We start from the raw sequence: 72089 nt of genomic DNA, 5'->3' as shown, positions 1-72089 counted from the left end.
GGTATATGGTTAGACTCGGAGGGTGGACCAGGTGGACTGTAGGCCCGGTGCAGCGAACCAGTCACACAGTAGACCCGAAGTGCATGGCTGTTCTGCGTTCTGTTGCGATATGGCATGTTATGTGTATGGTATATGTGGTTGGTATTTTGGGGGTATCTCACTAAGCTTTCAGGCTTACAGTTGTGGTTTAAATGTTTCAGGTACTTCAGGAGACCGTGGCAAGGCAAATGCATGATCGTACCGCTCCTCATGTTTTATGTGTTTATGATGTGGTTCTAGGAAATACTCTGATAATAAATGTATTGGAAACCTTTTTGTAATAACTTTATGAAATTGGGTTGTTTTTGAAAAGTTTAAATTGGTTGGAATTTTAGAGCGTTACATGTTGCATCTCTAATGTAGTCACAAACACCAGTAGCAAAGGATGAGTGAGAGAGAGGGTAGAACACTATGAGAATCGGCTAGGGTTTCTCTTAGAATGCATAGGCCGAAAATCACATACCAAGCGGGTCTTTATATAGGTGAGGTTACTAGGGTTTTCAGATGGAAACCCTAATTTGATTTCTTAGGCCTTAAGCACTCCATGGACCTCCTTCCTAGAAGCCCTGGACGAAATCCTATAGGGTCTCCTATAGATTTCGTCTACTCCCTTCTTAAGGAGTCCATCAGCTCAACTCTGCAACAATCATTAATTTGCAAAATCAGTCCCCATACTTTCAATCAGTTACTTTAATCCTAAAATTAATATCAAATCAATTTTTGATTAATTACTAATTGAATAATATGATTTCTAATTAATATATTATTCTTATAATATATTAATAAATCACTTATTAACCTCTTTCTCCAAAAGTCATCCTGTCAAGTTGCTAGGGTGAAGGCAACCTAAAAGGACCATGCTACAATCAAATCAAGTACATACCAATTATAGTTATGGGCTTAGACACCTAATCCAACAAAACCCAGATCAAGAACTAGTTTTTGGTTCTCACACACACACTTCTTGCATGATTTCTTTTGCTTTTCTAGTTTTTTTAATTACTTGTTTGTGTGATTTCAATCAATTAAATATTCATGTAGCATTAAATGAGTTGGTAACAGAAGTCATTGAAATTGAAATCATGAAATATTGCTTTCGAGGATTGTAAACGAAAGGGATTTCTTTAGTTCTTAGATTACATAGACCCACATATGAAATAATTTGGGTCCATTCATACATGATTTTCCAGAGTAAAAATCAATATCATAGATGTGTCCAAGGACATGAAATAGATGTGTCCAAGGACATGAACATGAAGATAGATTCATCTTACTGTTCAACGACCTCCCATGTAACCAGTCACAAATTCACCACCGTCTACCATTTTCGATGAATTGAAACCATCCATCTCCCTCTATGCCTACCCTAATCTTCCTTTGAAATCGATTCAAGCTTGTAACGCAAAAATATGAAGACAGTGGTTTGAGATTGTATGTGAGGTTTTAACGAGAAAACGAAAATGGTACAAACCCCGATTCCGATTGTCGGATTCCAAATCAAACACTGCCATCGTGTTCCCATTAACATTGAAGCCGGGTGCAATCTAGATAGAATCGAGACCCACAAAAAAGAGAAAATCGAAGCAAACAAAATTGGACACATGATAACAATGGTCGGAGTTCGATCAAAACCGTGGTGGGTGAGATGAGGAGGATCGATTCCGGTGTCTGCAATCACCCTCTTCGTCATTTGCTCACATTAAGAATTTGCATATGAATGAAACTCTATCATCTTCTTGAAAATCCCAATTTGGGTTTGAATCAATCCTTCCTGAAAATCCCACTTTGTGTAGAGAACTAGCTATTACACTAATCGAATAACAGGTTTGCGTAAAAAGATGAAAAAACAAAGGCTTTATGTTCTTGCAGGTGGTCAAAGAAATTACAGAACCAGGTTTCTCTTGGGTATCTCCTTATGAGTGTGATCTGGTAGCAACGAATATATATATATATATATATATATATATATATATATATATATATATATATATATAGAGAGAGAGAGAGAGAGAAGTCGAGACCCACCCCTTCTTTTCTCAAATTAATTATAGGGTTGGCTTCTACTTCTTTTCATTATTAGGTCTGGTATCAAAAATTTCTGAAGAACATGGGTCTTTTGGGTATACATTTGTATCTGTGTCACTGCGTGCAAGAAGAAAATCACAACCCATGTGCCGACACCTAGATGGAGTTGGGTTTTGTTCTCCAATGACAACAAACAAATCCTCACGAACACCATAGTCGGTGGTTCTTCTGTAATCAAAGAGTCAAAGATTAGGTGGCTGTAGCACCTAGTTCCTGGTATGTACTCCTTGTAATTAATATTTTGTAATTTATGCAATTTTGTCTTGGACTCGGCGAGTTGAAGGACCAACTCACCGAGTAGAAGCGGGATGAGACGCGGGGTCTGACCCTCGGACTCGCTGAGTTGGTTCCCGGACTCGACGAGTAGGCCCTGTTTGGGAAAAAACCCTAACCCGGATGTTTTCACCCTATTTAAGCACACTAACTCGGCCTCCCTTGTCCCTAACACTTACAGGAGAGTTGTAGACCGAAACCCTAGCCCCTTTTTGTCCTTGTGAGTGATTTTGGCCTTGTGAAGGAAGTTTGAAGCTCAAGAGAAGAAGAAGGAGGTGGAAGAGTGCAAGGAAGAGAAGTAGATCCGATATCTACCCTGCAAGAGGCTTCCATTCAGGTAGAAAAGTTCCTACCTTGATCACTAGTTCATTAGATACCATTTTTGTCCCTAATTGGTGGTTTTCAAGCCCTAAAACACCATACGTCATGTGTTTGTGCTCTATGATCCGAAAAGACTTCAGATCTAGACCTTATGGACGCATTAGAAGTATAAAGTCTCTGTGGTTGAAGTGATTGAGGTCCCTATTGAGTGTATGACCTCATAAAGAGCTTGGATTTGCCTTTTGGAGCTTATAGGTCCATGCATGCACGTAAAGTTTGCAACTTTACGTGATAAGCATGCCCTAGGAACATAGATCTACGGTTTAGAAGCGTTGCATGTCTCAGATTTGGTTTGTATGGGAAATGGGTCGAAGGGACTCGGGGAGTCCCAAAGTGGAAATCGGCGAGTTCTATGAAGATGGTCTTAGACTCAGCGAGTCCTATGAAGATTGCCTGGAACTCGACGAGTTGTTCTTCAAACTCGTCGAGTCATATGAACTGTTACTGAATAAGATGGGTTTAAGTGTTGAAGGTCCAACCCCTCGTATCTACACGCGAAATTAGAAATTTAACATGTAGCAATGGTCCCAGAAACCCAAATCCTCATAAAGGATGCTCTGATGAGGATTTGGAAGCGAGTATGAGATTTGCTCGTGGGAACTTGGCGAGTTGTTCTCGGACTCGGCGAGTCGGATCGCGGGTCAGTCCAATCGTCCCAAGCAGTGAGTTAAGGGGTGACTCAGTGAGTGGGAACAGGGACTTGACGAGTAGGACCGGGTTAGTAGGAGAGGGACTCCGCGAGTCTGTGCCATGACTCGGCGAGTCCAGTCATTTGGAAGTTGACTTTGACCAGGGAGTTGACCTTGGACCAGGGGTGGGTCGGTCATTGACCTAAGGGTATTTATGAGTGTCTAATCCATGTTCAGGATTTATAGTCGGAGGATTATCGGTTCAGCAGTCAGGCGCTTAGCAAGCAGACTTTCAGCAGCTACTTTCGAGGTGAGTTACCTTCCAGTAGCGGTGGGTCTACGGCCAGAATGTCGGCCCACCAGTAGGAGTTGTATGATTAGATGGTTGTCTCCGTGATATTCATCTAGGGTTGCTACTACCTGCGATATGTTTATGTGCTAGTATGATATGATGTTATATGCTAGTGACAGTAGTGGAGATAGTCCCCAGATTACCGGTCGATAGGGCCGAAGGGGCAGTCATGCCTAGCCATGCTAGATAGATTATGTGCTATGTGATATGTGGTAGTAGTAGCGGGTGAAATAGTCCCCATTATCCGGTTGAGAGGACCGAAGGGGAGACCAGCACCCAGATATGCTATTTAGTATCCGGTCAAGAGGACCGAAGGGGATGCCAGCACCCAAATATGCTAGTCAGTATCCGGTCGAGAGGACCGAAGGGGTAGGTCGGGCACCCAGATATGCCTGACAATATATGTATGTTATGTGGTTATATGGTGTGTGGTACAGTGGGGGAACTCACTAAGCTTCGTGCTTACGGTTTCCAGTTGTTGTTTCAGGTGCCTCTTCAGCCAAGGGGAAGGAGCTGGTGCGGTAGCGGCATATCACACACACGCTCTTTGTTTTCCGCACTATGAGATATTCTGGGATTTGTACACTGACAATATTGTGTTTTATGTTTTGGGTTACAGTTACGAGACATGTTTTTATCAAATGATATGATCGTATGGCATTTTGTTACAAACGTTTTGCAAATCACTTAAATACAAAATGAAATTTTTGGCCCGTATTTTGGGATGTTACAAGTTGGTATCAGAGCCCTGGTTTGAGGGATTCAGACACACCTTCGGGGGTGTCTGAACTCAAATCAAGGGATTAAGGAATTTCGAAAAAGAAAATGGTTTTCTAAAGGATTAAGTAAGGAGTTTTAAGAAAGAACTAAGTGTGTGATGTGCGCGACCGGCCAAGCTCAAGTAAGTATTCCCCAAAGTACCCATACAAGTTTATGTTATGTTTAACAGTTTCAGTAGAACAACATGCTAGAATAGTGTCTAAGGCTACAACTATATTAGGCAAGTATTTGACCCGGTTGAGCATTGTCCTTTTGGGTTGTCTTCACCATAGCAACTTGACAGGATGATTTATAATGAGAGAAGGAATATTATTAATATATTATATGAATAATATAAGGAATAATAATATTGTTATTTGATTAATATAAGTCATAAATTAATTAGGGATTAATTTGGTGACTTAAAGAGATTAATTAAATAAAGGGGTATAAATTGTCAATTGTATGATAGTTTGACTTTGAGCTATAAATCCCTTAAGGATAAGGGGGGACGAATTCTAGGGCTTTGGATAGGCTTAGATTTCGTCCAAGGGCTTATCTATTAGGGTATTGGATTGCTTAGGGCCTAAGTTATCCAATTAGGGTTTAATGGTGAAACCCTAGGAGCCTTACAAGTATAAATAGACCCCTAGGGCTAAGGGAATTCGTGACTTATGCTTAGAGAAGAAACCCTGGCCAATTTGATCCCCTCTCCTCTCTCCTAAATCATCTTCTTGCTAGTTGCTGTTTGTAAGCCGTTAGAGGAGTGACAATTATGACTCTAAAGCCTCAAGGACAACAAGATCAAGCAAGTGATTGAAGGTAACTAGATTGGTTTCTATTGAATTCATACTTTGATTGCTTGTTTGTTGCTGGAAAAATCGTTTTTTTTGTCCTCTGCCTGATCAACTCGGCGAGTCCATCTGGGTACTCGGCGAGTTCGAGCGTCAGAAAGAGGAAACTTCGGGATTTCTTGTTGTTTACCTTTGAGATACTTGCCTTAATCATATTAGATCAATATAAATCCGATTTTATGATATATATGAGTATATTCTTGACCTAATTGAAGATACTTATCAATTAATAAAATATTTGTTTCCTTATGTGATAATTGATTAATTATTTTAATTTAATTGGTAAATTGTTTTGTAAGAAATCATTAAATAAATCAAATATGGATAATTATGGAATTAATTGTTAAGTTAGATTATTTGTTATTTGATCCTCTATGTTTTAAAAGTTTAAAACTTGCCCTCAAGTTTTGAAATTTATGTTTTGTGATTAAAAGTTTAATTTAGACAATTTAAATTTCAAACCCTAGAATTTTACAAGTTTAAAATCCAACCCTATACTAATATAATATTACAAGATTAATATATATATATATATATATATATATATATATATATATATATGTATAATTAAAATGCTAGTCTTACCGTTAGTAGGCCTCATTCACGAAGCCGGTCTATAAGGTGGGTATAAGGTTACTGCCTATAAAATGGCGCTTAATGGTTGTACACTCACACCCACTACTTGCTTGATCGGTGGATGGTCGTTAGCCGAACAGGTAGGATAAGGCAATCTCATCTCTTCATTAAAAGTATAATATGAAATACAAAGTAACTACATGTTTTTCAAAAATTTCCCAATCTTATTTACTTTAGGAAAAGTGAATTGATGCAATCCCATGAAATTACACTTTGCACCCTTGCTAAGAAGTTAGTGGAGCACGTGTGGTTTACCGGCACAGTAATTGGTTCTAAGCAAAGGTGGCAAAGGGTGATTCATTGTTTATAATAGTTCGATGGAGCGTGTGTGGTTTACCGGCACATCGAATAGGTGATCGTTACAATGAAGGCACCATGTAAATTTGCATGGTAATTCACACCCACTTTATGATCCTCGGTATCCCAGTCACAAACGAGAGGGGCATATCAAGATTTAAACATGCCATTGAAAAGTTTCAATGAATCTCATCCAAACCTAGGAATTCTCAATACATTTAGAACTTAAAGTTATGTTTTTGTAGTGGAGAATTAGTGAATCGTCATTTACTTACCTTCATATTATTTGCATGTTAGATTACGACATCCCTTTTCTAATATGTAAATATTGTTGTTGGATCCTAGCCCTAATTTTCTTATTGGGTGATAATTAGGGATTCATATTCTAATCTATCTTAGTCCTTTCTATTTGTAGATGTCGAACACAAACAACGTTGCTGCTAGTTCATTCACATTGATGAGCCTTTGTCAAAAGGTGACTTTCGATGGGGCAAACTTTAGCGAATGGATAAGATACATTCGCACAATTGCTGGCTATGAGGACAAGGAGTATGTCCTCGATGAGAAGCTCGAGAAAATCAACCCAGAAATCGCTACTCCGGCTGAAATGACCGCTTTTGAAACTCACGAGCGTGATGCAACGAAGGTACATTGCATCATGATAGCCACCATGAATGCCGAATTCCAAAAGTCCTATGAGTACATGTATCCGTACGAAATGCACCAAGACTTGTTGGAGAGATACCACCAAAACGCGAGGCAAGAACATTACGAGATTTTCACTAACATGATTTCCGCTAAAATGGGTCATGGAGAATCTCTTACCGTGCACCTGCAAAAGATGCAAAGATATGTCGATCGTCTTCGCAAGTTGAATGTTGACTTTGGGGAAGACTTGGCGATCGACATGGTGCTTCACTCTTTGCCTCCGTGTTACAATCAATTTAGGATGACCTACCACATGAACAAGGAAGAGGTCACCCTAAGCAAGCTCCAAGGTCTCCTTAGGGTTGCTGAAAGCAACCTAAAGGATAAGTCTGTTGCACCCACTCCTAATCCACCCGCTTCTCCTGTTTTGGCCATTGGGTAAGGAAGAGGCAAGAAGAGGAAGGCTCCGTCTAAGAGCCACCGCAAGGGAAAGTCTCGAGATGGTTCCTCTTCTAGTGGGACCAAAGTTGATCCTGCTAAACCCTGTCCTAACCCTAAGGAGGCAGAGTGCCATCATTGCCATAAAATAGGGCATTGGAAGAGAAGCTGCCCAGACTACCTGCAAGCCATAAGGGAAGGGAAGATCAAGCCATCTTTCGCAGGTATTTATACAATTAAATCTAACGATTCATCTCATGCTATTTCTTGGGTCCTTGATACCAGTTGTGGTTACCATATTTGTTCTGAATTGCAAGGACTAAGAAGAAATAGGGATGTGGAGCATGGAAGAATAAATCTAATCATGGGGAACAGAAGATCGTCGCCTGTGACCAAGATTGGAGTGTATTCTTTACTGCTTAGGAATGGTTTATCTTTAGATTTGAACAATTGTTGCTATTCGCCATAAATGGCTAGAAACCTCATTTCATTTCATGGTTTGTTTAGACAAGGTTTTAGATTTTCTTTTAATAATGAGAATGGTACTATTCTTGCTTATCTAAATGGTGTCTTATATTTTGAAGTTATACCATGTAATGGAATTTATGAAACCGTTATGATTGTAGATAACTTAGGAAATGATGTTTTATGCATGGATTCTTCCAATGGTATGGATAGAGCATCCTTGTGGCAATGTCGTCTTGGACATGTCAAAAAGAAAGCGCATAGCCCAACTCCAAAAGGATGGAGTGTTGGAGTCATTCGACCTTAGGGAAGATGACACATGCGAGTCTTGTTTGCTTGGAAAGATGACTAAGTCACCCTTCACAAGTACATGTGAAAGGGGTGAGGGTCTATTGGACCTAATACATACCGATGTATGTGGACCGTTTAGATCAACCACGAAGGATGGGAACCGCTTCTATGTGACTTTTACCGATGACTATAGTAGATATGGGTATATCTACTTAATCAAGCAAAAGTCAGAAACTTTTGAAAAGTTCTAAGAGTTCAAGAATGAAGTGGAGAATCAATTGGGCAGGAAAATCAAGATGCTTCGATCCAATCGAGGAGGAGAGTAGTTAAGTCTTGAATTCCACGATTATCTCAAGGAGTGTGGAATAGTTTCACAATTGACGCCACCTAGGACACCGCAGTTGAATGGTGTGGCAGAAAGGCGTAATCGAACCTTGTTAGATATGGTTCGCTCTATGATGAGTCGTGCTTCACTACCTATCTCTTTTTGGGGGTATGCCTTAGAGACTGCCGCCCATATCCTTAACCGAGTCCCTACTAAGAAGGTTGCCAAAACACCTCACGAGATGTGGACAGGGAAAGCTCCCTCGTTGGCACATATCAAGGTTTGGGGTTGCGAGGCTTTCGTAAGACGAGATACTCACGACAAGCTCGAACCTTATAGTGAGCGATGTATTTTCATCGTCTACCCGCAGAAATCCTTTGGATATCTCTTCTATAGACCGAAGGACAATGTTGTCTTTGTTGCGAGGAGATGAGTTTTCCAAGAGCGAGAACTCATATGCCAAGGAGATAGTGGGAAGCAAATCGAGCTTGAAGAGATTCAAGAGTCAATAGATGAAGGAACCTCTACCGCTGGTACTCAACCCGGGGAGGAAACTCCGGTTGAACCAATTGACGAGTCCTTACCTCTTAGACGTTCCGAAAGAGTTAGAGTTCAACCCCAGTTTTATGGTTTTCATATTACTACCGATGAGGACACGTATATTAGTGATGGTACACTAATAAATCTAGATGAACCTAATAGCTATAAGGAAGCCATGGCAGGCCCGGAGTCTGTAAAATGGAAAGAGGCGATGGACAACGAGATCCAATCCATGTATGACAACCAAGTTTGGAATTTGGTTGATAATGTGCCCAGACGTAAGACCGTTGGGTGCAAATGGATCTTCAAGAAGAAGACCAACGTGGATGGGAACGTACACACATATAAAGCGCGATTGGTTGCGAAGGGCTTTACTCAAACTCCCGGAGTTGACTATGATGAGACCTTCTCACCAGTTGCGAAGATAAAATCTATTAGAGTGATGCTAGCTATTACCACATTTCATGATTATGAGATTTGGCAAATGGATGTCAAAACCGCTTTCCTTAATGGGAAGTTGGTTGAGGATGTTTACATGGCTCAACCAGAGGGTTTTGTCGATCCGAAGCATCCGAATAGAGTGTGTAAGCTTGAGAAGTCCATTTATGGACTTAAGCAAGCGTCTCGCAGATGGAATCTTTGCTTCGATGAGAAAGTCAAAGAGTTTGGATTTGTACGAAGCGAAGATGAATCATGTGTATATGTCCAAGCCAGTGGGAGTATAGTAAGCTTCCTCGTTCTGTATGTCGATGACATACTACTCATAGGAAACGACGTCCCGACTCTGCAGGAGGTTAAGTCCTGGCTCGGGAAGTGCTTTGCTATGAAGGACCTCGGAGAGGCTTCCTATATTTTGGGAATAAGGATAGTGAGAGAGAGAAGTAAGAGACTAATAGGACTTAGTCAGAACACTTACTTAGATAAGGTACTAAAACGTTTTAGTATGGAAAACTCGAAGAAGGGAGAATTACCGATACAAAGTAATGTCAAGTTGAGTAAGACTCAAAGTCCGAGTACCGAAGTTGAAATAGCAGAAATGAGCCGAGTACCATACACTTTCGCAGTTGGCTCAATCATGTATGCTATGACTTGTACTCGCCCTGATGTAGCCTTTGCTTTGAGCATGGTTAGCAGATATCAAGGGAATCCTGGCAGAGCCCATTGGATTGCGGTTAAGAATATCCTTAAGTACCTTCGGAGGACGAAGGAATGGTTCTTAGTCCTCGGAGGGAGTGATGACTTGAAGGTGCGAGGGTATAGTGACGCCAGCTTTCAGACCGACAGGGACAACTATCGTTCGCAGTCGGGCTGGGTCTTTACCCTAAATGGAGGAGAAGTAACTTGGAAAAGTTCCAAGCAGGAAACCGTAGCTGATTCAACGTGCGAATCAGAGTACATTGCAGCGAGCGAAGCGTCGAAGGAGGCAATATGGTTAAAGAACTTCATCAGTGATCTTGGAGTTGTACCTGCCATAAAGGAGCCCATGGAGATTTTCTGTGATAATGAAGGAGCGGTTGCCTTGACCAAGGAACCGAGGGATCATGGTAGATCTCGACATATCGACATAAAATATCACTTTATTAGACATCGTGTAGAAGAAGGACAACTCGTAGTGAATAGGATATCATCAGAAGATAACCCAGCAGATCCGCTTACGAAGGGACTGAGTAGGGTTAAGCACTTGCAGCATGCTAGGAGTATTGGGCTGAAGGATGATTTTAGTATAGATTAGATAGTAGTAGAAACGTGTAATAGATAAATGTAATTAACATTTGATAATTAAATAAAAGAGTATTATTTATGAGTAATGTTACTGTCTTATGTTAATTGTTTAACTATTGTTTTATTTTGCATGTTTTGACTTCCAGAATAATTGAGTTTATTAAGAATAATCGAATTGTTCAAATTGTTCACAATTGTTCATATGTTGGAAGTAGGTATGAATGAAGATTGTCATGAATTGGTGTGTAGATTGTCTAAATGGTATTAGACATAGCAAAAGTTTGCTGTAACGTTCATGAGTGCTTATGAACTAGTTTTGAGCATTGGAACAAACCCGCGCTTGCTGGAATCACCTTATGGAATATGATAAAAAGGGTGATCGCAAGACGATAATATCATATGGTCTTAAAACCAAGATATATGGTTTATTATTTGTTAATTGATTGTACATTGATAATGCGAAATCGCATCAGTAACTTGATGTTATAAAACGCGTTGTTGTGTATAGTGGATTAATGAATAAGTAAATGCATATAAGTCGAAGTTTATCTGTTACTTTTATCCCAAGAGGGTAAAAGCGATATCTCGGCCGCTCAATGATTTGATTTGACTTATGTGTCGGGCCCGGTCAGAACTGAATTGATGTGTTCGATTAAGTTCTATGTCAAATAAATCGGAGATCGAGAAACCAAATGCTAGACAAATTAGTTCCATATAAATGTCAGCATGATATCTAAACAGAGGACTGTACGATCCCTTATCTAAAGGACAAGATTGATTAGATCAGAGTTTGACAGCGTCTTTGAGAGCTACGATTGCTAATCGGAATATACTTGTATATATAGTTACTAGACTTATCCAAGTGGGAGACTGTTGAAATAGTGTCTAAGGCTACAACTATATTAGACAAGTATTTGACCCGGTTGAGCATGGTCCTTTTGGGTTGCCTTCACCATAGCAACTTGACAGGATGATTTATAATGAGAGAAGGAATATTATTAATATATTATATGAATAATATAAGGAATAATAATATTGTTATTTGATTAATATAAGTCATAAATTAATTAGGAATTAATTTGGTAACTTAAAGAGATTAATTAAATAAAGGGGTATAAACTGTCAATTGTATGATAGTTTGACTTTGGGCTATAAATCCCTTAAGGATAAGGGGGGGGGGGGGGTGAATTCTAGGGCTTTGGATAGGCTTAGATTTCGTCCAAGGGCTTTATCTATTAGGGTATTGGATTGCTTAGGGCCTAAGTTATCCAATTAGGGTTTAAGGGTGAAACCCTAGGAGCCTTACAAGTATAAATAGACCCCTAGGGCTAAGGGAATTCGTGACTTATGCTTAGAGAAGAAACCCTGGCCGATTTGATCCCCTCTCCTCTCTCCTAAATCATCTTCTTGCTAGTTGGTGTTTGTAAGCCATTAGAGAAGTGACAATTGTGACTCTAAAGCCTCAAGGACAACAACATCAAGCAAGTGATTCAAGGTAAACTTCTAATCTCTGATTTCATATTGTTACTATTGTATATTAGCCATTAGAAGTCTTGGATTCAATGTATGTTCAATTAGAGAAACCTAGATCCAAGCATTAGGGTTGCATGTGCACATAGGGATGTTCATATGGCTAAAACCCATCAAATAGGACTAAGGATCTAGGAGTGATGCCTTACGTGCCTGCTTTATGTGCTTCAGCTTATGAGAATTGTATGCTAGTATTGAGTAGACAGCAGTAGAATAGTATGTTTAGGTTATGCCTGACAATATGAGTTTAGCACTGTATGTTAGTTCAGTTTCTCTCTATGAGAATGAATTTGCTTGAGGCTGTTCCCTTTTTTCTGAATGCTACTTGCTTTGTGCTTTGCGGGACTCTGAGTGATGGGAGTTAGCCATTAGGTGAATACGTCACGTCACATGTGATCAAGGTTGAATAAACTTAGAGTGTTGGATTTGGCCCTATTGCGCAACTCTCGCTTGAGTCTAACCGTTGTAGGGACGAGTCTGTTACTCGAAGGATTATATGAGCCTCATCACATGTGATGGTAGTCAGGTAATGGCTAATTGGCATTACCAAGAGACCTTCAGCAGCTGAGGACCGGGTAGGGTAGAGTCAGAGATTTTCCCTAGGGCAAGCCTAGATTGGGAATAACAGAGGGTCAGTAGTGGAAAAAGGGATCTGGTGGAGTCAAGGCTGTCCTTGAGGAAGGTACGGATATATGTGGAAGGTAGTATGGGCCCATACTACTGAAAGCAGAGGATCCGTACCCGAATTAAGGAAGGCTGAGGCAAGACCAAGAAACTTGTAATAGATGTGATCCCTTTAGAGGTATCAGTATCACTAATGGTTGCCTATGTGTATTGCAGAATGGTGGTACTACGTCAGAGGCCAGCAGGTGGCAGTTCTAGAGAGGGATCGGGTTCGGGATCAGGTTCCGAGCCAGTAGATGAGAGGCTACGCGAGTTCATCGCGATAGAGATCCCCAAAGGCATCCTTGAGTCGACCCCCATTATCTTCGGGTCGATCAAGGAAAGGATAGTTGAGTTGATGGAGGATCGCCTCAGGGCATTCAGGAGCGACATGGCATCTGGCCAGGCGGGATCTCGCACACTGTCCTTTAAGGACTTCGGGGGCAGTGGTGCGCCGGATTTTCACGGGGCGAAGGACCCCATAGCTGCCAGGCGGTGGATTGCAGACATCGAGTCTGCACAGTTGACTAGCTTCTACCCCGAGGGGTCGAAGGTGAGGTTTGGAGCGGGGTGTTTACGAGACTAAGCTAGAGATTGTTGGGAGTCTGTCGGTGATGCATTGGGAGCCTCGGCTGTCGAGGCTATGACCTGGTCGGACTTTGTGACCAGATTCAGGGCAGAGTTTGCGCCGGCTGTCGAGCTTCAGCAGCTGGCCAGGGAGTTCTTAGATATGAGGCAGACGACGGAGACTATGGCGGAGATCACCGCCAAGTTCCAGGAGAGGGCATTGTTGGTGCCCCAGTACGCGGGTGATGAGGATATGAGGAGGACCTGCTATCATGACATGCTACGAGCTGATATTGGGGAGCATGTCAGTTTTTCAGCTTGCCTTACCCTGGACTTTATGATTGCCAGGGCAAGGGAGAGGGAGATAGATCTGGAGCACATCCGGAAGAGGAAAGCGGAGGAGGGGCATGTTATGGGGGCTTCGTGGAAGAAGCCCAAGGGACCAGATGCGGGGACGAAAGGCCAACATGGGCGAGGCCGCTGCAGGAAATGCGGCAAGACACACGAGGGAGCATGCAAGTTGGGATCGTTAGGCTGTTATAAGTGCGGCAAGTCAGGGCACTTCAGCAGGGATTGTACCGCCCCTGCACCTGTGATACAAACGTCAGAGTTGCTATGTTTCCATTGCAACCAGAGGGGCCACAAGAAGGCCAACTGCCCCCAGTTGATAGCAGCAGCAGCGCCAGTGAAGGCGCCAACTCCAGCGACCATGCGGATTACTGATGGCCGACAGGGCAAGATAGAGGCTCCAGTGGTGAGGAGCCGGACATTTCAGCTGACTATTGAGGAGGCACGCGCCGCACCCAATGTGGTGACGGGTATGATTCTTTCCCTCTATTTTATTTATATGATGTTATGATATTGATATGTGCTCTGTATGCGTTAGGATCGTTCCATGTGAATGGTATCCCAGTTCAGGTGTTGTTTGACTCGGGTGCCACCCGATCATTTGTTTCTCTTGTGCTTAGCAAGAAGTTTACCGAGTCTTCGGGCATGTTAGATTGCCCTTTAGAGGTAGAGATTGACGATGATCGATCGGTGCGAGCATCAACAGTGTTCAGAGATTGTGTTCTAAGGTTGTTTGAGGAGCGCTACTTGGTGGATTTGGTTCCCATTCCGTTGCATGGGAACAAGGCGATTATAGGCATGGATTGGTTGAGCCCTAATGGGGTAGTGATAGATTATGCACAACGACTGGTGCGGATCAGGACCCCAAGTGGGGGAGATTTGGTGATCCACGGCGAGAGGCCACAGCATGGACCCACAGTATGTTCAGCAGCAAGGGCTAGGCGCTACCTTCAGCAGGGTTACGCGGGATATGTCGCGTATGTTATGGATACCCGGGAGGCGGGTAAGGCGACGGTGAGCGACGTTTCGGTGGTACGAGACTATGATGATGTGTTCCCAGAGGAGCTTCCTGGAATACCTCCAGAGCGGCAGGTAGAGGTTAGGATCGACCTAGTCCCTGGTGCGGCTCCGATAGCCAAGGCACCGTACCGGTTGGCTCCTCCCGAGATGCAGGAGTTGTCTATACAGCTGCATGAGTTGTTAGACAAGGGATTCATTAGACCGAGCAGTTCACCCTGGGGAGCCCCGATTCTGTCTGTGAAGAAGAAAGACGGGTCGTATCGGATGTGTATAGATTATCGGGAGCTAAACAAGGTAACAGTGAAGAACCGTTACCCACTCCCGAGGATTGGTGACCTCTTTGACCAGTTATAAGGAGCATCTTGGTTCTCCAAGATTGATTTACGTTCAGGTTACCATCAGATGAGGGTCAGAGAGGAGGATGTGCAGAAGACCGTGTTTTGGATGCGTTATGGCCATTATGAGTTCGTGGTGATGCCGTTTGGGCTCATCAATGCTCCTGCCATGTTCATGGAGCTCATGAACCACGTGTGCAGACCGATGCTGGACCGGTCTATGATAGTTTTCATTGATGACATCTTGGTTTATTCCAAGACGCGGGAGGAGCACGAGGAGCATCTAAGAGAGGTTTTGGAGACCCTGAGGAGGGAGATATTGTACGCCAAGTTATCCAAGTGCGAGTTTTGGTTGCGCGAGGTGCAATTCCTTGGGCATCTTGTCAACCAAAACGGTATACTGGTCGATCCAGCCAAGATAGAGGTCGTGATGAGATGGGAGGTCCTGAAGTATCCATCTGAGATTCGGAGTTTCATGGCATTAGCAGGCTACTATCGGAGATTCATTCAGGACTTCTCCAAGATAGTCGTACCCCTGACACGGTTGACTAAGAAAGTTGTGGTCTTTTGTTGGGGGCCTGAGCAGCAGGCAGCATTCGAGACACTGAGACAGAGATTGTGCGAGGCGCCAATCCTAGCCCTGCCAGAGGGCATAGAGGATTTTGTTGTGTACTGTGATGCGTCCATCTCAGGTTTGGGCGCAGTATTGATGCAGAGAGGGCATGTCATTGCCTACGCTTCGAGGCAGTTGAAGCCTCATGAGGCGAACTACCCGACGCACGATTTAGAGTTGGGGGCGGTGGTCTTCGCCCTCAAGATTTGGTGACATTACCTCTATGGGGTTCGGTGTACCATTTACACGGACCACAAGAGTTTGAGGTACCTCATGGATCAGCCGAATGTGAACATGAGGCAGCGTTGGTGGCTTGATGTGGTGAAGGATTATGATTGTGAGATCCTTTACTACCCGGGGAAGGCCAATGTGGTGGCCAATGCGCTTAGCAGCAAGACGACGCCGATTAGGGATAGTTGCATGCAGATGACAGTAGTGACTCCGCTTCTAGAGCAGATTCAGGAGGCCCAGTAGGAGGCCCTGAAGGAGGAACATCAGAAGAGTGAGCGCATAGTGGGTCATGTTTCTTCCTTCGACTATGACAGAAGGGGATTATTGACATTACACCGCAGGGTGTGGGTGCCATACCTCGGAGGCGTGCACCAGATCTTGATGGAGGAGGCACACAAATCCCGATTCTCCATTCATCCCGGGGCGACGAAGATGTATAGGGATCTTCGTCTGGACTATTGGTGGCCCTGCATGAAGCGGGATGTGGCTTGGTACGTTAAGCGGTGTTTGGCCTGCAGGAAGGTCAAGGCCGAGCATCAGAGACCGCACAGCAAGATACAGCCGTTGGACATTCCGTTGTGGAAATGGGAAGATATTACGATGGATTTTATCATGAAGCTTCCTAGGACCGCGCGAGGAGTGGATTCGATATGGGTCATCGTGGATCGATTGACCAAGAGCGCCCATTTTATTCCAATTCAGGAGAGCATATCGGCCGAAAAGTTGGCCGACATCTATATCAGGGAGATAGTGGCGCGGCACGGGTTGCCAGTATCCGTGATTTCAGATAGGGATGTGTGTTTTACTTCCAGGTTTTTGAAGAAACTTCATGATGAGTTGGCCACTCATCTGCATTTTAGCACCGCCTTTCACCCGCAGACAGATGGTCAGAGTGAGCGGACCATCTAGACTCTAGAGGATATGTTGCGGGCATGTGTGTTAGATTTCGGTGGTAGTTGGGATACCTATCTTCCTTTAGCTGAGTTCTCATACAACAACAGCTACCACGCGAGTATTGACCGTCCTCCCTTCGAGATGTTGTACGGACAGAGATGCAGGACCCCGATATGTTGGGGAGAGGTTGGCCAGAGGGTCATGGGAAGCATCGAAGTGGTGCTCCAGACGACAGAGAAAATTCAGCAGGTACGGAGCAGGCTTCAGACTGCTCAGAGTCGGCAGAAAAGTTATGCCAACAAGTGCCGTTTGGACTTGGAATTCCAAGTCGGGGATATGGTTCTTCTAAAGGTGTCGCCATGGAAAGGCGTCATCCAATTCAGAAAGCGAGGCAAGTTGGGCCCAAGGTACATCGGGCCATTCAGGGTTGTAGCCCGGTTGGGCAAGGTGGCATATAGGTTAGATCTGCCAGCCGAACTCAGCCAGATCCACATCACTTTCCATGTCTCTCAGTTGCGGAAGTGTCTGGTGGACGATTCATCAATAGTACCCTTGGAGGACATTCAAGCTGATGGCAGCCTGAATTACATCGAGCGGCCTGTAGCGATCCTCAACCGAAAGTCGAAGGATTTGAGGAACAAGAGGGTGGAACTCGTGAAGGTGCAATGGAAGCACCGGAAGGGATCGGAGTGGACTTGGGAGCCGGAGGAAGAAATGATGGAGCACTACCCCGAGCTGTTTCAGGATCGAGCAGCAGACTTCGAGGACGAAGTCTAAAATAAGTGGAAGAGATTTGTAGCACCTGGTTCCTGGTACGTACTCCTTGTAATTAATATTTCGTAATCTATGCAATTTTGCCTTGGACTCGGCGAGTTGAAGGACCAACTCGCCGAGTAGAAGCGAGATGACACGCGGGGTCTGAGCCTCGGACTCGGCGAGTCGGTTCCCGGACTCGGCGAGTAGGCCCTGTTTGGGCAAAAACCCTAACCTGGGTGTTTGCACCCTATTTAAGCACACTAACTCAGCCTCCCTTGTCCCTAACACTTCCAGGAGAATTATAGAGCGAAACCCTAGCCCCTTTTTGTCCTTGTGAGTGATTTTGGCCTTGTGAAGGAAGTTTGAAGCTCAAGAGAAGAAAAAGGAGGTGGAAGAGTACAAGGAAGAGAAGTAGACCCGATATCTACCCTGCAAGAGGCTTCCATTCAGGTAGAAAAGTTCCTACCTTGATCACTAGTTCATTAGATACCATTTTTGTCCCTAATTGGTGGTTTTCAAGCCCTAAAACACCATACGTCATGTGTTTGTGCTCTATGATCCGAAAGGACTTCAGATCTAGACCTTATGGACGTATTAGAAGTATAAAGTCTTTGTGGTTGAAGTGATTGAGGTCCCTATTGAGTGTATGGCCTCATAAAGAGCTTGGATTTGCCTTTTGGAGCTTATAGGGCCATGTATGCACGTAAAGTTTGCAACTTTACATGATAAGCATGCCCTAGGAACATAGATCTATGGTTTAGAAGCGTTGCAAGTCTCAGATTTGGTCTGTATGGGAAATGGGTCGAAGGGACTCGGCGAGTTCTATGAAGATGGTCTTAGACTCGGCGAGTTGGATGAACAACTCGGCAAGTCCTATGATGATTGCCTGGAACTTGACGAGTTGTTCTTCTAACTCGTCGAGTCATATGAACTGTTACTGAATAAGATGGGTTTAAGTGTTGAAGGTCCAACCCCTCGTATCTGCACGCGAAATTAGCAATTTAACATGTAGCAATAGTCCCAGAAACCCAAATCCTCATAAAGGATGCTCTGATGAGGATTTGGAAGTGAGTAGGAGATCTGCTCGTGGGAACTCGGCGAGTTGTTCTCGGACTCGGCGAGTCGGATCGCGAATCGGTCTAATCGTCCCAAACAGTGAGTTAAGGGTGACTCGGTGAGTGGGAAGAGGGACTTGACGAGTAGGACCGGGTTAGTAGGAGAGGGACTCGGCGAGTCTGTGCCATGACTCGGCGAGTCTAGTCAATTGGAAGTTGACTTTGACCAGGGAGTTGACCTTGGACCAGGGGTGGGTCGGTCATTGACCTAGGGGTATTTATGAGTGTCTAATCGATGTTCATGATTTATAGCCGGAGGATTATCGGTTCAGCAGTCAGGTGCTTAGCAAGCAGACTTTCAGCAGCTACTTTCGAGGTGAGTTACCTTCTAGTAGCGGTAGGTCTACGGCCAGAATGCCGGCCCACCAGTATGAGTTGTATGATTAGATGGTTGTCTCTGTGATATTCATCTAGGGTTGCTACTACCTGCGATATGTTTATGTGCTAGTATGATATGATGTTATATGCTAGTGACAGTAGGGGAGATAGTCCCCAGATTACCGGTCGATAGGTTCGAAGGGGCAGTCATGCCCAACCATGCTAGATAGATTATGTGATATGTGATATGTGGTAGTAGTAGGGCGTGAAATAGTCCCCAGTATCCGGTCGAGAGGACCGAATGGGAGACCAGCACCCAGATATGCTATTTAGTATCCGGTCGAGAGGACCGAAGGGGATGCCAGCACCCAAATATGCTAGTCAGTATCCGGTCGAGATAACCGAAGGGGTAGGTCGGGCACCCAGATATGCCTGACAATATATGTATGTTATTTGGTTATATGGTATGTGGTACAGTGGGGGAACTCACTAAACTTCGTGCTTACGGATTCCAGTTGTTGTTTCAGGTGCCTTTTCAGTCAAGGGGAAGGAGCTGGCGCGGTAGTGGCATATCACACACACGCTCTTTGTTTGTCGCACTTTGAGATATTCTGGGATTTGTACTATGACAACATTATGTTTTACGTTTTGGATTACAATTACGAGACATGTTTTTATTAAATGATATGATCGTATGGCATTTTGTTACAAACGTTTTGCAAATCACTTAAATACAAAATGAAATTTTTGGCCTGTATTTTGGGATGTTACAGTGGCGGCATGTAGTTTTTTTATGTGGATAGAGAGAGAGAGAGAGAGAGAGAGAGAGAGCCCTTTCATTTTTAATTATTAAAATGAACAAATTATTATTAAAACTTTAAAAAATGAATTTAGAAATATAAAATAAATACCCAAGGGTATTCAAGTCATTTCAGTTTACCGAGAGACCAAATCCGCAATGAACCTAGCTCAAAATGACCACGAAACCAAAAAAATTGGGGTTTGGACTAAAACCCAAAAAAATATATACCACTGAGACCATTTTTGCAATTTTGTCTTAAATGATTTTAGTCCCATGAAAATAAATAAAAACATATATTTGTATTATGTTAATATAATTAAAGTTGTCTTGTAACAAGCGTAATTCATAATTCAGTACATTATTAATATTATTACTTTTTATTTTTCATAAATAAACTAATTATAACACCCAAAATTTCAAATTATCTTTCACAATTTTAAAACATACTTTCATTCATAAAATAATAATAAAACATAGTGTAACCACTGTCATCATAGAAAAACATACCCCATAATCATATAAAACAAAAGCTCCATGAGTGTGTACAAATCATGCCGGCGTCTTCCCACGATCATCACTAGTACCTAAAACACATACACAAAACTCTATAAGCATAAATGCTTAGTGAGTTCCCTAAATAACATATGCCTCAGCAGAATACTGCTGACTAAGGCAAGAGAAATCATAGACTCCAGGAGAGTATCGAATGAATGATACGCCTAGCTCAGTCTAACAAAAGGAAACACAAACCCCAGACGGTATCAAATGTACGATACGGCTAGCAAGGTCTAAAACAAAGAAACACAGACCCCAGACAGTATCAAATGAAAGATACAGTTAGCAAGGCCTACAACAAGGAATGATCCTAAGAGTGTTGTTTCAGAAATACAGTGTTAATTCTTGTTACCTTAAGGCCATGAATTATAAGGTAAACATGGAGATACTCGTAACCATCCTGATTGACACTAGAGTACTTGATGCCCTGCAAGCGTCGGAATACACATGACATTTGTCAACCCTTGGCTTGGTAGGCCGTGGACTGTAGCTAACAGTCAGGGTGCAGGGGTGTCAACCCCGTATAGATCTATACACACAATGCCCGCTTTCCCTACAGGAGACCCTGGTTACCAACTCGACAACGGGGAGATCCGCGTCTTGAAGATGCATCTCGTATAGTGAATTCTAATGTAAGTGATGGACTAACGATAGAGACTCACAAATAAACTGACTCCTTTGGAATTTGCGTACTAGAAAGAGTGAATAAAGCTTCCTGACTATTCCTATAATAGTTACTAGTGTCTCTGATCTCTGAGTGACGAGTGGGAGGGCGCCCTTGCTACCCAAGGGAAATGAAATGATCGATGTAAACCTTCATGTCTATACATGTATACATGATATATAATTAATGATTAAACGACCTTCGGACGGATATCCGATCCCACCAGACCACATCCAAACGAGGAAAAGAAAATAGGGCGAACTAGCCTTCCTAAGTCCTTTAAACGTTATTTATATAACTATACAAGTACATGCATGCATTTAACGAAGTAGAAGCGTTTAACGAGGTAGTAGCATTTAACGAAGTAGTAGCATAGAAGCATGGAAGAAAACTTTGATGAAAACTTTAGAAAAACCTTTACACTTAAGAAAATCATGACTTGGTATCTTTTGTAAAATAAGTTTGAAGACCTTTAGAAATCCTTGAAAATCTTTCGTAAACAAGTTTTGAATATAACTTTGATAAAACAATATAAGTAAAGAAAAACCTTTGTTTCAAATACTGCTGTAACTGGTTTTGAAGTAAAACATACAACATGAGAGTCAAGTAAAGGCGTTTTGGAAAACCATTTATACCATACTTGGTAAAACAGCTGACAATGTAATAAATCCTTGTGCATGCGGGTTATCAATCACATATGATTGATATGATAACTAGCATGTTTTAACTTGTATTCCCCCCATCAAAGCATGTAAAAAAATTTAAAAGGTTAATTCAGGGGTATGAACTCACATGTTGTAAGTGGATCGGGCGGAGGTGTCGGTTGGGTGCTCGGTGTCAAGTAAAGACTTGAACACACTTAGTGACCTATTAACATATGATGACATATGTTTACATACAATTAGTAATTATAATACTAATTAAACACGTATACGCATCCTAAAATGCGGAAAACACTTTGGTCAAGTGCTATGAGTGTCCCGGGTAACATCTAAGGGAGTGTATGGCTTAGTTAGGGAGTTTACTCTTCAAGAGTAAAATCTTTATAGAGTTTACGGCCCTAAGACCTTATCCCCATGATTTTACGGCCGTAAACTCAAGCTTGGTGTGTTCTTTGATGCATTAAGGTCTTATAACACTTGTGGTATTAGGCTAGGTTCAATTCTAGGGCATAGGAAGTGGTTTAGGCTCCAAATGGGCCATTTTAGGGGGTTTACGGTTCATGAACACTCCTTGAGGAGTTTACAGTCATAAACACATGAGTTTACGGTCGTAAACTCATGTTAGCCCATTCCTCTTGTTGTTTGGTGGTTCTAACTCATGCATGTAAGGTTCTAGTCACTTATATGATCATAGGAAGGTGTTAAAGGCATTTAAACACCTTGGAAAGGTGTTTACGGTCTAAGAAGATGTTCTTGGGGAGTTTACTACCTTACACACATGAGTTTATGGCAGTAAACTCGTGTTAGTCCATAAATCATGTGTTTTGGTGGTTGTAGGTTAAGCATACAAAGTTCTAGGTCCAATTCCAAGCCATACAAAGTGTTAAGGGCACTTTAACACCCTTTGGGGGTGTTTATGGTCTAAGAATGGGTGTTTATAGTCCAAGAACCTTCTTGGGCCGTAAACTCAAGTGTGACATATTTTTGTATGCTTTGGTGCATATCATGAAGGAAAATAAGGTTCTATGCACTCAAGGAAGTTCATGGATGCTCTTGGAGGTGTTTGAGGGGTAGTTTAACACTTAAATAAGTGTTTATAGTCCATAAAGATGGGTTTACGGTCTAAGGATGTTCTTAGACCGTAAGATCATGTTTACTCCCCATTTGGTCCAATTTTGGTGTTCTAAGTCCTTTCGTGTAAGCCTCTAAGTCATAACTAAGTTCCATAAGTGGTTTGGAAGGGTTTTTGAGCATTAAACCCCATTTATGAGTGTTTACGGTCCATGAAGGTGTTCTTGGACCATAAACTCATGTTCTTGAGGGTTTTGGGTAATTTAAACACGAATTTGTAAGCTAGATAAGATACACAACAAGCTAGGAAGGTTAACTTACCGATTTGGAGCTCGAAGGGGCGATTTTTGACCAAAACCCGTTTTATAGAGAGAGAAAGTAGAGAGAGAGAGAGAGTGTGTCTAAGGTGGGGAAAAGGTGGGAATGAAACCCACTAAACCCTTATATAGGGTGGAGTTTATGGCCTGGCTGGGGTTCACCTGACACCAACCACGAACGGGGTTTTTCACAACTATTATTAATCACGACAAATTTTAAAATTATACCGCCTTAATTTTGGTTTGCTTGACGAATATTATTTAAAATATTCTAACGGGTTTAAATCCGGTCAAAAATATTTTCGAGATAAATTTGGCTAATTTTTGACGTAATTAATTTCGACGTTAAAACTAACGGAAATTTTTGGGTTGTCACACGGTTGAATTGAGGAAACAGGCTTTTCCCCACGAAAGAGTTGTTTACGGCCATATAAAGGGTTTGTGACCGAGAACTGGGCTTGCGGTCGAGAACTAGGTTTACGGCCGAGAACTGGGTTTGCGGCTTTTGAAGATCTGAAGGATTACGACCGTAAACTCAAGAACAAAGGTACTTGTTTTCGACGAGAAAGTGTTCCAGAGGCTCCCAAACGGCCCCAAATGACGATTTCCGGCGTTTTTTGGGTGAAAGGAGAGCTTTTTGGTGTTTACAGTCAAGAGACTTAGAGAGAGAAAGTGGGTGTTTCCGGCCAAGAAGGTTCAAATGAGGGTGGGGGTCTGGTATTTATAGGCCAGGGGGTGTGGTCAGTGGTGGGGTCCACCTGGCACCGACCGTAAACAAGGTTTACGGCCGTACACGAGTTTACGGCTGTAAACTCGTCTTGGCCGTGAACTCGGTGTTTTTGAGTGTGGTTTTGTGTTTTCGCGTGATTTATGGTTTATTCTGACTTGTATAAAGTATAAAGTACATATTATTTATTTAAAAACATAAAGTCTTTCCCAACCCAAGAAATTCGACGAAGTTTAATAAAACCCAAATTTTATAAACGAAAATCGCGTAAAGATAACGGAAAAAAGTTTCGGGTTTTCACATAAAACATTAAGCAAATAGATTTAAAAAAATAATTAACAATAACAACACCTATAAATAAAATTAAATCTCATATTATATTTCTATTTATAAAATTATGACTTTAACTTTTTAACGTATTATAGTTAACTTATTGGTTTAAATATGTTGCCATATCTGAGCAATTATCATTTTAAAATCACAATATTTGTATAATTTATGAGTTGATACAAAATAGTTAAATTATTAATTTCAATATAATATTAAACAATTAACTTAAATCAAAGTTTTAGTTAAACTTGAAAAAAATCAAGAGACTGTTTTATAAATAGTTAAAGATTATAAATTATAATGTTAAACCTAAATTGTAATCCTAAACTAACAAAAAAAACATAGAACTATTTTTTTATAACCATTAACAATTTTCATATAATCAGCTTAAAATATGTTACAATAAGAATAGTTAAAAGTAATATTATATAAAAAACTATAATATTTTCTTTAAAAACAAAAACAATGTTTTTTGTTTTAAATAACTACAATCATAGAAACTAACAATATTTACCAAATAAATTTTAAAAACATTAAATTTCTGAAACCAAATTTAAATAATTCAGAGTTTCGAAATACGTTATTTAAAATAACTTACAATAACAATACTTAAACGTAAAATTATATATAAAAATTATATTGTTGTCTTTAAAAACAAAAACAATGTTTGATGTTTTAAATAATTACAATGATAAAAATTAAAATGTTAAGCAAATAAACTTTTTAAAATTGATTAATCATAACTACAACAACTATAAATATCATTAAATCATATATTATATTTAATTTTATTCATAAGTAACCTGTAGGTAGACGTTATTAAGACACTTAGGATTATACAATTTTAAAATATATTTATATTATTATATAATTCAAAACAAACAATGTTTATACCAACTTATTATAAAATTTATTATATAAAAGCTAATAACAATGTCATTGATATATTTAAAAAAAAAATATTTATAAAATCTTTAAATATGTTGTTATATTCTGCGCAGCGCACGGTATTCGGCTAGTATGGTATAAAGTAGGCTTGTCGAAAAAACCCAAAACCCGTTCTACCCACCCGACCCGTTCCGAATTCGGGTAGAATGGGTCGGGTAGAACGGGTAACGGGTATGAACATCCGGGTAATAGGTTAACCCGATAATAATATAGATTGGGTTTTAGGTATGAATATTTATTTTCGGGTATACCTGAATACTCGAATTCGTTTTTTAAATAATACAAAATATACAATGCAGTTACCTACGCACATTTCAAATAAAACAAAACCCTTCGTTTCTTTCTTATGAACGACGACTCGATAGTCGACGCAAACTTGCAAGGGGAATACGACGCTGAAGCTGAAGTCCTGAACCGTCATCACAATTCTCAGTTTCTCACTATCGCACTGAATGGAATTAAAAAAGTACATAACATATTATAATGATTTGTATTGTTATTATATATGTACTTGTTAATTGTATGAAGTATTTTCCTACCCGATTCTTTATTAAACCAACCAACATGTAAAAAAAAATTATCAATAAGTGTGATTTAAGAAATTTTCGGGTGTAACCGATAATTACCCGACCCGACATCAAACCCGAATACCCGAAACCCAAAAACCTGAATTACAATACTAGTTCTACCCGACTCGTTTTACCCGAAACCCGAGAATTTCCTGTTCGACGCCCCTATAAAAATTGAAATGTAAAGGCTAAAATTTGAAACTTTAACAAAAATGGGAGGACAAAAAGTGAAAATTCAAACTAATGCTAATTATCACGTAAAATGATTGATTTTAGTGCGGATAGAATTACCACGGGCAAAACATAAACCCTCACTATCTAATCACATTTCCAAAACTGAAGCCTAAAACCCTATTCGCCACCACTTCTTCCAGATTCTTCCGTTTACCTCTTTAACAGCAGCAACACACAACTCTCTTCCAGACCCTCATTCCTTCTTCTCGAAATCGTCTAGCATCTTCTGCAATCATGTATCGTTTCGCAGCAAATCTTGCTTCTAAATCAAGGTAAGTTCTCATTTCAAGAATTTCCATCAAAACTCATATGATTTTATCAAATCAAAATTTTGGTTTATGTTCACTATCTCATTTAACCACTACGCCGTTTCTGATTGTGATTTGCAGGATTGCAAATAACAAGGCTCAGCAGGTAATAGATCAACTCTCTGTCGTCATCGTGTGTATTTATTTTCACATCTATCTATGTTCATCTTTACCTGCATACGAAAACAGATTGGAAGTAGGTTAAATTGGAGCAGAAACTACGCAGCCAAAGACATCAGATTTGGAGTCGATGCTAGGGCTTTAATGCTTAGAGGCGTTGAAGAGCTTGCTGATGCTGTTAGAGTAACCATGGGTCCAAAGGTACTTTCACATTAATCTTTGAACATGGTATAGTCAACAGTCTGATAAAAATACTACTTGATAATGACTATATAGGGGCGTAACGTGGTGATCGAACAAAGTTATGGACCTCCTAAAGTAACAAAAGACGGTGTAACAGTGGCAAAAAGCATCGAATTCAAAGACAAAATCAAGAACGTTGGTGCAAGTCTTGTCAAACAGGTTGCTAATGCTACAAACGATGTAGCTGGTGATGGTAAATTTCCACTCGATGATGGATTTTCATCTTTTTTCCTCTTTTTTTTTTCACAATTTTCATGAGTATCTTATAACGATTGTTCCAATGGGGTCGTTAATGTCTCAGGTACTACATGTGCGACAGTTCTCACTCGAGCAATCTTTTCAGAAGGATGCAAGTCAGTTGCAGCTGGTGTGAATGCAATGGACCTTCGACGTGGTATTTCCATGGCTGTTGATTCTGTGGTTACAAATTTGAAGAGTAGGGCTCGTATGATAAGTACTTCTGATGAGATCACACAGGTTGGTTTTTGGTTTAGATCTACAATCATTTTCTTTTACGCTTGATCATGTTAGTGTTTTGGTGGGAGACTAAATATGATAAAACTAACAGGTAGGTACAATTTCTGCAAATGGAGAACGTGAGATAGGTGAACTGATAGCCAAGGCTATGGAGAGAGTTGGGAAAGAAGGTGTCATCACAATTCAAGTAAGCTACAATTTAGTTTATAGTGATTATGATTGAATGTTTCTTTTCTAATTCTTTTGCAAAATTTATCCTACAAATGAATAGGATGGAAAGACGTTGTATAATGAACTTGAAGTTGTGGAGGGAATGAAGCTGGACAGGGGATACATATCTCCACATTTCATCACAAACACAAAGAATCAGAAATGTGTAAGTGTCTATGATATTTGATATCTATTCGATTTCAAGAAGAATCTAACATTTTTTAAAGAAAACTCGAAAGATGTTCTTGAATCAGATTGAAAATTGGTAAATTGTTGATGATTGACACAGGAACTAGACGACCCCATTGTTCTAATCCATGAGAAGAAGATATCAAGCATTAGTTCTATAATCAAAGTGTTAGAGTTGGCACTTAAGGTAAAGAGTCCCAAATGTGTTGTAATTTGTAAATGATTATTTCATTCATTTTGAAATATGTTATGCAATTATATATTTTGATGTTTTTTTATTTTAATCCAGAAACAAAGACCATTACTTATTGTTGCTGAAGATGTGGAGAGTGAAGCATTGGCTACCTTGATTCTCAACAAGCTTCGTGCTGGCATTAAGGTTTTTATTTTTTATTTTCTAAAAAAAGTTTTGTTCTTTGTTTATGCAACTAACTGTTTTTTTATTTTTTTAAAATAGGTTTGTGCCATTAAAGCTCCTGGATTTGGTGAGAACAGAAAGGCAAATCTCCAAGATCTTGCCACTCTCACTGGAGGCCAGGTGTGTTCTTCATCATTTTTCCTAATTGTAACATGATATTTTTCATAAATGTGGCAAAATGGGCAGGAGTAACTTTTTATTGAGGGTCAAAAATGTACTTTCATAGCAATGTCATCCAAATAGTAAGCAATAATCACTGCTATAATTGGATGTATCTCTCAAACTACAATGCTTGATAAGAAAATAACTGAAAGTACAATGCTATAATTTGGTAGATTTTTAAAATTTTAAATTGTACCCATTTGATTCTTTGCTTTATAATGTAACCCAAATTGACCCATTTTCTGTAAATAATTCAAAATTGTTATATCTTTAACAATGGTTTTTCATCTGTTGTACAGCTTATAACAGAAGAACTTGGCATGAATCTTGAGAATGTGGAGTTTGAAATGCTGGGCTCTTGTAAAAAGGTTTGTTACATCACTTCAAGCATCAAGAACTAAATTTAAATTTCTGGGTTTTGTTTATAACTAAATAAATGATGATTCTTGATTCAGGTCACTGTGTCCAAAGATGACACAGTTGTTCTTGATGGTGCTGGTGATAAGAAATCTATTGAAGAGAGATGTGAACAGGTGCCCTTTATTAACATTTTCCTTCATTCATAATTTCATATTCATATCTTTTTATAATAATATTTTCAAATGGATCAAATCCCAATTTTATAACAGATAAGGTCAGCAATTGAGTCTAGCACATCTGATTATGATAAAGAAAAGTTTCAAGAAAGGCTAGCCAAGCTTTCTGGTGGTATTGCTGTACTAAAGGTTTGTCCTTTTTTACATCTTTTATCCAAAAAAAAAGTTTTTTTTTTTGTGTTTAAAATAATGAAAGATTTGTAATCATGTTGAAGATTGGAGGAGCTAGTGATACTGAAGTAGGGGAAAAGAAAGATAGAGTTACAGATGCTTTAAATGCCACAAAGGCAGCTGTTGAAGAAGGAATCGTGCCAGGTGGCGGTGTTGCTCTTCTTTATGCATCTAAAGAGTTGGAAAAACTACAAACAGCCAACTTTGATCAGAAAATAGGTGTTCAGATAATTCAAAATGCACTAAAGGTCACAACTTTAATTCCAGATTCTAACATTTGATTTTGTATATAAGATGAAGAAATTAACATTTTTATTTTATTTAATTTGTTTGATTACAGATGCCAGTTCATACAATTGCATCTAATGCTGGGGTTGAGGGTTCTGTTGTTGTTGGGAAGCTTCTAGAGCAGGATGATCAGGATCTTGGGTATGATGCAGCTAAAGGTATGTGTTAATGGAGATTGAGAATTTATTTTTATTGGGACTTTTTTTGTAAAATATGTTGCTTTTCAGGTGAATATGTGAATATGGTGAAAAATGGAATCATTGATCCCTTGAAAGTCATAAGAACAGCCTTGGTTGATGCAGCAAGGTTAGTTGAAACTCATAAAAATAGTCGTATGTATTAATTAAGATTCCATGATCTTTAACATTTTTTAAAAAAATATCAAAACTTTAATTAGAGTGTTTTAGTATTTCTTAGTATTTAATATTAATTGTTTTTCTTCTAAGTGTTTGTAAACAACTTTTTTGAAACATTAAATAATATTTTTTCTTCCGACTATTTGAAATACATATATTATAGTGTATGTATTTGAAACTACAAAATAACTTTTTTCCCTTCATCTATTAATTTAATTTTCGTAAATGTACATAACAGATGCTAAGGGGAATGAAAACTTATTTTTTAATTTTTAATTTTTAATTTTGTGTGTAGTGTGTCTTCTTTGATGACGACTACTGAAGCTATTGTGGTTGAACTCCCGAAGCCCGCTAGTGAAGGTGCTCCTGGAATGGGTGGTGGAATGGGAGGAATGGGTGGAATGGACTTTTGACCGGTCAAAGGATATTGACATACATTTTACTGACAAAATAAAACACAAACACTTGAGGAGGGTAAAGAAGGCATAGGTGTGATTAAAATGCAAGAGAAGTAGTAAAAATTTTCATTTTTTTTGTCGGCATTTGGATTATGAGAGTGACGTGTTATCATGAAAAAAAGTTTATTTAGTGATGAGTTTTGTGGTGAACAATTTCATCATCTTTACTTGGATATCATTTGAATGTTTGCTAATGGCTTGCTGTGTTTGAGATGGGAAAAAATGCTTCTTATTCCTGCCTACTGCCACCTATTCCATTTCATACGCTTAAAAGCCAAACTGTTTATTATATTTTATTTCATTTCTTGTTCCTGTTTTCAATGTTGAGTGAAGATAAAATCTATGGTTTTGTCTTTAACGGGTGATTCTAGAAGTGGATAATGACTGATATGGTTCTTGACGGAGGGTTTTGATTTTTAGGGTTTATGCTATTTAAGATGACCATCTGATTTTTTCTTTATTTTTAGGTCGATAAATGGTCAAAATTGTACATATTTTACCTACTAGTTTTTGCCTTCCGAACTGGTCGTTGTGCTCAGTGTAGAGATGTCTGTGCGGCAATCGAAGTTGATATAATTTGGTTTTATTATTAAATTTTATTTTATTTTATTATATGATTTATATCTTAAAACACTTCCCCGATCCTTCGTCAAAAGTGGTAACCACACTATTTGGACGTTTAATGTCGAACCCATCCTATGACCTATCGTGGTAATCATGAAACATTAACAATATTTTAGAGTTTGAATTTTGGGCTTGCTTTATTCAATTTTGTATTACAATCCTTTGGCTCCCATATTGCTGTCGGCATCTCTGGTCATCATTTTTTCATAATGACAAGATCAAAATACAATTAAAAGAACATAAAGTGGCGCTTTCCATAGGGGTGTAACCTTATTCCAAGAGAATCCATGCCTTTGCAAAAGTAGCGAAACCGATATGTGCTCTAGAAAAAAATGTTTAAGATGAAGAGTCATCTGTTGACTATTTTCTATGAAAATGTTGGAGAATATGGTAATTTAAAAATGAATATGGCTTGATTCGGTTTAGTTTTTAAGCAAAAGGCTGCTTGATAGTTTCTAATTAAGTCAAAAGTTGTGATTGAATATGTCTTTGAATAAAACCATGTTGTTTGATTATATACCTGACTCATTGTGCCGAGTGATATAAATATCCATTTTACCCCTTTGGTCTATTTTTTTGTTGGATTATCAGTTTCATAGAATATAGAAAGGAAGACTCATAACCTTATCAATATGAATGAACAAGTGAAAACGCATAAATTGGTCAACAATCCCACATCAAGTAAACATACACTTTTGCATAATTGAAGTTAAACAAAACTTTTAGACATCATAATACTTTTGGAAACTAACTTATAAACTTGAAATTGAGCATATCAACGAACAAAGTATCTCCAAAACACAATTTCAGAATTCAATTTGTAGAAAATGAAATCCAAAAATCGATTAACAAAAAGCTTGGAAGAATGAAATTAGGCTTTCAAATTTGCAGAAAACAAAATTAGAATTTCAATTTTGCGGTATCTACCAAAACTGATCTCAAAATCGAAGAAGAAAAACTCATCGCGGAAGGGGGCCGGAGTAGGGCTGTTCACTATTCGGATAAAACTGAATTATCCAATTGGACAATTTGGATTGGACTATTTGGTTCGGATATTCGGATTGGTTTTCAACAAAACTGAATTATTATTTTGGATTTCGGATTGGTTTTGGTTTATAAAATAAGAACAGAATAGTCCAAAAAAACCGAATAAAGATTTATTATTTATATATATATATATATATATATATATATATATATATATATATATATATATATATATATATATAGTTATTTATTAATTTTGTAATTTATTTTTTCAAATAGGTTCAAAATGTTTCACCCGATAAAAAAAACATTAATATGCAATTTCACTCAAAAGTTTTGTATCTATAAAAGATTTAACCAATATTATATCTTTTTATTAGTTGTTTATAAATTTCAAATCACAACTAAATTATTTGTTTTTGCTTCTTGTGTAAAGTTGGATAATATTATAATTATATGTCGTTTTAAAATGTTTCGGTTTTGAAAACCGAATTATAAAAAACCAATCCATCCGAATTGTAATTGGATCGGATCGGATTTGAATTTAGTTTGGACAATTCGGATTCATGTTTTGAAAACCGAAATCAATTTGGATTTACTTGATTGGATCGGATCAAACCGATCCATCCAAATGAACACTCCTAGGCCGGAGGTGGGAGGAGTCGGCGCCTATAAGAGATGACTAGGCGGAAAGAGGGTTGTTATCTATCTAGGGCAATGAAAGGAGATGCGTGATTTTTGCTAATAGGAAAATGATGTTTTTTTTCCTGGTCAACGATATTTTTTCATGAACCGAGTCACATGCATAAGATCATCTCCAGCCTTTAACATTATTTTTTTACATTATACGTATAGTTATAGTGTAAAAGATAGTATAAACATTAAAGTTCTCCAACCTATTACACTATATTTAACACTGAAAAGAATATTTTAGGTATCTTGTTCTTTATTCAATATTATATTTAGTGTTATACTAAAATCCAACACTATATATAGTTTTAGGTATAATGTAGGGTTGGAGCATTATATTGTAATTTACAGCATAAAAATGATTTTTTAGTGTAGGGTTGGAGATGCCCTAAAAACTAAGAAATATGCTTTAATTGATGGGATATCAAATGTGATGACGGAGTCATAATCAACCTCTTATTGGACCCAATAGAGGGATATCAAACACTCTCTAAAAGTAAAATCAAACTAGAAATAATTCCGTTTTTGGTTTCGTAAAAGTATTTTGTTACAATTTTTCTGTTTTTATTTTCTATTTTAAAAAAGGGTTTTTGTTAACTATATTATAACTATATAAAAATTCAAAGACAATATAATATTACAAATTTGAAACGGAAATAATTAGTTTAATGAGCTAGATTCTACGTTATACATTAAACCTAAAGTAAAAAAATGGAATATTTTTACCCCAAACCTTAAAAAGTTGAATCTAACTTCTAACACTAACGATCCACATCAACCAACTTCAAAACTATTACACGATATGTAAACCAAGTACTCAATGGTATGTTAGGATCTAAGATCTAACTGTTTATCAAGAAACCCGAGTTTTGTGTTGTCCCTCGCATGGCCATTTCCAAGCCTTGAATCCAAAACTTTTGCTTTCCCAATTCCCAAACATACTAGCACAAAACTAACAAAAATACACAAGAGATAGTTTTGTGTCCTATAGTTGGTATAATAGTTAGTATAGTACATTAACCTCATGAATTTGATTGGTTAACCAAGTGGGCCGTAGATAGAGTTCACTAATGCACTTACTCACTCAAGCCGACAAACCTAAACCCAATCATACAATACCTAATAATGTAACCCATATTTGGCTATTTGCATAATGCATGTTGAACAAACAAAATAGAAGGTGAAAATAGGAGCAAAAAAGGAGGCAAGTAGCAAATCACATACCCCAAAAGCTTTAAGCACTAGATTTTGAGGTTAAATAATCCAATATGGACACATATTAATTTCTAAATTAGATTTGATTGTTTCAATACTAAAATGATTAAATGATGGCATCGAATATTTAATTTTATTTATTGAGCTCCGCTCCTGAGCAGCAACGGTCTCTAACGCGTGATTGGGGTTCCAGCCATAATCCATTTAACATTGGGTCAACCCGTTTGGACCTACCACCTTTTGTCATCTTTCTATTTGTCTTTTTACTTGTGGCTTCATATGCACTCAAAGTATCACCATTCTTCATCTTCACGTGTATACCTTTTCTCACTACCCCCTTTTTTTTTTTTTTTAACCATTTCGTCATTTTTCTAGAATTTTGTTTCCACGTTTTCACACCATCAAAATAGATGCATATATCTTTCAAAGTATCTTGTTTGAGCTTAAGAAACTTCACCAAATTCTCTTCTTCTTGTTGATAACTATTTCATGTTCAAGTTTAAAACTCCGATATAATGTGCCCCGTTGAATCTTATTTGAGTACTAGTTAAAAACTCTTAAGTTACCACCACTAACCTCATATTGCATGTTTGATAGGAATGTAAAAAACAAAGTTGTTGCTCATTTTCTTGGATTCTAATCTTCCTACGTCTTAGTTAATTTTCCAATTAGTTAACTTGTAATCATAATTTTAAAGAAAATAAGACACATTTGTATTAATCTAACATATCCTAATTTGTCCTAACTTACAAGCATCATTCCACTTTACAGGTTACTTGATCCAATTTTCTTAAAAGAAGTTAATATTTCATTTTATCGGTCATAACAAAAAATTGATACAACTTTAATTAATAATATATCTCAAGGTAAATACAAAAAATAACAATGTCTTTTTATTTATTTGTTTATTAAGCATCCTACTCGTATTTCTCAGTATTACAACATTGAATTGTACTTGATAAAACTAACCGGTTATAACATTACCTTCTCAGTTTATTCTTATTGGGAGATTATATTTTGAAAAATATATCCAATTATAATAGTGAAAATTGTTTTGTATTGAATGATATTTCTAAAATTGGATAGAATTTTTTAGAATTCTTTAATCAATGAATCAAGAAGAAAATACATTAGTCATTAGTTTGCTAGGCTATTCTTTTGTCTTGTTAAAAACTCGAAAATATGATTTATGCTTTTTTTTTAGAGAAAAGACGAAAATGTTGCATTTCTCTTTTTATTATCATTTCCTTGATGGGTTTTGTTTATTTCCCTTTTCTGTAACATGGGTCTGTGTTATTTGACAACTAATACAAATAAAAAACAAAACTTTAATCCAAGTAAAAAACATTAAAATGGAAGAAAGACAGATGTCTTCTAAACAATAAAAGAGTGTTCAAGAAATGGAGTGTCTGCTAACAGTATCTACTTACTCAGACTTAGTTGTTGGGCTGACTTTAAACCAATTATTACTCAAACCTGACAAATTGGAGGCTTGCTACCTTCTTCTTCTTTATTTAATTAATTATTACTTTAAGGGTGAAAACAACATGATATCAGGGTCTATGAGCATCTTAATTGAATCCAAGAAGCCTCATACTCATCACTCCCCTAAGCTTTCAGACCCTTTCACTGAGTTTCATAAGGAACCAACTGGCAACAAATCCAGAAATATCGAAGGTTTGTTAACCTTCTATTCATTCCTTAATCTTGTTCTTAACTTCTTTAACTATACTTGAATTTTTGATTCATTTTTGGCTAGTAAACTAGTTTCAGGATGGTTGAGCCTGATGAAATGATTGAAGATGAAGTGTTTGTAGACATCAAACTAACAAACGATGAGATTGTTCAATGGGAAATTATGCAACAAATGAGCATAGAGTGTTTAATAAGAAAGAAGAAATCACTAAGAGCACGCTATACTTATGGCATTATCTTCTCATTAGTAAATCTTGTAGCTTGGTTTCTACGTGACTATGGCCAAAGGGTTTCCCTTCACTTCCACAGTAAGTTCTTAAAAACTTATTTAATCACCAATATATAACAATTCCATTTGGGTAAAATAGTTTTAATAAGTTTCTTTTACTGTTTTACAGTTCTTAAAGGCCATGACTGTTTCCAAACAATGGGAGTTCTTCGTGTTAGCTTGGGATGCTTCGTATCTTTTGTTTAGTCAGATGAAATTATTAAAAAAAATGTATCTTTCACAAATCTTGATTTACCCTTAATGTGTTTTAATTCTAGATATATTTCTTTATGTTGTTTTTGACCACATGTGGAACCACGAAATTATTCAATATTCGTAATACATGGCATTCTGGATGGTGGACTGTGAAATTTGGTATATTGGTGATCATTTTAGTGTTTTCGTTCTTCATACCCTCGGATTTTGTTCAATTATATGGTAAGTCAATCAAATTACAAGAACCCATAAATGCAAATTTGTTGTTAAAATGACTAAAATCTCAAGTTTTTTCAGGTGAACTTGCTCGAGTTGGTGCAGGGTAATTTTTTATAAAACATTATTTTTAAAGGGTTTTAATCTTTTTCATTAAAACATGTTCTTAATTACTAAATTAAATCTATGATCCAGGATCTTTCTCCTCCTTCAGCTTGTAAGTGTAATCGAGTTCATAGCATGGTGGAATGCTTACTGGATGCCCGATGAAAGAAAGAAGCAAAGGTTTGATATATATTTTAATCCATAATTAATTATCATCCTCTTTATCAAACGTAACAAAAGTCGATTGTCTTTTATGTTTTGCAGCTCGTGTTGTGGATTATTCATGTCAACATTGTTCTATATGGCTTCTTTATGTGGGATCATTGTAATGTATGCATTGTATGCATCAAAACCTTCATGCACTCTCAACATATTCTTCATTACCTGGACAACAGTTTTGCTTCTTGTCATGATGATTATATCCTTGCACTCAAAGGTATATATATCATGTCCTCGATTCAATTCTACATTTTTATATATATATCCTTGAATTAATCTAATTATCTCTACACTTAAAACAGGTGAATAAAGGTCTTTTATCATCTGGGATCATGGCATTTTATATCGTTTTTCTTTGTTGGTCTGCTTTAAGAAGGTTTGTAATTATCGATCGACTTAGTGTTACATTAATTACAGATTACTTTGATTGCTTAAATCTTTTGTTGATTGATAGCTCTCATGGTTTTCCAGTGAGCCAGCAAACGAAATATGCAGCCCTCAAAAGCACGAAAACAAGCATGTTGACTGGATAACTGTGCTAGTAAATAACCTCACGTACACCCTTCATTTTTTACCTTAAACATATTCTATGATCACAGGAATTTACATTTTTATCCTTTTTGTATTTCTAGGGTTTCCTGATCGGGGTTTCCGCTATTGTCATTGCAACATTTTCCACCGGGATGGATTCACAAACATTTCAGGTTCCTCCATTTTATGTACAATTAATCTCAAAATATTCGATTTGTGATGTATAGATAATATATAGATAACACTAGATCTTTTATATATATATACACATATATTGCATTAAACTTTCTGTTTTGTTCAGCTAAAGAAACAAGAAGATCAGATGGAGGATGATATCCCGTATAAATATGGCTTCTTTCACCTGATATTCTCTTTGGGTGCTATGTATTTTGCTATGTTGTTCATCAGCTGGAATCTTGATAGCTCAACCAGAAAGTAAGATCCCAATGCCATTTTTATTTCTGTAATGAAATCAGTTGTAAATTTAAAGATACGATAAAAACCCATGTTGTGTAATTAATTTTGTGAAAATAAAAAACAAAACAGATGGAGCATTGATGTCGGGTGGACAAGTACATGGGTGAAAATCATTAATGAATGGTTTGCAGCCACAATATACTGTAAGTATATATTAACCTCGTAATTTCTATATATAGTCTTTATACTAATTTGACGTTGATCTTCATATACACATGTTTGACCATTGCATGCAGTATGGAAATTGATTTCTCCAATTGTGAGACAACCCAAGATCATGAATCATGAAGAACCTACGCAACAAGAACAGCTACAGAATTCAACATGAGTTTGTTAATCATGAAGAACCTATACATGCAATAAGCGGGGTTTCACCGGATATATAAATTTAATTTGTTTATTTTATTAGGTACAAGAATAATATCGATTTTTTTTATGTTATTTGTATGTATGGTTTTGTTAGAACCACTACAACATAAAGAATGTATGGTTTAGATGGATTTGCAGGTTGAATATATGTAAAAAATGACAACTTTAAGTTAAACCAACTCCATCTTCTTCTTCTTTATACTTCTGTCTGTAGTATTATTTGGTATTTAAGCACCACCTCCATACCTCCATAACCATCCAAAACAACAAGCTTCCATCTATCTTTCATTCACTCACATACAACCTTCAAGATGTCGAAGCAATCTTTATCTTTGGTCTTCATGATCATAGGAATCTTGAGCGTGTCAGCAGTGGATCCAGCACCGGCGGCAGCAGCAGCAGGAGGAGGAGGTGGAGGAGGAGAACATGTTTTCGAGCTCTACATGCATGATATTCTTGGTGGCAGCAACCCCACAGCAAGACCAGTAACAGGTCTACTAGGTAACATATACAGTGGTCAAGTCCCCTTCGCTAGACGCATAGGTTTCCGGGCACCACAAGGCGGAGTAGCGATTCCTAACGCCAATGGTGCCATTCCCACCGTGAACGGCAACGGGATCCCACTCGGAACTGGCTTGGTTGGCACCCAATTCGCCGGAAACCTGAACCAAAACAATGTTCAAAACCAGATCGCTGCCCAATTGGGACCAGATGGGCTAGGGCTAGGGTTCGGGACCATAACAGTGATCGACGATGTTCTGACCATCGACCCAAAATTGGGATCGCAGTCGTTAGGGAAAGCACAAGGAGTTTACGTTGCAAGCTCGGCGGATGGAAGTAGACAGATGATGACATTCACGGCGATGATGGAAGGAGGTGAGTATGGAGATAGTATCAATTTCTTTGGAGTTTACCATATCGGAAGTGCGATGTCTCGGTTGTCGGTGACCGGTGGCACAGGGAAGTTCTTGCATGCTTGTGGGTTTGCTGAGGTTCGATCGCTCATACCAGCTGGTCAGATTGTTGCAGATGGCGTGGAGTCGTTGATGAGGTTGACTGTTCATCTTTCTTACTGAGACTTCGATCAAGAAACGTTTAATGGAGTTATGTGTGTGGTTTGTGAAGAAAATCAGAAAATGTGCATCCTTGTGTTTCTGTAAATCAATGTTTAATGATTGAAGGATTTATAAGTATAAGATTTGCTAAACTTTGTATCTTTGGTTGAAGGATGTATAAGTGAAAGAAATATGACAACATGAATTTTCAAAGTGTTAATAGGAATTGGTACCAAATATCTAAAAAAAATATATATTTTCTTTTAAACGTTAATATAAGGATAATAAATTTAGGGTAAATGACCAAAATTACTATGTATTTATTTTCGAGAAAATGACAAATTTAATTGACCTCATTAAACATTTTTCAAAAAATAATCAAAAATTATCAAATACTAAAAATAATCATATGTTTCCTATGCCTCTATTTATTTATTTATTTTATAACGACTTTTACTTTGATAAATACTGGTTGTGATTTTTTATGTGGTCTACGAAAATCTATGGGCCTACAACTTAGTTCAGATTTAAACTTATATAAACATATTTTCTTTATTCTTTTAACATTTTGACGTAAGATTTTCGCAAATACCTTACAAATTCTATTTGGAAAAGATAGTCGGAAACAACGATGATCTATCTAAGCAGTGAGTTATTTATCATCATCTATGTATTTTATGATTGTACCCGAAAATTAGGTCGTTGTTTTGTGTATCAGATTTTGGTAGGCCAAATGGATTTTAGCATATTGATATGCAGTGCAGGTTATGACATGTGGAAATCTAAGGTTTTTTTTTTTTTTTTTTTTTTTTTTTTTTTTTTTTTTTTTTTCAATATTTTATTTAGTATTCCGTATAAGTTTAATGTTTCATTTTTTTGTGACATTTCCCCTATTAACGTAGCATGTCTTGCAATCATATAAATGCTATTTGAATTCAAAGTCCAATGTTAGGAATGTTAGAGATACTACAAGTCGTTTAACAGGAAAAAGACTAGAATTATTCTGATCTACAATGTTCACATTTTGGGAGGACATAAATAACATCCTTTTTTCTGGAATGATCAACTTAAAGAGTTAAGGATTATAAGAATGAAGAGATTGTAAATTATTTGTCATTTGTCGTTGTATGATTATTATTATATATGTTTGTTGATAGAGAATATGATATAAAGTTAGTGTCGGTTAGAAATGAAATAAAGTAGGTAACCCACAATAGTCTAGGGGGCTATAATGAAAATATATATGTCATATCGCAATCAAACGATTACAACTCAATTATGTAACCGGCTCTCTTGAGCCTATAAATAGGGCCTTTGCTCGTATGAAATAAACAAGTGAAGTTTGAGTGTTTAAGACTTGAGTTGATCTCAAAGTTCTTTATCTGTTGAAATAGTTGTTCAATTTCTGAATAGCAAAGCCCTATCCAAACATACCCAAGATTATCCATATAATCATTTGTATAATTTAAACAATTCATCCCGGCGCATCATTCATGTATAATCATATCATAACTTTCTATTAATTCCGTCATGTCCTTAATTTTGGTATCAGAGCTAAGTTTCGTTCTTATCATTTTTATTATAAATATGATTATTCATACGTTCGTTCATAAGAAAAATATTCATCATGCATCATTAAAAATGTTATTACATTCATGCATATTACTTGTCATAAAAAATAGTAGATATAATAAACTTCATTATTATTTTTAAAGCTATAAAATATGTCTCAAGAAATAGAAAATTCACCAATAATTATTAACAATGAAGAAAATGAATCTGGATATATTTTTGACGCCTTAATTAATAAAAATAATATCAATAAAAATGCTATAAGAAAAATCAAATTTTACACTATCCGAAAACATAATTTTAGAAATAACACACTGAAAAACTTCTTTTCTAGAAAAAATATTATATATTTGGAAAAATTATAGGAGAAGAACCAATATCCATAGAATCAACTCAAGGAAATATCATTATACCTATAATAAATAAACAACAAATTAGAAATAGATTATCTAGTATTAAAGAAATAGATAGAATTAAAATTGCTTATATTCATATATCAACTATTCAAGTAATTTTAAAAAGTATTTTTAGTGACTTAGTTACACCATTAGAATTAGAAATTAGAGATGATTGTATAATTAATAATCAAGAAAGTATCATTGCAAAAGGAAATGGTAATTTAATTGAAGGAAAAATAAAATTTAATATTTATATTTAACTAAGATTAAGTCTTAAAGATAAAAATCTAAGTAATAGTATTACCGTACGATATAAATTATTAAGACAAAATTTTATGTTAAAAGGTAATCATCCATTTACTATTACATATCAAATAAATTATGCATTAACAAACTGCCATCATAGTATTACGTTTAAAACGAAAGATAGAATTTATATCGATAAATTATTTACCTCTTTATTATCCCTTGAATCACCAAATATGAATAATAATAGAATTTTTAATGAAACTAATTTTCAATCCATAATAACAACTTCGTTAATAAAAAGAAACCCAATTATAGAACCTCCAATTTCAACTATTATAGGTAGATCTTCCATTTCGGAATGTCAACCTACAACATCTAATGAAAATAACGATGAAAAATCAGAAGATATTAAAAAAATGATTAGATCATTAAGTTTAAAAATATGACAAAATCATCTAGTATTTCCATAAAATATTTTAAAACACTTGAAGTTCCATATCAAAATATAAAACCATGCATACCAGATAAAGAAATGACCACAAAATTTACCACAAGGAACATTATATAAGATTGGGCTTAATTCTGAAGGAGATAAACCAACAGGAGATAAATTAAATATAATTAGTCAAAAATTAAATAATATTATAGAAATAGAAAGCTTACTTGTATTAAAACAAACTCCTGAATTATTACAAAATCTAACTCAACAGAAAAAATTACTTGAAAAATATTTAAAAATAAAAACTATTAAAGAAGATCCACTTAATGAAAAACCACCAATTAAAGAAAAACCACTTACTATTAAACGGCCTTTCACATGGTAAAAATAAATAAAATTATGAGCAATAAAACTCAAGTAAATTGTAATTTCGATAATAAATATAAAGTTAATTTACTTAAAAAATTATGGAAAGATTTAGAAAATTCCACAAAACATTTAAAAGAAAAAGAATCTGAAGTACAAGAACTAATTTCTAAAAGCAAGAATTATACTGCATATCAATTAATTAAAATTGGAAGATTAAGAACTCAAATTAATCATTTTAAAATAGTAATAAAAAACATTAACAATTCAATTAATTTTCTTTCAGACGCTTTAATAATTTGTTAAAATGAATTCAAAAATACAAATTAATTCTTCAAAAGATAACATGCTTTGGACTAATATATTAAAAAACCATTGGAAAATAAATTTTAATATCTCTAATACTATTCAACATTTAGAAAATACTTTATCATATGAGGAAAACTATTTTTTAAGATTACAATCAGAAAAAGAAGAATATAATAATCAATTAAAAAAGATATCTTGATTACAAAAAGGAATTAAGAAATACAAAAAATCACAAAATCATAATTTAAAAACAATACGCAATGTTTCAACCATTTTAACAAACACAACTTGCTAATATGGAAACTTTGCAAGAAAAGATAAAAACACAGATATAGAAATTTCTAAACTAACTTTAATGAGTAAAAGAAAAACAAATATTAATCCAAACAGTACCTTTATTACAACTAAAATACAAGAAAAAGAGCTAGTCTCATATATAGATACATAAGCTATTTTATGTTTCGGAAGAAGAAAGATATTAAAAAATTGGGAAAAATTAGAAAAACCACTAAAAATTACAATTGCTGATAAATCAATTCACAAAATTTGGTTTGTAGGAAGAGACATAGATATATTAATTGAAAAAGCACCATTTAAAACTCCAACTCTATATCAACATGATTCAGGAATAGATTTAGTAATAGGAAATAATTTTCTTAAATTATATCAACCATTTACACAAACAAATGACCATATAAGTCTCAATCACCCAATAAAAGGTATTATAAAAACTTCAATTATCAAACATTTTGATCTTATTAAAATAATCAAACAAGAAGTCAGTTTTCAACTACGCATATTACTAACGTTTGCTAGAGAAATTGCTGAAAAATAACTTGAAGAAGTATGTAGTGAAAACCCGCTCGATCATTTAAAAAATAGAAATAATCAAGAAATAATAATATTATTAAAAAATCCTGATGACGAAGTTAATGTCCCAAACAAAATTCCATATAGTATAAAAGACGTTTCAGAATTTAAACAGGAATGCATTGAACTATTAGAAAAATGATTTATTCAACCTAGTACGAGTCCTTATTCTGCACCTTAATTTTATGTAGAAAATAATAACGAAATAAAACGAGGTAAGAGAAGAATGGCAATTGATTACAAAAAGATGAATGATGTTACTATTGGAGATTCATATAAATTACCACGAAAAGAATATATTTTAGAAAAAATTAAAGGAACTACACATTTTAGTACGTTTGATGCAAAATTCGGATATTGGCAATTACGCTTACATGAAAATACGAAACCACTAACTGCTTTTTCATGTCCTCCTCAGAAGCATTATGAATGGAATGTCCTTCCATTTGGTTTAAAGCAGACACCATCAATATATCAACGATTCATGGATGAAACCTTAAATGGTTTAGATCATATTTGTCTTGCTTACACTGATGATATAATTGTTTTTACAAAAGGAAATGAACAAACACATATCGATGCAGTTATCTTGGTTTAAAAGTCAGCTGTTGAATATCTTGGTTTAAAAATTAGAGAAAATGGTCAACTATATTTAACAGACAACATACGGGAAAAATTAAATATGTTTCCTGATAAACTTGAAAATAGAAAACAAATACAACGATTTCTTGGTTGTTTAAATTATATTGAAGAGCAAGGATTTTTGAAAAACTTAGCAAAAGAAAGAAAAGTTTTACAAAAGAAAATATCAGAAAAAATACTTTGGTCTTGGACCAATACAAATACTATTTTGGTACAAAGTATAAAACAAAAAATTCAAGTTCTCCCCACTTTATATAATGAAAAAGTCGACGATTTTCTAATTGTGGAGACAAATGCATCACAAGACACTTGGGCAGGATGCCTAAAAGCAATTATACGTGGAAAAGTATTATTGGGATTAGACAGTGAGGGAAACCTCATATCTAACTCATCAAAATTATACAATGATAAAGCATACATTGGTATGAAAATACCATCCAAAGTAAACAATGATAAAGTATACAGTGATATGAAAATATCACCAAAAGCATACACTGATACGGATGTATCATCCGAAATATTAAAAATAGATAAATATGAGCAAAAACCATGCAAGTATATATCAGGAACATTTTCCCAAATGGAGCAAAATTATAGCACACATGAACGAGAAACACTAGCATATCTCAGAACATTGAAAAAATGGAAAGTCAAGCTACTTCAAACTAGATTTGAATTACGCACAGATTCTAAATATCTACTTGGCTTTTGGCGATATAAATTACAAGAAGATTATTGTCGAGGACGATTGATTCGTTGGCAATCACAATTACATCAATTTCATCCATACCTCAAGTATATCAAAAGCGCCAACAATCATACAGTAGACACATTAACAAGAGAATGGAAGCCATCATAGCACAACAACTAAAAACATTATTACTCAAACATGGAGAAAACACAGTTCATGGAAGACTAACGTCAGCAATGACTAAAGCACACATCATTCAGAAATATATGTCCTTTCGGTGGCGGGAGGAATGACGAAAGCAATGACGTTTTGAACACATTATAAAAGACATGTGCCCTTTCAATGTGGAAGGGATTGTAAATTATTTGTCATTTGTCATTGTATGATTATTATTATATACGTTTGTCGATAGAGAATATGATATAAAGTTAGTGTTGGTTAGAAATGAAATAAAGTGGGTAACCCTCAATAGTCTAGGGGTGTCGTATTGTGGAAGTTAAGGTACCACGATGCGGCCAGATCATTTATGTGGTGGTGCAGTTAAGTAGCATTTGCGGTGTGGTGACGACTGGGTTCGAAAATGTTATCTAATATTTATATATTCTTATGGTTTTAACTTAATACTATTAATTATCCATTTAAAAATTATTATCCAATATGGACATGCAAGATATATTCTAGCTAGTATTGAATCAAGATTTCAAATATATTCAAAGCTACTTTTGAATCAAGAGTTCATTCATTATACTACATGATAATTTAAATGATTAATTGTATTTTTATCTAGTTATTATTATAGATAAGGGTAAATTATACAAAAGTTAATATGTTTTCAGAAAAATTTAATTTAAACAATACGATTATTTTTTGTTCGAATTTTGTCATTAAGTTTTCTAATTTTTTGCAATGTTTATCATTTGACAGATCAACCTGGTTACCTGCTGACATGTTAGTGTTTGGTGGTGTGATATGATGATATGATATTATTTGGTTATGTAGCGCTGACGTCGCATTATGACATATCAAAATTGAAAAAAAGTTATATACAAACACTAAGGGTTTTTTTTTTTTTTTTTCAATTTTAACATTCAATTTTATTTATTTTTTTGTTACAGAAGGTGTTTAGGATTACTTTTTAAGCTCAGAAGGTTCTTTTTTGTAAAAGTTTTTTTTTTTTTATTATTATTTTAGCTTTTAAGGAGGTAAAAACCAAAAGTTGTTTTTAAAAAGTGTTTGGGTTGTATTTTTTTGACTTTTGATTGTAATTTAGCTTTTAAAAGATTAAAAGTCACAAAAAGTCAAACTTTTCTGACTTTTGAAAACTCATGTTTTTCTTCTTTACAAACAGTTATTTTGAAAAAAAAAATTTGTATTTTCCAAATAACTTTTGATATTTTTTGACTTTTTGAAAAAGTTAAAAGTCAAAAAATCATTTGAAAAGTAATCCCAAACACCCTACCGCACATTATTTTTTCCAATTTTGTATAATGTTTACAATTTTCCATTTGAAATGGTATATATATATATATATATATATATATATATATATATATATATATATATATATATATATATATATATATATATATATATTACATTTAAGAACCATATATTTTAGTATAAATATGAATTTTTTGCATTTAAAATGTAATGTTATTTATAAATATATATTCTTTATAAGGAAATTGAGTAATATATAAATAAACTTTTCCACAAAAATGACCATTTTTTTTTTGATAAAATAACCACTTTATCCGAAACTATGTGCTCTAGAGTGTAGTACAAAATCTATGAGGAATATTTTGGATTTTTTAAAAATAAACTTAAAGGTTGGTCAATTCTAGTGTTTTCATTTTGTGTAAAGTTATGGTTTATTGGTCGTTAACTTATATATGGTTTTTGGGAAAAATTGTATATGTTGCAAAAAGAAACAGAACAATGCTTTAAAACCCTTTAATATGTTGCAAAAATTCATAATTACATAAAGTTAAGTATGTTTTAAGTGTCATACATAAGACAAATATTATACATCTTGAATCCTTTAATCTTTAATCGCTACTATAACTTGAATACATGTTAAATGGAGTAGGTTAGGCATTAGAAATGTCTAATGTTTGAAAACATTTCTCAAAATTTGTTATTTCATCCATAATGCATGGAGTAATAGGAAACCATATTTCGTCAATATAACAATTCATAACTAAGAAGAGGGATGTCGTAATCTGATTGCAAATTTATGAAAGGTAGGTAAAAGCAGTTCACTAATTTCGAACTATGAAATTCCTAGATCTTTTCAGATTCATTGAATCTTATAAATAACATGTTTAATATTGGATTATGCTCTTCTATTTGTGACTGAGATTCTGAGGATCACAAACAAGCTGTGAATAACCATACAAATATGTTTGGCACTCTCGATATCATTTATCATCTCCAATTAATGTGTTGGTTAACCATACACGATCCATTAACAATGATAATTTTCGAGATGTCCATTATTACTTTTTATAGTCACTATTAGTATGTCAGTTAACCACACATGTTACACTAATTACATATAAAACATAATGTGCAATCTTATGGATTAACATACTTCTCACATTTTTTCCTAAAGTAACTAAGAGTGAGATTTTAAAAATTGGCTTAGTTACGTTATATCACTGTACTTATTAATGAGATTATGTCTTATCAATTTCGTTCGGCTAACAACCCTCCACCATATAAGAGAGTGGTGGGTAAGAGTGGATACCTAATTACGACCATTTTATAGGCCACTTCCTTAAACTCCCCTTATAATATGACTTCGTGAATGAGGTGTACTAGCGATTTTACTGATTTGTCTTATACATATAATATATTAATCTTTTAATTACATATAATATAAGGTGTATTTTAGAACTTTTCTAAAATACTAGATTTAAATTTAAATTTTCGAAAATTAATATAGAAAAATCAATTTAATTTAAAAATAAACCAATTTTGATTTAATCTTTATCTTTTAATTAACTATTAATTAAATTAATTTAAATCATATAAGGATTAAATAATTATTTACTATTAAACTATTAATTAAATAATTTGAATTTGATCCTAATCCTTACCTCACTAGGTTTTCGAAAATTAAGGGATATAAGAATTATCCAGTTTTAATTATTCTATTTTAACCAATTAAAACAATAATTATCAAATAACGAAATCCTATTATCCATACCATATTTTTGAAACTTAGGGAGGAAGCAAGGGTTTCAAGAACCCTTGCCCAAGTCGAAATTTGTATCCCTTAAGGTTTAATTTCAATAAACCCTAATTTGATCTATTCACCTATTATGAAAATCAGTTTAAAACATGTGGCTCTGATACAACTGATAGGTTTTATAGGTTACAAAAATCATGTGGTGGAAAATAACTTAACCCTTAAGTTCACATGCAACCTAATTGGATCTATGTTTTCACTATTGAAAGCTATAAACTATGAACATAAAAAAGAACCCTATGGAAACCCTATTAATTTAGAAAATTATAAAAAGGTTAGGGTTTACATAATTTTTAGTTATTTTTGTAAATAACTAATTAAAACCTTCTTCAAAAGCTCTTGGAAGCAAGCACCAGAAATCTTGTGCCTCTGATTGTAACGTCTGGTTCCTGGTACATATTTAAATTATAATTTATTCATTTTTGTAGAGCAACTCGACGAGTTGGGAGTCCCAAACTCGTCGAGTAAAGATCGGAAGAGACGCGGGTTTTTAAGTAACCTACTTGACAAATTGAGAGCCCTCAACTCGACGAGTAGGTTGGCATGGGCGAAACCCTAATTTCGGGGTTTTGCACCCTATTTAAGCATCATAATCCCCTCATGCTAGCCTCATTTCCAGCCTCCAAGTCCCAAACCCTAAATCCAGAAACTATAATGCATTTGTGAGCTTATGATCCATTTTTGAGTGAGGCTTTGTGTGTGTTGAAGCTTGTGAAGGAAGGAGAAGCTTGGGGACTCAAGAAGAAGCTAGTAGATCCATAGACTCCATTTCATTCTCATCATTTCTTAGTAAACAAGTCTCAAACTTGCTTACTAACTTCTTAGATCTTCTTATTATCATTTTATTGGGGTTTTGGTCCAAAAAGCATGAATTTTGGGAAATGGACGTCCCAAGTGAGTATACCATTAGGTCTGGAACCATGGAGGGCTTTCATGGCATAAAGTTGCAAACTTTATGGCCATTGAAGCCCCATGCAAGCTATAGGATGTCATTTTGGCCTTTTAAGCTCCAAAAGGCCATGCATGGAGAGAAAAGGTTGAAGCTTTACATGTTCATATAATGTCTAGGGTCAAGATCTCAGTTTGTGTGCTTTAGCTTGGAGTATTGATGGCTTGTGAACCAAGATCTAGGTCTTAAAGAGTTAGGGTTTGAGCTAAACCCATTAAGGAATGGTATTAACGGGTACAATTAGAAACTTTACCCTTAAAAGGACATTTTCAGTGTATATGAGAAGTATGAAGCTTAGATGTAACACTCTAAATTTCAAATAAAATTTTTCATTTTTAAAACCACACAAAACACCATTTCACATTTCTCAAACCCAATTTTATAAGTTGTTCAAGACACAAGATAATATAATGTTTGACAATATCCCAGAATCCTCAAAACATAATCTCAAGCTTGTGTGTACAATCATGCCGGCGCCTTCCCGTGATCCTACCTGAAACACATTTCACACAACGCTATAAGCACGAAGCTTAGTGAGTTCCTTAAAATACCATGCACAAATAATTAGCCTCTCATGGCTATATCTCCATAAGGACCCTCCAGTCATGTGTCTTAGTGAAGACCCTCCGGTCTCACAGCTCGGTTCGGACCCTCCAGTCAGGTATCTTAGTGAAGGCCTTCCGGTCTCATAACTCGGGTTGGACCCCCCAGACTGATATCTCAGTGAAGACCCCCCCCCCCCCCCCCCCCCCCCCCCCCGGTCTCACAACTTGGTTTGGACCCTCCAGTCCTAACTCAATATGACACATAAATAATATACTACATAAATCACAAAAACAAAATTTATGATATCACATAACTCAGTATAAGCACATAAGACCCTTCGGTCAAAACTCAAATAAGACCCTCCGATCACACAATATTACCACTCACGTAAGTATAGTGAGAAGATTCACCTCACCTAGTAAAGCAATATATCCCACACTTGAACTGCTAGTCTAGACTCCGCCTCTCCATGGCCTCTAAAATCCATAGCTTGACTAAAACCCTAAAGTCAATCGGAAGCCAACAGTCAATGTTGACCCAACATGTGGAGTGCAGCTCATGAACTCGTCGAGTTCCTCAGAAATCAGTAAATCATGAAAATTCCAGTCAACTCGCCCAGTTGCTAGCCAACTCGTCGAGTCCATGCACTGTCCGGAAGATTGGGGAAAACCCTAACAACTCGTCGAGTTGTTCCACCAATCGTCGAGTTTACTCTGAATCCAAAAACGGGAAAACCCGACTCAACTCGTCGAGTTGGATGCCCCACTCGTCGCGTTCTTCAACCATTACACATTAAGCTCATTCCAATCGATTCCAATGCTCCAAATGTCACACCCCTGAACCAGACGGCGGAAACGTCCGGGGGCTTGTGCGTGACTTCGTCTTGAAATATCATTATAGTGAATATAATTGAAACATAACATCATCATCATCACACATGTAATATTACAACATTCATTCTTTACATTGTGCATTATATTTAAATATTACATGCCAAAATAGTAAGAGTATGATGAAACAAAATATAACACAATATCCATTAGTTTGTTTTGTTCATCTGGCTTCAACGATTTCCTGAGAATACAAGTTATTTTGAAAAACGGTCAACATAAAAATATTGGTGAGTTCATAAGCATGTTTGTGAAAATGATTTGTATAACTTTGAAAACCACCAGAAAATCCGATATTTTCTGAAAACTGTTTAGTGTGTTTGTGTTAGATCTTGTATTAATGCATGTATGTTATTGTTATTTGACTAAAAAGGTAAATAGAATGTAGAGAGAATGTAAGAGCATGTAACGAGAATGTTCCCAGACAACCCGATGTTGCCTAAATAAAAAAAAAGTCTTCCGTAAACTTCATAACGTTAATTCCCCTAAGCGAGCCGTCATAACCATACTAAATAATGACAATTTCACCTGTCTTGGCATCGTTGGACGCCGGTTTTGACTTTGACTATTAGGTTTTCGTCACCCTAGACTGAGTTAGTCTAACTGTAGCGAACAAATGAGGTGTGGGGTGTCATCCCCGTATAGATCTATACACAAATCCTCATTCTCCCTCCAAGAGACTCTGGTTATAACTACAGGCTACGATCGTACACTTAATAGGTGCCAACCGACAAAAACTCGCTAGATCCTTAATCGAATTTACGCGAAGAGAAAAAGTATAAACTCATTCCAGGACCAATGATCCATGTAAGTGAACCACTAAGGCATCGCTAAACATGTAAATCATTTCAAGACCTAAAGGGAATGAGATTATATAACATGGGCCCGAAATATATATGAAAGGACAACTAAGGCCCATTTCACATGTGAAGCATTTACAGGCCCAAATGGCACACAAATAATATCCAAGGTCCGTCGCACATGTTAATGGGTCAATGAGGCCGAATAAACATATAAATTGTATATAAGACCTCTCACACATAAAATGGGTCACTAAGGCCCAATAACCTAGAAAATGATCAAATTAAATCCATTTGTTGGTTTATCATTGGTTTTTGTTCAAGTATTCATTAAAATAGCATAAAAAGAAGAACGCATATAAAACCCATTCCGAGGCCCAATAAACATGTAAGTGAACCACTAAAGCCCGCTATACGTGTCTATTATTTCCAGGCTTAAAAGGAATGTGAATGTCTATCCTAGGCCCAATATACATGTAAAAGGACACTAAGGCCTACTAAACATGTATATTATTTCCAGGCCCGATAAGGATATGAATACCTATCCCGAGCCCAATATACAGGTAAAAGGACACTAAGGCCCACTAAACATGTATATTATTTCTAGGCCCAATAAGGATATGAATACCGTTTTTAACCCGTTTGTTATTGTTTTGTTTATTTTAGCTTGATTATTTACATAATTGATATCTAAAGCCCACTTTTTGTAAAAATGACGTTCTTGGCCCAATAAGCCAAAAATTTACAATTAAGGCCCAATTTTTGTAAGAATAACACTTTAATCTCCAATTTTGTTAAAAACTTGTGTTGATGACTACTTTGTGATAAAAATAGCATTTTAAACCCATTTTTGTCAAAAATATCATTTTTGGCTTGGTTTTGTGAAAATACATATTTTTCTGGTTTTTGGCTTTTCCGAACTAGTTTTTAGAGAATTTGTATATAATTCATCGTAAGTCGAAATCTGGATCCGTAAATTTTGGAAGTTTGGAAATTTTGTCTACTTTGTTCAAAAATTTTATCATAATTTTGGATGGCTTCAAACTAGTGTGAAATTACTCATCTTCACAGGTTGGTCCGAAATTATTTCAAATATGATAGGCAGTTTTGTAAAATTCGCCAAAAATTGTAGAAAAATCTTATGAAAACGTGAGAGTAGTCATTTTAAAGGTATAAATCTGATCTTTATCCATGTAAAACAGTTTTGAAAAATACTTCCATTTGGAGGGTCAAAACAGTCCGAGATTGGACCAAATGCTTTCTGTCAAGGGCTGTTTTGTGAGTTTAGTTTATAGATCTTTGAACACAATACTTATTTTTGCTATATCAAGTATACAAATCCCAGATATACATGTTTACATGTAATACTTGTGATAAAACATACTTTTCTCAAGATTCATATGAAGATCCTAGTGATAAACTTCAAGTTTCTTAACATATTTTTAGATTAGTGAAGAAATCAACACATAATCACCAAATAATTCATGGAAAACACACATAGTCATGCATATACACATAGATCTACACAAAACAACTTGTATTCTCCCCCAAAAATCATATAAAAACATAAAAACAAGGGGGTATGAACTCACCTTGATTTGTTGTTTCGGTTTTTGAAGAAGAAGTGGAAGAGATCTTTGGTCTTAGCACACCTTTGTTGTGGATCTCGAGTTTATGAAGCTTCTAAGGTATGATCATGGAATAAAACCATGTATGAAGGAGTTTTTCATGTTAAGATGAAAGAAGATACTTGTGTTTGACATTAACTTACCAAAAATTGGAATGACTTGATGAAGATCCTTAAATCTCTAGCAAAGTTTCGAGATCTTGAAGGAATGAGGAGAATGATGCTTGAGAGTGATTGAGGAAGTGTTTGAAAGAGCGTATGTGAGGGTATTTTTGGTTCTTGGCCGAGATATCAAGAGGAGATGGGAGAGAGAGTTGGTGAGGTGACATGCTTGGAAGTATGGGGGTCCTTGCATGGATATATGTTGAACATTATGGAGGTGGCACCTCCTAAGTCAACTCTTATTACATTTCCTTCTTTTTTTTTTTGATGTTGGGCCGAGATTTTTGGGCCAATGGGTGGGAATGGAATGGTTTGAGCCCATTAACATTTAGTTAGGATTTTTGGAACCTAAACATAAAAATTTCGGCCCATTGGGCCCTTAGGATGGTTCACGGTCCAATATGGTATGGATAAATGGGTTTATGGCCCATTAGGGTTAGTTAATTCATTTATGGCCCATCATGGTCCATTAGAGGTAGAATGAATCATTCTAGGCCCAAATGGCCCAAAATGTTATAGATTGATGAGTTGATGACTTATTGGTCCCTTAGGCCCAATAAAAGAATCCTAGTCCATAATGAATTTGAGCCGGGATTTCTAGGGTTTCCAACCCTTATTTGAACATATGAGATGTATTTGGAATGAGAATGGATTATAGTATTCACTTAGAGTACAAGTTATCACACTAGGTGAATGATTGCATGAGAGTAGAATTTCCTAGCAAAATGCTAGTTGTGACATCATCCCCCCATTAGAGGGAATTTCGTCCCGAAATTCTTTCGAAAGGTAGGTTCATTAATGAGAGAATAGGTGAGGGTACTTCTGCTTAATCTAGCCTTCGCGTTCACTTGTGAATTCCGATCTACGTTTCGTGTTCCATTAAACCTTCAGAATCAGAATGAGGCTTTGTTTTGTATGCTTTACTTCCCTATCCAATGCCTCGACTAGTTCTTCTAAGAACAGGAGATTCTTGTTTATTTCGATCCCTTATAAAGGAATGATAAGAGTTTTGCCTGATAGACACTTTTTCAGATTCGATACGCTGAACATAGGGTGTACGTTGCTGAGCTCTACAGGCAGCTGCAACCTATAAGTCTTTGGAACAATCCGAGCAAGAATCTCGAACAGCCCGATGTATCGTGGGTTTAGTTTTCTCGTTTCCTAAAGCGAATCATTCCTTTCCAAGGAGATTCTTTTAATAACACGCGATCCTCAACTTCACATCCTAATGGCTTACGCCGCTTGTCAGAATAGCTCTTCTGTCGGTCTCACGATGCTTGAAGTCAAGCTTTGATTTGGATTCTCTTCTCTGTTGTTTCGCAAATGGTTTCTGGTCTCATGAGAGTACTGGCGAGTGATCTGCATTTATGACTATAAAGAGTTTCAAAAGGATCGATCTTGATGCTCGTGCGATAGTTGTTATTGTATGAGAATTCAATCAAGGGCAACCGGGTATCCCATGACTTGTTGAATTCAAACACCTAGACTTGTAGCATGAATTTGAGTGGTTGAATGGTTCGTTTGCTTTGGCTATTGGTTTGAGGGTGGTAAGCAACGCTCATACTTAGCTATGTTCCCATAGCCTTCTGAAATGACTGTCAAAGTCTTGAAGTAATCACGTTACCTCGATCCGAGATAGTGGATACCGATATTTCATGGAGTCTCACGATCTCCTTGATATAGTTCCAAGCTAATCTTTCCGTCTTGTTTGATTTCTGTATTAGCAGGAAATGGGCGGATTGCGTTAACCTATGGACGATCACCCAGATAACGCCCAATTCAACTCTTATAACAATAAGCTTCGTCTTTTGACTTCGAGAGTTTTACCTATTCCACGCCGTGTTTCCTTCGTGATATTCTCCGGCTTTGATGCTTTCAGGGCTGGTCGTAGATGCTGACAGTGTTTTGTTCTCGCTTCGTGGGCAGACGAGTTGAAATGGTCGTGGGAGCATTCGTTAGACCGAAGGGTATCACAATGAATTTGAAATGGTCATGACGAGTTCGGAAGGCAGTTTTTGAAATGTCGTCTTCTCGGACTCGAAGTTGATGATAACCGATTCTTAGATCTATTTTAGAGAAGTAACTAGCTCCTTGGAGCTGGCCAAATAGATCTTCAGTCCGAGGGAGTGGGTATCGATTTTTGATAGGGAGCTTATTCAATTTCCTAAAATCGATGTACCTTCAGAAGGATCCGTCTTTTTGAAGAACAAGACCGGAGCTCTCCAGGGTGAGAAGCTTGGTCCGATGAATCCTTTGCTCAGAAATTTTCTTGATTGTCTGGATAACTTTTGAATTTTCGGAGAGAGTCAACCTATAGGGTGAATTGGCAATTGATGTGGTTCCCGGTATGAGGTCGATTCGAAATTCGACCTGTCTCTCTGGGATATTCCCGAAAGTTCTTCGGGAAACACATCTGGAAAATCACATGCTACTAGAATACCTTGTATACTTACTTCTTCCTTGGTCTTGTCCACAACAAGAGTGAGGAAAACGTAGTTTTTCTGGTGCAGGCACTTTTGTGCCTTGATGCACGAGAGAGGAAGAGGATTGGCGCCAGGTTTATCACCATGGATTATTAGAGTTTTGTGATTGGGAAGGTGAAGGCAAAAGGCCTTCTCGCGACACATAATATCAGCACGATGGGGGCTTAACCCAACCATGCCAATTATCACATCAAAACTCCTAATATTTACTGACATTAAATCTATTTGAAATGAATGGTTGTTTAGTATTAAGGTGTACCCTATATAAATATCGTAGGTTGATTCGGTTTTTCCCCTTAGCCATCTCCACCGTGAAGGCTTCGTTTAGCTTATGGGGTTGTTGTTTCAGTAAGCGTTTGAATTTGTTACTAACGAAGCTTCGCTCAGCTTCACTATTGAATAAGAGGTAAGCAAAAGAGTTGTTAAGTGGGAACGTACCAGTAACAACCATCGGGTCTTGGACTGCTTCGCCTTGACCCCAGGCCAGGACCATTTCTGATCCTTCTGCTCCTTGATTGTTATCCTTGGGGCAATTGCGCTTGAAGTGACCGGTTCCTCCATACCCATAACAGGTGTAACTGGTCTCATTATTGGTGTTGCTGTTAAGGTTGTTGCGATTATTGTCGTTTTCATTTGGCTGACGATTCTGGCATGGATAAGTTCTACAGAATTTGGCGGTGTGATTCTTTCGGTTGCATTTGTTACAATGCATATCCCGGCAGGCTCCATTGTGATGGAATTTGCACTGGTTGCATTTTGGAAGGCTTCCAGCATATGGTCTCCTGGTTGTTAGTGTAATAGGGGTCATGGTCGCATGAACAACAACAACATGTTGCTTCCTTGAGAACCCTTGAGTGGGTTGTCCCTTTCTCTTACTTCCAGACCTCAGCTTCCTGCTCTTAAGCTTGGGGTTTGGAGTTCCTTGATAGGTTGTCACTTGTTGGTTTCCATGTTCGTTCCTTTGGATAGAGTTGTCAATGTTATTCCCGCCTCCATTGGGGTTGTTGGCATTGATTTGCACCATCGCAGCGGTTACTGCCGCCGTTACAGCAGCTTGGAATGTAGCAGAGTCCATCTGCAGGAGCGGTGTCTCACGGGTGCGCTTGTTATTCTTGCGGGATGGCATTTTCCTGCTGCACGTTAATAATCCAGATCGTAAGTAATGATCGTCATTCCTGGTTGTACTCTAGAAATTTTGCATCTTGTTGTATAATTCTCACTGCTTCCATCTACATCCCTATGATGTATTTGCGGTAGTAGATAATCACAGATTTGTCACGATCGTCACGTCTATCCTTAGAGTATATAGGTTGTTTTGGTTTCGAGACCCTTAAGTATCTAGCGGTTTTGAGGGTTCGCTTGTGCATATAATTGAGTCTATGTAGCAATGTGAAATAAAGATGGCACATAATTGTTCCAGTGGTAAGTACCATCTTAGTACACGAAAGAGAGTCATGTCGGATAGTAGGGGGAAAAAGAAAAGGTTGATCCTAATTGTGGCGGAAAGTTTCTGGTGGTGGTGCTGATGAAGTGGATGCACCTCGGAGACGAGCTTTTGTTGCTCGGTATCTCGTAGTCGTACCTCTCAAACTAACTGTCTCTCTCGGGAGTCTCCATTCACTTCCTGTGTTTGTCTCTTGTCTCTCTTAATAGCAAACCGCATTTGTTCCGTTCGATTTGGGGTGTTCTGAGCTCGGATATCAATACCTCAGGTGCGTCGGACCATGACTGGGAGGGCCCGGTCAGCTAGTCCTCTATGGCTAATGATCGGAGAGACCTTGGTTCCTACCCTAGTGTGGTTGTATCCCCTACTGGTGACTTTATCTCCAAATATTGTGTGCCTAAGGGGGCATGGGGCCAATGGAGCCCACACGATATGTCGGTACTTTGGCTTTACAGGGAGGATTGATGTCATCGGATTTTGTATCCGAGTCATCATCACCATTGCCCTCTGGCTCTTCCCTTTCGAGGTCCACTATTGACTCGGCGGGTTCACCTGCAAGTTTTACTTCGTGTTCCTCCTGTGGTTCCTCCTCTGAGTCGAGCCACCCTGCTATTCCCTGACTAGGGAGATAGGGGTTTCTTGGCTAATGATACTCGTCTATAGTGTATTGCACAAAGGGGTATAAATACTAGAAACAAATAGCATACCAATTACTCCTATAGTAATTTTAATTTTGTTTAGGTTTTGTTCTATAAACTCTTTGGATAATTAAATGGTAAGTTTTTGATTCATTGTCCATCACAATTACTCCCGAACACATGTTGGTCGTATTTTAAATGAATGTAGTTGATCAGGTTACATTCACCCCCAATACGACTACATAACTACCCGAGTTTAATACCGATGTTCAAATCCTCCAAAGACTTTTACAATTCTTGTTGTGTTATTATTCTAAAATGCACACAAAGGTATGTATTTTAAATTATTATGTTCAGAGTTGTTTAGTCCCATTGTATTTATAGTTGCATATCATGTATGATTAGATATGCTAGTTCACTATAAACAATGCTCTGATACCAATCTGTCACACCCCCGAACCAGACGGCGGAAACGTCCGGGGGCTTGTGCGTGACTTCATCTTGAAATATCATTACAGTGAATATAATTGAAACATAACATCGTCATCATCACACATGTAATATTACAACATTCATTCTTTACATCGTGTATTGTATTTGAATATTACATGCCAAAATAGTAAGAGTATGATGAAACAAAATAACACAATATCCATTAGTTTGTTTTGTTTATCCTGTTTCAACGATTTCCTGAGAATACAAGTTATTTTGAAAAACGGTCAACATAAAAATGTTGGTGAGTTCATAAGCATGTTTGTGAAAATGATTTGTATAACTTTAAAAAACCACCAGAAAATCTGATATTTTCTAAAAACTGTTTAGTGTGTTTGTGTTAGATCTTGTATTAATGCATGTATGTTATTGTTATTTGACTAAAAAGGTAAATAGAATGTAGAGAGAATGTAAGAGCATGTAACGAGAATGTTCCCAGACAACCCGATGTTGCCTAAATAAAAAAAAAGTCTTCCGTAAACTTCATAACGTTAATTCCCCTAAGCGAGCCGTCATAACCATACTAAATAATGACAATTTCACCTGTCTTGGCATCGTTGGACGCCGGTTTTGACTTTGACTATTAGGTTTTCGTCACCCTAGACTGAGTTAGTCTAACTGTAGCGAACAAATGAGGTGTGGGGTGTCATCCCCGTATAGATCTATACACAAATCCCCATTCTCCCTCCAAGAGACTCTGGTTATAACTACAAGCTACGATCGTACACTTAATAGGTGCCAACCGACAAAAACTCGCTAGATCCTTAATCGAATTTACGCGAAGAGAAAAAGTATAAACTCATTCCAGGACCAATGATCCATGTAAGTGAACCACTAAGGCATCGCTAAACATGTAAATCATTTCAAGACCTAAAGGGAATGAGATTATATAACATGGGCCCGAAATATATATGAAAGGACAACTAAGGCCCATTTCACATGTGAAGCATTTACAGGCCCAAATGGCACACAAATAATATCCAAGGTCCGTCGCACATGTTAATGGGTCAATGAGGCCGAATAAACATATAAATTGTATATAAGACCTCTCACACATAAAATGGGTCACTAAGGCCCAATAACCTAGAAAATGATCAAATTAAATCCATTTGTTGGTTTATCATTGGTTTTTGTTCAAGTATTCATTAAAATAGCATAAAAAGAAGAACGCATATAAAACCCATTCCCAGGCCCAATAAACATGTAAGTGAACCACTAAAGCCCGCTATACGTGTCTATTATTTCCAGGCTTAAAAGGAATGTGAATGTCTATCCTAGGCCCAATATACATGTAAAAGGACACTAAGGCCTACTAAACATGTATATTATTTCCAGGCCCGATAAGGATATGAATACCTATCCCGAGCCCAATATACAGGTAAAAGGACACTAAGGCCCACTAAACATGTATATTATTTCTAGGCCCAATAAGGATATGAATATCGTTTTTAACCCGTTTGTTATTGTTTTGTTTATTTTAGCTTGATTATTTACATAATTGATATCTAAAGCCCACTTTTTGTAAAAATGACGTTCTTGGCCCAATAAGCCAAAAATTTACAATTAAGGCCCAATTTTTGTAAGAATAACACTTTAATCTCCAATTTTGTTAAAAACTTGTGTTGATGACTACTTTGTGATAAAAATAGCATTTTAAACCCATTTATGTCAAAAATATCATTTTTGGCTTGGTTTTGTGAAAATACATATTTTTCTGGTTTTTGGCTTTTCCGAACTAGTTTTTAGAGAATTTGTATACAATTCATCGTAAGTCGAAATCTGGATCCGTAAATTTTGGAAGTTTGGAAATTTTGTCTACTTTGTTCAAAAATTTTATCATAATTTTGGATGGCTTCAAACTAGTGTGAAATTACTCATCTTCACAGGTTGGTCCGAAATTATTTCAAATATGATAGGCAGTTTTGTAAAATTCGCCAAAAATTGTAGAAAAATCTTATGAAAATGTGAGAGTAGTCATTTTAAAGGTATAAATCTGATCTTTATCCATGTAAAACAGTTTTGAAAAATACTTCCATTTGGAGGGTCAAAACAGTCCGAGATTGGACCAAATGCTTTCTGTCAAGGGCTGTTTTGTGAGTTTAGTTTATAGATCTTTGAACACAATACTTATTTTTGCTATATCAAGTATACAAATCCCAGATATACATGTTTACATGTAATACTTGTGATAAAACATACTTTTCTCAAGATTCATATGAATATCCTAGTGATAAACTTCAAGTTTCTTAACATATTTTTAGATTAGTGAAGAAATCAACACATAATCACCAAATAATTCATGGAAAACACACATAGTCATGCATATACACATAGATCTACACAAAACAACTTGTATTCTCCCCCACAAATCATATAAAAACATAAAAACAAGGGGGTATGAACTCACCTTGATTTGTTGTTTCGGTTTTTGAAGAAGAAGTGGAAGAGATCTTTGGTCTTAGCACACCTTTGTTGTGGATCTCGAGTTTATGAAGCTTCTAAGGTATGATCATGGAATAAAACCATGTAAGAAGGAGTTTTTCATGTTAAGATGAAAGAAGATACTTGTGTTTGACATTAACTTACCAAAAATTGGAATGACTTGATGAAGATCCTTAAATCTCTAGCAAAGTTTCGAGATCTTGAAGGAATGAGGAGAATGATGCTTGAGAGTGATTGAGGAAGTGTTTGAAAGAGCGTATGTGAGGGTGTTTTTGGTTCTTGGCCGAGATATCAAGAGGAGATGGGAGAGAGAGTTGGTGAGGTGACATGCTTGGAAGTATGGGGGTCCTTGCATGGATATATGTTGAACATTATGGAGGTGGCACCTCCTAAGTCAACTCTTATTACATTTCCTTCTTTTTTTTTTTGATGTTGGGCCGAGATTTTTGGGCCAATGGGTGGGAATGGAATGGTTTGAGCCCATTAACATTTAGTTAGGATTTTTGGAACCTAAACATAAAAATTTCGGCCCATTGGGCCCTTAGGATGGTTCACGGTCCAATATGGTATGGATAAATGGGTTTATGGCCCATTAGGGTTAGTTAATTCATTTATGGCCCATCATGGTCCATTAGAAGTAGAATGAATCATTCTAGGCCCAAATGGCCCAAAATGTTATAGATTGATGAGTTGATGACTTATTGGTCCCTTAGGCCCAATAAAAGAATCCTTGTCCATAATGAATTTGAGCCGGGATTTATAGGGTTTCCAACCCTTATTTGAACATATGAGATGTATTTGGAATGAGAATGGATTATAGTATTCACTTAGAGTACAAGTTATCACACTAGGTGAATGATTGCATGAGAGTAGAATTTCCTAGCAAAATGCTAGTTGTGACACCAAACTTCAAATCTAACCTCCTAGGATGAAGTTACCACATAAAGTTGCTAACTTTACGTGCATGCAAGGCCTCACAAGGCTAAAATACCCAAAACTAAGCTCAAGAAAGCTCTAGGGTATGGAGAAGGGCCAAAGCCTGATAAATTTGATAACTTTATGACTATGGGGACCTAGAGGACTCCAGATCTGAAACCATGTCCTTGTGACAAGCTCAAACCCGAGAGTGACTCCATAATGTCCCCAAAACGACCATAAACACTCCTAATAGAAGATCGAAGTATCAAGAAGTCAAGGTATTAACTTTATACCTCAGTTTGATCACCAATACATAGGAGATGATGGATCTACAACCCTCTTCTTGATCCAAGCTTCTCAATCTTCAAGTCTCCTTCTAAAACTCCTCAAAAGTCACATTTTAAGCTCTCAAACACACACAAGAAGGTACCAAGCTCGACCTAGGGTTTTATCTGGTTGAAATGACGATGAGGGAGGCTACAATGGGTTATAAGTTCTTTAAGTAGGGTGAAAAACCCCGAAAATTAGGGTTTTCGCTAAACAGCCTCAACTCATTGAGTTGGCCCCCTCCAACTCGTCGAGTGGGCTTCATAATCCACGTGACATGATCAACTTCTACACGACTAGTTGGAGTAGCCAACTCGTCAAGTAGGTCTAAAAATGTGAATATAAAACTTTAAATTTTTTCCTTGGAATCAGGGTGTTACAATTCTCCCCCACTAGGATCAGACTTCTCCCTCAAATTCATTTTTTGGAAATAGCTCTGGGTACTGCTCACACATCACAAACTCCGGCTCCTAAGTCCACTCGAATCCTTTCCGATGCTGCCACTGAACCTTAACCAAGGCACCTCCTTATTCCTCAAGACCTTCACCTACTTATCCAAATTCGCCCCCGACGTCTCAATATAGTTCAGACGATCATCGACCTGAAATTCTAGCTCGGTACGCCTTCAATCCGCATAACTCTTCTGACAATTCTGGGCCGTCAGCAACCTCTGTTTGACCTGTTGGATTTGCTCTGTCGTCTTAAGCACTATCATGGTGCTCCATAACACTCTTTGTCTGGAAGGGTGGCGGGAAGCCCTATGCTTCGAGCAACTCATCATAGCCTCAAAACTCCAAAATCCAAGGTTCATAAAAGATCGAGCCAAATCCTTCACCGATACTCTTGGGCTCAAAAGCACAACCCGAAAACTCACAACATATAACAATCTCCTCAAGACAACCGAACCAATCAGAAAATTCTAACCCGAGGAAGGACAAACCCCTTGCTGATCCACAGGGAAACCGAAGCCCTACATAAGGTCTGACCTCCCGTCAGACTGAACCATCGCAACACAAATCCCAAGACGATTCAGCTTTGGCTCCGAACTGAATTATCATGCGTAACCACAACTATCCACTGACATCCGAAAACATAACTCCAACCATCTTCCAATGTCGACTCCCGACCCAACAGTGGAACCGCCACATGCTACCCTTAGCACATTCGGCAATACGACCCCATAGTCGTTCAATCTAACAGGGCCATCTTACCCAATCACACTATTCCCATAATCACCAAGTTCACTTCACCCCAAACGAACATTACAATCGATCTGTAGTCACAAATCACCTCTGACCATTGTCGTCTACCACTTGCTAATTCCATGCGTGTCGCGGTTCTCCTCAAGCCAACGACTAATCCACTCCAGTCTCAACATCATATGGAATCATAATCACTCAGAATGAGACCCATCTAAAAATCCAAAATCCCAACCTGCCTATCCTTTAAACAGATAGAGCCAAACTTAACACAAGAGTCTGGTCCGTCAACAAAATTGGATTTGCAGTCAGAGATTATTTGTGGGATCAACTGTTGATAGGGTATTGTCTTGATATGGACAGTTTGGGGATCTGTCAGTCAGTAGCCAAGGATCGTCTGTGTGTTTCGGCAGTGCGAGGTGATTTTTCCTCAATGTACTTGTGGGTCGAAGGCACCAATATTTGCCCATTGGATTGATATCTTGTTATGCATGCTATTGTGCTATTGTGATATGTTAGATCGATATCCTGGTAGATAGGATGTTGTTATTCTTAGTGATCTGTAGATCTGTTTGACTGGTTGTAGACTGTTATATGATTATATGTTATACGTGCACATGTTTGGTCGGTGGTTGAGGCTTCACCGCTCTGTGCGTAAGCCAACATGTCGGGGCATTCCAAACCGATGGTTGAATGGGCCCGAGGGTATTCTGTCCCGAGGATGATTGGACCCATAGTATGTTGGGATTCCAACCCGATGGTTGAGGGCCTGCGGTATTCCAACCCGATGGTTGACTGGACCTATATTATGTTGGCATTCCAAACCCGATGGTTAAATGGACCCATAGTATTTTGGCATTCCAACCTGATGGTTGAGGGCCTGGGGTTTTCGAACCCGATGGTTGACTGGACCCATAACATGTTGGCATTCCAACCCGATGGTTGAGGGGCCTGAGGTATTCCAACCCGATGGTTGATTGGACCCATAGTATGCTGTTTGTGGTGTATGTTATCTGTTGTGTGTTGGTACTTTAGGGGAACTCACTAAGCTTTGTGCTTACAATTTTTGGTTTATGGTTTCAGGCACTTCAACGAAACGTGGTAAGACGAAGACGTGACCGTACACATCCTGATTTTCTGTCATTGATCTTGGGAGACACTGATTTTTAAATAATGTTTTGAGAACACTAATTTTGTAAATATTTTTATTAGTAAAAGGGGTGTTTTGAAAATTTTAAAATTGTTTAAATTTTTTGGATGTTACAACATGTCTTAATCCATAAAGTTGTTAACTTTGAGCTTTTGCATGGCCCAGTTGGTCCCAAATCCAAGTTCTTACTTTACAACTTCATCAAAGAGGCTAATACACATGCATGGGTTGATATTACCCATCAAGATTGCATTTTTATGCATTTGGGACACCTAAAATGTCCATATCTAAGGACCAAACTCGTGGAGAAAACTCATATACATAAAGGCAACCTAAAGAGACCAAAATGTGCCACAACCACCCTAAACTAGATCCACCTAAAAGAGATGACAAGATTAAAGCTTTTTACCTTCAATTGGTTGCAAAATATGAGAAACTTCTGGATCTACAAACCCCATTCCAAGTGATGATTCTTTAACAAGCGCCAATATCTTCAAGATGCACAAAACACTCCAAGATTCCTCACAAAAGCTTAAGAACTCCAAGATGGTGGCTAAGGATCGAATATTAGGGTTTAGGAGGCATGGAGGTTGATAAGGAACAAGGCTCAAGAATTAATGAGGCTTAAATAGGGGTAAAACCCTAGAAATTAGGGTTTCTTACTGAAGGGAGTACGCCCTGTGTACCCCTTAGTACGCTCGGCGTACTAAAAAGAACCCACGATCTGGCCAGGCACTACGCCCTGCATACACGACGAGTACGCCTCGGGTACTCGATGAACTTCACAAAGCTTAAAATTCTTTTGACCAAAACTCCTTCACCCTAAGTCCGTTTCCTACGAACTTAATATCCATGGAAAAGGTGATGAGAATCGCTAAAGGCCCGAATTGCCAAATTACGATTATACCCTTAGGCTCCGAAACACAATCGAACTCTCGGATCACCTTATATATAATGCCCAAATCCAACAAGGGCTAATTTTCTTCCTCTTCAAAGCCCTAAGCCTTATGATAACTAATAATCGGGCCATGACCCTGAATAATGAAACGATTCGAAACCGAGTGTTACATACATTTTCAGCAACACTATGATATTCATGTATACTTGGAGATATAAAAGTACCTATTGGGTTGTTGCTCTTTTTTCCGCTGGATATGTTAATTGCAGATGCTTTTCCTTTATCACCGACTTCATTAACCCCAACACCTTCTTCAACCACCACATACACATACATATGTTTATCTCCATCAATATTTATTACATTGATCAACTTTCTAATATCACGATCATCAATAATACCATAATAATACAGTTGCTCGGGATGTTGATAAGACGGACTGACTTTTGATTAATCTGGAATGTCCATTTTACTTTTCACCAAATAAACAAATTCAATGAATGTGGTGGTCTCCTAAAATTCAACACCGTAATAAAACATTATTAGAATGTATCCCGGTGGCCATACATATGATAATTGGAAATTAACAAACTCTCATCTTCCATCAATGATAAGCAATACAAAATACTCAATTGAACTCATAATATGACATTTGAGAGAAAACAAGATAAAAAAGCAATAAGACCCCGTTTGATACGCATCTTTCCAGGTCCAAACATATCTTTCTGGCTGAATGGACCGGAAAGCTGTTTGATTTGCACAAAAGAAGGGGTCTTTCCTGGTAAGATGTGTCTTTCCCAAAAAGCCCCAAAATCATATCTTTCTGGCTGAATGGGCTGGAAAGACAATTATACACCAATCCCCGCATCTTTTTTTCTTTATTGGATTATTAATTTTTTTAAATAACTTTTTTTAAATTTATTTTTATTGAATTATTACTTTTTTTTTTCATCATTCAACACATTCAATCAGATGTACAATCAAACAACATGGTTTCTTTCTCAGTCAGAAAACTTTACCAGCACTTTACCGAACAACACTTTCGGAGATAGAAACTATCAAACGGGACCTAACATTCATTCTAAAATATATTCACAATTTAATATATACTATGTATGAAATAGTAGTCAAAATCCATGAATTAGTAGTCAACTTTTACCTAATAGTAGTCAAAAATACCAAATAGTAGTAAAAGAATAATAAAAGTAATAAAAATAAAACAAAAATACCAAATAGTAGTAAAAAAAAAAAATAAAAATAAAAACGGTATGTTTTTGTCAAAACAATAGACCATTTAAGATCAACGGTTTGAAAAATCGTAAATTATACATAGAAAAGTAATTAGTAGACCATAAAATAGTCTATGGTTTTGTTTTGAAAAATGGAAAAAAAATTATACATACAATGAAACCGTATGTGAAAAGGGCGAAATGGTAGCCAATTTTACCGGTCTACGGTCTTATGGGTTATTTTGAAATAATTACTAATTTTTGACTAAAAATAGAAAAGTAATTAGAAGATTAGGCTAGTTTTGTAATTATTCCTCATTATAATTGCATAGGGATTAGGAAGTACTGTTATATACTCCCTCCGTCCCAAATTGATAGTCTACTTTTGATTTTTTAAGTCTTTTTTCTTTAACTTTGACCTTAAATATTTTTATTTGTGTTATATATTAGTTGATAAAACTTATAACAATGAAAAAACATTTAAAATACAATCCATTCATATATTTTGCATTAAATATTATCTATCAAAAACAAAAATATTTAAAGTCAAAATTGAAAGAAAAAAGATTTTAAAACTGTGGACTATCAATTTGGGACGGAGGTAATATTTATTTTGAAATATAATTTAGATATTTAAATTTTTTAATAAATATCAAACAACTACATGCTTTCAACTATTCGGATTATGCTTTAGTAGTCTTACAACGATAAGTACACTCCAAACAAATATTTATGAGAAATGAGCATTGAACCTTTTTAGCAAAATAAAAATAAAAAAGTGTTATATCCTTAGGATGAGATTTTTTTTTCCATATCTATATTATCTTGAGGAATTTGATTACATTTACAAAAGTTATTTGTAAAAGGAAAAAAGTTTAACATGCTTAATTGTAAAGAAAACAACGTTTCTTTGTGCTTAAATTCACAAACAAGCAAAAGGTAACGTTTTGATTAGGATGCCTTTTCTAATCGAGACACAAAAACACACACAGATCAACCATTTTTAAAATCACCATTATAACTTGGAAAGGTGTATCAAATTATCAAATATTCAATATCAGACTCCGATTTACCACTCGAGAATGTGGACGGACGATTCACAGCACCTACATTGTCAGTATATTCCTTCCCGACGGCCGGCCTCCTCCTCCATAACCACCACTTCTAGAGACAGAATCAAGCTTCTGTAAACAAATTCAACCAAAAGATTCAATCGTTGGTGTCGATTTAGCCAGGAGATGCAAAACTCAACTCAATCATCATCCACCACCACCACTCTTTACATCATCTTAACCATCACCACCTTTCTCTTTCTCCTTTTCTTCCTTTCCCCATTCCCGTCCTCACCACCACCGCCGTCCTTCTCCGACCCATACCTATTCCCCCACCGTCCATCCACCGCCCAATACCACAACCACCAACTTCTCTTCCTCAACAACAACAAAACCACTAACCAATCTCCCCCCGCTTCACCCACCATCGCCTATTTCATATCCGGATCCTCCAACGATTCGGCTCGGATCATCCGACTCCTTTTGTCTATCTACCATCCGAGAAACCAATATCTTCTTCATCTCGACCGTTCTGCCCCTCAAAAAGAACGCGACTTTTTAGCCCTATCCGTTCAATCAATTCCGGTGTTTTGGGCTGCTCAAAATGTTAATGTTATAGGGAAATCCGATCTCGTTTCTCCTAAAGGATCTTCTTCAATTTCTTCCACTTTACATGGAGCTGCTATTCTTTTGAAACTTTGCCCTGATTGGGATTGGTTTATTAATCTCTCTGCTGCTGATTACCCACTTGTTACTCAAGATGGTAATCTTCAATTTTGCATATTTTACACATATTTTACTTCAATTAGTTTGTTTCTCACCCCCTTTTTTACATACTCTTAACTGCTAAATTTCATTTTTCTAGGGTTTATCTGTTTCAAGTAACATTGTCTTGGACTGGTTATTTGTTGTTGGTTTTTTTAAGGCTTTTTCGCAATAAATCCATCTTCCATCGATTATAATTTGTGGGTATTCTCTGTTTTTCCATAATAATTAATTAGAATTGATTTAGAACCTTGAGGAGTTCCATTTTTGACCTACCCCAACCACTTTAACTTAAACACTTCTTGTTGTGGTTGTTGCAAAATCCAAGTCACAGAGTGTAAATGTTGTTAGGAAGTATCGATCTTGAATTGATTTCAATTTGTGGGTTTACTTGGTGTTTTGGTTGCAATGTTTTGTTGTTGCCTTTTTTTGACTATATCTTGTTTTTTCGCTAAACTACTTTTGAATATGCTTATCTTCAAATCTAGGGAAGTACCAGAAAGTAGAATAAAATTACTTATATACCCGTATTTTATCTGTTACTGACTAAAATAACCAGAATTTGCCAAATAATCAACACCATTAAAAGTTATTATTACAAATATCCAAATATCATCTTAGCTTGTGCATAATCACCTTCAAAAGTTATCTGATTATTCTTTACATAATCACTTTCAGATCTTCTTCACATTCTGTCATATCTACCTAAAGATCTTAACTTTGTGAATCACACAAGCTACATCGGATGGAAAGAGTATGAAATTATCACTTTTACCTAATATTTACACATGTTTGAATAGCAATTATGGAGTTCAATAATACGTATTTTCCTTCTTTTTGTTGTTAAAAGGTCACGAATTTTAAAACCAGTGGTGGTTGACCCTGGTCTTTTCCTTGTTGAGCAAAGCGAAATCTTTTATGGCACTCAAAGAAGGCCATTGCCAGATGCTTATCGATTGTTCACAGGTATGTTGTCAAGAGAAAACAATGTATTTTCATCCATTTGTTTGTTATAGCATTCTATTTCTATTTCATTTTATTACAATAATTTTTGTTATAAAGTCAACGTACTTTGAAATATCTATATTGTATTTTTAATAGTTTTCTTATGTGAAAACGACCTAAAAAGATAGTATAGTTCTCATTTTGTACATGTTTAGTCTTCATTGTTTTGTTTTTTTTTTTCGTGTAAAGTAAACTCTTGAACTTATTGTTTTTGTACACATTCAGTCTTTATGATTGATTACTCCAAGTTAAGTTCTCAGTTTGTACACATATAGTCATTAATGTTTTTTTTTTTTGCAAAATAAGTCATTGTTGTTTTTGTACACATGAGCAAGACCTAAAGAAAACCGGTCATAAGGATTGAATGTGTACAAAAACAACAATGACTTGTTTTGCAACAAAAAAACATTAAGGACTAAAAGTGTACAAACAGAGAACTTAACTTGGATTAGCTGGTCATAAGTACTGAATGTGTAGAAAACAAGGTAAAGGGCTTATTTTACAAGAAAACAACAATAAAGACTAAATGTGTACAAAATGAGAACTATATTACCCTTTTATGTCGTTTCCCATTTCGTTATTAAGGGATTTTACTTTGAAAAGTCACCTAATAATAGAAGTGAACATTGTTTTATATTTTGATGACAATGCCAAAATTGGGTAGATTTCTCAAAGGACAATGCTGTAATATTAGGATAACAATACTACACAAATTGATTGAAGTACATTGCTATTTTATGCATTGACCACAATAAAAAATTCATGAAATATATCAGCTTAATGCAACCAATGGCAAATTCCATTTATGTGTATCATACGGTTTTACTTCCATTTCTTTTCTATGGCAACATTGTAATTCAAAAATCTACCCAATTACACTATAGTTTCAATTCTCTTCTTATTAGCATGTTATATTTACAAAAATATCCAATAATAGAAGCGAACATTGCTTTGCATTTGGATAATGAATTTTGGAACGGCTTACGATAGATTTATTTATTTTTTTAAAAAAAAAGCACCCCTGAACTGTGAAGAAATAAAATTGTTATGTTGAAATATATATAAATCAATGAAAGCGTGTTTGCTAATTCTTGCATTCAACCCTATCAAACACTCATGAAATATCACATAAAGCCTCCATAAGCATCTACAACCCTACTCTAAACTCCATTTTTTTCTCCATTTCATATGTTTTTCTCCAAAATGAATATGAACTTTCACTTGTCACATTTTAGTTTTCTCACTTTTTTATTTTATTTAAATTAACCAAGTGTAATTTAAACGATATGAACTAACCCACAAACATAAAATACAACATTAATGTATCAAATTTTTGAAAAGGGTCATCAAATTGGTAACAAATATTGTTATTGCAGGCACCCCATCTTCCATATTGACCCGAAAGTTTGTAGAATTTTGCATTTTGGGAACAGAAAACTTACCAAGAACGCTTCTCATGTATCTATCCAACAGCCTTTCATCTCAATCTGTATACTTTCCAACCGTTTTATGCAACTCTCCACATCTAAACAAAACCGTTGTCAACCACAATTTACAATATTCTGCATACGAAACCAAACATGAACCCCGAATACTCAACTCAAACGACTTCAATGACCTAATCAACAGTGGGTCAGCTTTTGGGTCTCCTTTTCTTCATGATGATCCGGTTCTTGACTGGATTGATCAACAACTTCTGAACCGTGGTCAGGGGAAACCGGTTCCTGGTGGGTGGTGTTTGGGTGAGTCGGGTGATGAGGCTTGTGGGATTTGGGGTGATGCTGATGTTTTGAAGCCTGGTTTGGGTGCCAAAAGGTTGGAGGAACGTCTTGTTCAGTTGCTGTCCAATGACACTTTTTATTCCCATCACTGTATTTTTGAATGATGATGCATGCACTGTTGTTTTTTTTTTTTTTATTATATAGATTTACATTTTGGAAATTTTGTTGTATATTGGTATTTGGGTCAATTGAGTTACCTGCTTTTTTTTTTATGTGAAATGTTGTTTAGGATTTTAACTTCACTTTTCTGTTTGTTGAATTTCTCCATGAAAGCTTGGATCATTTTAGTCGATAATGGCAGTTGGATAATTTTATATTTTTTTAGGCTGTGTTTGATGCGCCACAACTAGCTGATAAGCTAGCTTATTTTTCGAGTTTTTTTATGTTGTCGTGTTTAGCAAACAAAATAGTAGCTTATAACCTAGCTTTTTGGAAAGCTACTTAGACTGGTTTTTTAGGAGTTTTTTTAATTTTTTTTTTCCAAATATACCTTTTAATTAATTATAAAAACAAATACTCTTAAATGTTTTTTTTATGTAATTTTATATATTTCACTAGCTTTTCAGTTAGTTTTACTAAATGTCATTTTTTATCAGTTACCTTTTTAGCTATCAGCTAGTGTTTTATTTAATAGTTAACTTTTCAACTATAACCTTAATGAGGTAGCGATGTTTGTCCATTATCCGACACCTTTTTCGCTCTTATGATTATCATCATGTATTGTGTTATATATATACTTTCGTGTTTCCTGAATATGGAGATGTGTAGATGAATGGATGAAAAAGTGTAATAAGGGCATATTGGTCATTTTATATAAGTTAATGACACAATTGTTAAACCACACCGGTTTTAGGTTATCTGGTTGTCTTTTGAATAAAAAATATGCAATGTAATAAAATATATGTAATACTCGTTTTGGGTTTTTTTTTGTGAAATTAAAATTTAAGAAGGGTATGGTCATGGTGCTTGTGAAATTAAAACATATTTTTTAGAAGTTGAAGATTTAGGGACTGAATGGAGAGAAGCTTGTTCCACAGTTTTTCCTGACTAATATTATTATTATTATTATTATTATTATTATCATGAATTAAGTGTTTAACTGAATAATCAATTTTATTAGATGATTTAGGACTTGCTGGTCGATTCAAGGTACAATGAACACACTTACATTACATATTTAATTTTTAATTTTGCACCTATATTCTTTGATAAGCCAAATTGTTTTGCTATTTCTTCAACGAAAAGTATCATGATAATGTTTGTAATTATTTGTCTTAAATGGATGTATAAAGTATAATGCTGTAATATCTGAATTTAATTGAAATGGGAGGGGGTAAACACTTAAGAAGATGACACATAAACAAAGACCTCATCAACAAAGGCTGATCCAAATGTCATCCACATCAGCCAAAGACCATGTGGCATGACACATCAGCAAAAGAGACAAGTCCACTTGGATTTTGCATGACAAATCAACAATACATCCCACGTCATCTCTTCCCCAAATATAAACAAAAATATGAAACTAAAACACTTTCAAAGCTCAGGTGGAGGATGTTCCAAATATAGCTGCAAAGACAATGGCTGAATATTCATGGATTTGATTGGTGTTATTACAGGAGGTTGTTTCCACTGATATGTGTTGCTTGAAATCCACGCACCAACTTCAGCTTCAGGAAGAGAGCAAAAGTAACCTGTTATTTCCCACCTCCAATCAGATTTTTTACTTTGAGATAAAACAGCAGCATTCTTTGAAAAAGGTTCTGATAAAGACAGCTTCACCAAAAATAATCTCATCTCCATGTCCATCATTTCCCCATCATAACAAGACTGGTTC

General features: G+C 36.5%; 5 protein-coding genes across 8 annotated transcripts in view; 4 read left to right on the top strand and 1 right to left on the bottom strand.

The window, feature by feature from the left end:
* The first annotated feature begins 26067 nt into the window (after positions 1-26067).
* LOC111879510 (chaperonin CPN60-2, mitochondrial) lies at positions 26068-30193 on the top strand. Its single transcript, XM_023875979.3, has 17 exons — positions 26068-26275; positions 26393-26417; positions 26501-26632; positions 26708-26867; positions 26976-27151; positions 27243-27338; positions 27423-27527; positions 27651-27737; positions 27840-27929; positions 28008-28088; positions 28430-28498; positions 28586-28663; positions 28760-28855; positions 28942-29145; positions 29238-29343; positions 29413-29491; positions 29837-30193. Exons 1-17 carry the CDS (start codon positions 26238-26240, stop codon positions 29952-29954), a joined length of 1740 nt encoding a protein of 579 aa, XP_023731747.1. The 5' UTR covers positions 26068-26237; the 3' UTR covers positions 29955-30193.
* A 4862-nt stretch (positions 30194-35055) lies between these two features.
* LOC111879521 (membrane protein TMS1) lies at positions 35056-37790 on the top strand. Of its 3 annotated transcripts, none has more exons than XM_042895827.2 (13): positions 35056-35192; positions 35275-35518; positions 35609-35670; positions 35757-35916; positions 35992-36016; positions 36106-36195; positions 36280-36451; positions 36537-36610; positions 36706-36775; positions 36867-36938; positions 37067-37200; positions 37312-37385; positions 37479-37790. In XM_042895827.2, the coding sequence occupies exons 2-13, from the start codon at positions 35290-35292 to the stop codon at positions 37568-37570; spliced, it is 1254 nt and encodes a 417-aa protein (XP_042751761.1). In that variant the 5' UTR covers positions 35056-35192; positions 35275-35289; the 3' UTR covers positions 37571-37790. The 3 variants fall into 3 exon arrangements, with proteins under 3 accessions (XP_042751761.1, XP_042751760.1, XP_023731757.1); XM_042895826.2 differs by having other exon boundaries at positions 35063-35192; positions 35283-35518; XM_023875989.3 differs by having other exon boundaries at positions 35090-35192; positions 35289-35518.
* A 36-nt stretch (positions 37791-37826) lies between these two features.
* On the top strand, positions 37827-38886 carry LOC111879528 (dirigent protein 18). The gene has a single exon (XM_023875994.3). It carries the CDS (start codon positions 37923-37925, stop codon positions 38685-38687), a length of 765 nt encoding a protein of 254 aa, XP_023731762.1. The 5' UTR covers positions 37827-37922; the 3' UTR covers positions 38688-38886.
* A 27719-nt stretch (positions 38887-66605) lies between these two features.
* On the top strand, positions 66606-70566 carry LOC111879535 (beta-glucuronosyltransferase GlcAT14A). Its single transcript, XM_023876003.3, has 4 exons — positions 66606-67464; positions 68145-68220; positions 68317-68432; positions 69848-70566. The coding sequence occupies exons 1-4, from the start codon at positions 66888-66890 to the stop codon at positions 70354-70356; spliced, it is 1278 nt and encodes a 425-aa protein (XP_023731771.1). The 5' UTR covers positions 66606-66887; the 3' UTR covers positions 70357-70566.
* Positions 70567-71549: 983 nt separating this feature from the next.
* LOC111879545 (DNA polymerase zeta processivity subunit) overlaps positions 71550-72089 on the bottom strand; it is a 1860-nt gene continuing 1320 nt past the window's right edge. For both annotated transcript variants that reach the window (XM_023876013.3, XM_023876015.3), the window contains exon 5: positions 71550-72089. This exon is cut by the window's right edge and continues 80 nt beyond it. In XM_023876013.3, coding sequence (XP_023731781.1) covers positions 71789-72089 — 301 coding nt within the window. In that variant the 3' untranslated portion in view covers positions 71550-71788.

The sequence above is a fragment of the Lactuca sativa genome, chromosome 6 (genome assembly GCF_002870075.4).
Source record: "Lactuca sativa cultivar Salinas chromosome 6, Lsat_Salinas_v11, whole genome shotgun sequence".
Lineage (NCBI taxonomy): Eukaryota > Viridiplantae > Streptophyta > Magnoliopsida > Asterales > Asteraceae > Lactuca > Lactuca sativa.
Note: the sequence above shows the minus strand (reverse complement) of the source record. Positions and strands in the feature narration are given on the sequence as shown.

Excerpts from the sequence above, each read along its gene's own strand:
- LOC111879510 (XM_023875979.3), top strand. The coding sequence starts at position 26,238 with ATGTATCGTTTCGCAGCAAATCTTGCTTCTAAATCAAG. Across the intron at positions 26,868-26,975 it reads AAACGATGTAGCTGGTGATG|GTACTACATGTGCGACAGTT; the intron begins GTAAATTTCCAC and ends TTAATGTCTCAG. Across the intron at positions 28,856-28,941 it reads GTGGTATTGCTGTACTAAAG|ATTGGAGGAGCTAGTGATAC; the intron begins GTTTGTCCTTTT and ends ATCATGTTGAAG.
- LOC111879521 (XM_042895827.2), top strand. The coding sequence starts at position 35,290 with ATGGTTGAGCCTGATGAAATGATTGAAGATGAAGTGTTTGTAGACATC. Across the intron at positions 36,611-36,705 it reads TGTTGGTCTGCTTTAAGAAG|TGAGCCAGCAAACGAAATAT; the intron begins GTTTGTAATTAT and ends ATGGTTTTCCAG. Across the intron at positions 37,201-37,311 it reads CTTGATAGCTCAACCAGAAA|ATGGAGCATTGATGTCGGGT; the intron begins GTAAGATCCCAA and ends AAAACAAAACAG.
- LOC111879528 (XM_023875994.3), top strand. The coding sequence starts at position 37,923 with ATGTCGAAGCAATCTTTATCTTTGGTCTTCATGATCATAGGAATCTTG.
- LOC111879535 (XM_023876003.3), top strand. The coding sequence starts at position 66,888 with ATGCAAAACTCAACTCAATCATCATCCACCACCACCACTCTTTACATC. Across the intron at positions 67,465-68,144 it reads CCCACTTGTTACTCAAGATG|ATCTTCTTCACATTCTGTCA; the intron begins GTAATCTTCAAT and ends AATCACTTTCAG. Across the intron at positions 68,433-69,847 it reads TGCTTATCGATTGTTCACAG|GCACCCCATCTTCCATATTG; the intron begins GTATGTTGTCAA and ends TTGTTATTGCAG.